Source organism: Acanthochromis polyacanthus, chromosome 4 (assembly GCF_021347895.1).
Source record: "Acanthochromis polyacanthus isolate Apoly-LR-REF ecotype Palm Island chromosome 4, KAUST_Apoly_ChrSc, whole genome shotgun sequence".
Taxonomy (NCBI): domain Eukaryota; kingdom Metazoa; phylum Chordata; class Actinopteri; family Pomacentridae; genus Acanthochromis; species Acanthochromis polyacanthus.
Window position 1 is genome coordinate 27,133,167 of NC_067116.1, and position 72,089 is coordinate 27,205,255.

Sequence of the window (72,089 nt, forward strand, 5' to 3'; positions counted from 1 at the left end):
AAAGTTGAGTTGAGTATATTAAATGGCCGCATTCTGTAGTACCATGATTTCTGCCACAACTTTTTTCAAGATCTCAGCCGTCAGAAATGATACGACTGAACAGCCATGGTGGAGTACTGCACTCTCTGAGGGCTTTTTTGTTTTATAAAAGCACTTGATTTATTCATTTCTGTTGGCATATAAAGAGCCTTTTAACAAATTTAACAAAAAATGCTTCTGGAATACATTGCTTACTTTAATTGCTAGCATGTGATTTACTAAATCAGATTACAGGTTACAGCTAATGAAATGTCTTTAGCATAAGCAGTTAGTCAAGCAGTCGGTTACTGTAGTGTCATTTGCTGCAACATAACTGTTAAAGTGGAATACAGAGTGGAATTCATCTGTTTATGGGGAGTGCCAGCGTGTCGTCATTTGTTATGGTCACGTGGTACAAAATGGCTGCTGGTTGGCAAGAACCGGCAGTAACATAACGGCTTGCAACGAGAACGGTATCAGGTTTGAAACAAATACGTAAAGTTATCGGGTTTCATGAATGAAATTGCACATGTATTTACCACAATGGTAATATCATGTGTAGTCGTTGGTTGTACGAAGCGTTTTGAGAAGGGATCAGGCTTGAAATTTCACCGAATACCGATTTCAGGAGAGAGAAGATGGCGGTGGCTTCAGGCCATCAACAGTAAAAATTGGACCCCAGTAAGCAGCAGAGATCGTGTTTGTGGCTCCCACTTTTCTTCAGGTAAACTATTCAACAGTTTAGCATGTTTAGTACGTCCAACTTTGAGCTTATTTACCAAAAGATATTGATTTAGTGTCGCATCCTTCGCGTGAAGCGATCTCTACACTTTCGGTTTGGTTCAGTGTTGTCATGTGTTACCGATCGCTTTTTAGGCGATGAAAGTATACTAAAGTCGAATGAAGCATATTCAACTAGAAAAGCACTCGGAAAGCGCAGACCTCCGCCAGGCCATCTGTTTGCCTGTCTGTCTGTCTGTCTGTTTGTCTGTTAACAGCATAACTCAAAAAGCCATGGACGGATTTTCACCAAATTTTTACAGAATGTCCGGAAGAGCAAAAGTAACAATCGATTAGATTTTGGAGGTGATCCGGATCACCGTCTGGATCCAGGATTTTTTTGAAGGACTCTGTACAATTGAGAGATGGTGAAATTTGGTGAAAATCCGTCCATAACTTTTTGAGTTATGCTGTTAACAGACAAACAGACAAAAAAACTCCGATGATTACATAACCTCCTGGCGGAGGTAATAACATCTCCTTAAGCCAGCAGCCTCATATTTGTAACCATATTTGTTTCTGTATGCGTCTAGCGATCGTTTTTTTAGAATTGTCCTATTTTCGATCACCAATGCTGGGGGTCTGTTACTGTTACATAGAAGCCATACTGCAGACAAAAAATACAGAAACTTCTTGACGTTTCTTTGACATCTTGTTGAAGATTAACAGAAGATGTATTATTTTTAATTCATAATTATATATTTTTGGGTGGGTGAACTGCCCAGGTGTGTCAATCAAGTAAAAATAAATGTCGGTGAAGGAAATGTCCGGTCACAATGAAGGATCGTCAACCCACCCAGTCTTCAAATTGTAGGGATCTGACAAGGTTTTACTGTTTCCCTGATATCTCAGCTTACTCACGTATATTTGTCGGGCCTCAGGTGATAAGGATTGAGCATAATCGGACAATTTCACGGAAGGATAGTTCGCATTGTTATCGTCAGCCATTGTTCCTCTGGTTCCTCTTGCCAACCGGCGCGGGAATCACGTGACTTCGTGACGTCACTGTAAACACTGGCACTCCCTAAACTAATGCTGCATGTCAGCTAATTTTTCCGCTGCAATATAAAGTCCCGCACCTCTGTGTTAGCATGCTAATTTGACTAAGCTCAGTCAGCAGCATGTAAACCTACAGATAAATGTGCAGCTACTGATTGTAAATATTTTCTAACGACTATTTACATAAGAGCTTGTTTGTGTGGTGGACCCATTTGAATACTCTGAAATCCAAGTAGTTTCTGGGTTTGTTTGTTTGTTTGTTTTTGTTTGCAGTTTTTTTTTGTTCCTGTCATATTTTTACTCGCGGTTGGCTCATTTTTAGCTGCAGTATAAGCTCTTGCACCAAAATGGAAACAGCACAACTGTGGCTAGAGGTAGAGAGAACTTTAAAATGTTGTCTGTGCATTATAATGTCATAAATTACAGAGAAAGAAAAATGTAACCAACTTTTTTTCTTATTCATAAAAATTGAACAAAACTGGAAAGCAAGTCTACACAGATTTTACCAAAACTTGAAAGTCCACATGCATATTTAACTGTTTACATTTTAAGTTTATTTCAATACTTGTGTCCTCTCAGCTCTGTGTAAACACAGCCTGCAGTTCAGTTTTGTAACATGACTATTTGTCACAGCTGAGTAACAAATGTGTCCATGGTTGCACGGAGGAACCAGATTTTTCTAACTAGAATCTGGTTAGAATAGATTCTTTATATTTGACAAATCTTTAATTGAAACATGTCGAATTAAGTCATAAATTCTCCTGATTGAACTGTGTGTCACAGATGAGTCATAAAAGACCTTCAGAAAGTTGAATAAGCAACAGTTCTTTCTGCTTCTATATTTTTGGGTGATTTTTTAAAAAGATAACTTGTCTTTCAAACCCACCAGTGAGTTTTGGAGTTTGGGGGACTGTTTTAGTGATGTGTAAACCTTAGCTAGTCTAACTGGGAACTCTTTGTAGAATAGTTGGCTTCATCTTCAGCTTCAGCTGTATTTAGCTTTCGGTGTTTGGCCTGAACCAGCTCTGTATGTTGAATATTCTCATAGCCGTCAGCAAAGGAGCTGCACTGCAGTCTTTCCTCCTCTCACATCTGCCTATATTCACGCTCAGTGACAACAAGAACCTCCCTCATTTCATACCCAGTCCTCCGTCTGTGGAGCGCCTTCCTACCATCCATTGTCACCGCATTAACCGTAGGCTAGCATAAAAGTAATTGGAAACTGATGCGAGCCAAAGCTTCAATTAATGCACCACCAAAGTCCCCGTTCTGTGTAATCGGCAATAATGGTTTCATGTTTGGGAGGGCGTTTGGTCACTCGCATTCAGCACTCACCTCCTGACAGAGACTGTTAAACCCTGCTCAAAATCCCCACTCCACAGTAATCTTCATTTCAGTCATTTTCCTTCTTTCTCCATCTCTGATGACAGCTCCAGTGTCTTCGTTTTGCTTGCAGTCAGATCGTGCGCCCGAATGAACAGGAGGTGTAATTGACTACTGACAACTCGGCGACAGGATTCTTAATTATTACTCTAGGGTATGGTGGCTGGCTGGCCTGGGTTCAGCTCTCTCACTGAGTATGCTAACAGAGTCATTTTTCCTCTTCTCTGTGAATATTGAAATGCAGTTTTGTTCGCTGCATTTCTGCGTCAGACCCCAAGCTTTTGAATTTAGGGCATGATTGCAAATGAAATGCATGTGCTGTAGCTTAATGCTGCACATATTTTACACACGTGCACTGCAGGCTATAGGATAACTGACCCTTTCAGTTCAGCTACAAACCAGTGTATTATCAGGATATTAAAGCTGTTCTTGTGAGAGTTCCTAATCAGATACACGTCTGATTAGTGAATGTTACTTAAAAATATCAAATTTTTACTTGACTACATGGTAGCTTTTGTTTCCTTTGCCTTTGTGTGTCAATACTTCATCTGCCCTTAAAGTGATAAGACATTACACTGAGGCTTCTGCTGTGACGAGTACTGCACAAGAACATAATTCCTCTGGTCCTCGTCTGTTTGTGCCTGCACCGGGCCTGCTCAGTGTGATAGAGCAGAGTAAAGAGGGTGAGCATCGCTTTGTGCTGCAGTCTGTATCTTTTGTGCGGGTGGATATGGAAGAGGGCGTGAAACAATTGGACAAAATGGCCCTAATGTGCTTAAAGAATCTTCTGTCTTTAATCAAAGCTCACACACATGCACCACAAAGGCAAACAGAGCAAACCCAATTCTCCGCTGCTTCTGCCGAGTGACTGTTCCTCTGCTGGCTTCAGTGCTGGAAATCAGGATCAGGTTGGCTTTGTGTTTTTTTTCTCCTCGGCTGTCATTCTCACAGATTCATTGCCTCATCTCGTAAGGAAGGGACAACAGGGATTTGGCTTTAAGACGAGACGGCAAACTTTGTGTTGTCATGATTATGTCCCTTTGTTGGATCACTTGATCCATTCAGAAGTCACGATTTGCTTCATCACGTCTCCAGAAGTAGCTGGAATGAGGATTCAGTCTTAATTAAAACTGAATTTACCATTAGCTAAATAAACCCCTCCTCTGGACAGTCATTGTTCAGTCTTAGCTGAGACTCTTCACTGATTTCTCCACGTTCAAGCAGTGTGCATGGGCTGAAAGACGAATGATACTCTACATTTAAAGAGTTTAACACCATTATTTTTAGCCCAAAAATACAAAATCAGAGCTAAAGAGTGATTTAAACAGTATGGTCATCATAACTGTTAGCATATGCAGCTAATTTGCTATTACTTTAAATGCCAAAGAGCACATAATTGACTAGAATATATTAAGCCTTGCCCTCACTGATACATAAATGTTTTGCTAAATTAACATTTTCCTTTAAATTTGGGCATCTCATCCACATATTAAAGACATTTTAGCTCATTTCAAATTAAAGGTTTTTCAAATGGCTTCTTACATGTGAGTTGAAGAACTGTCTATGAGTTTACGCTTAAGCTTAGCCTCCCTGCATCACGTCTCCATCACACTGAACCCTTTATGTCTGCTGTGTCCAATAATAGTTGGTTCACAACATCTACAGTTTACAATCCCCAGAAATGGTGTAATAGCAGAATGTTGTTTTGCAGTATTTGATGTATCATTGAAGTAAAGTGCCCTGCCAAGCTTGTTCGAGTGTTTTTGGTTGTGTTGACAGACTTTTTTATTCTAATTATTATTTTTAAATGAAAGTGGAAGACTTTATGTGGACTAGCCTTCGACTGTGAGGTTAAAGTAAAATTCTAACCCTTCTCATGACTTGTGGAAGCTGATCCAGGATGCTGTCACCATGTAGTAGACATTGCATTTCTTAGTTTTTCTATAACATGAAAAAAAGAACAGCTCGCTATATAGAGCACGGGCATGAATTGACATTTGTAAGATGCAGTCTGGACCACTTCTTCAGTGCAGCAGCCTTCACAGTGTTCGCCACGTTGTTGTTGCCCAGACTTGACGTCTCTCATCGAGGCCCCATTGCTTCTGTCTCTTGCTGTGATATTCTTACTTGTATGATCATCTGGGAAAAATGCAGTTTGAGATCAGTTTCTGTTGTCAGTTCTTAATAATGAAGTGGACAGTCAGACCACAAGTCCACTGTAGCTGCATGATATTCTGCTGTGATGGATCTGTTTTAGCTTCTGTCTTGTATTCGTTTAACTCTGAGATGTTAGTTTGAGAAAAAAATAAGTGCTCAACAGTGTTACATACTTATTAAAAAATTGGACCATGTTTTTCAAGCCGTCTTTGGTAACAGTGTTAGCTGTTCTTTCATGAGATGAGACATTATCACATCAGTGATTGTGTTGGCCGTTTAAACCTTTCTCATGTTGGTGTAACTCTGGCAAATGCATCCAAAATAGTATTTTGCTTTTCATGGTATTTAGATCTATCTTTGCACTTGTCATCAATTTAAATGGTCAACCTGATTATTAACTGATTGTGCTGCCTTGTGTTGTGGTAATAATCACAAGACATTGCTGACAGACTGCCTGCTTCTGGTCAACGTCATCCTTTCTGTAGCTGAAGTGTGTCTATGCTGTTGGTGTTGTGTTTCTTTTTCCAACTATATCTTCCATTTCACTGTTTCTCTCATGTTCTTTGCTTATTTTGCTGAGCACATGTGGAGCCTGCGTGTCAACAAACAGAGCTTTGTGAGTAAAGTCTAAATATGGAGATGCTGAGAGGCCTAGTTGTCTGCAGACCATCGAACCACTAGAGATCTGCATGGCAGTCACAGGGAGAGCGACAGAGGGTGAATAGGCTCCATTATTAAGGGTTATGAGCGTGTTTATGATACATCCACGCTATTTTAAAATCAATAATACTCAAATTTTGTGTGTAAATCTAAGAACATAAAGGTGACAGGCGGGGAAGCAGCACCTGGAGGGGGCGGAGTTGATCAAAGCAGTCAATCATGACTTTTAAATGTATTCGTGCTTTGTTTATGATCCGGAGCCACAGTTCATATGGTTACAGTGATTACCAGATGGCCCATTGACATCCAGTTTCTTTGTGCCCAGTTCTGCCTACCCGGCACAGTTAAGAGATCAAGAGAGTGATCAGAAATGGCAGCTCATCTCATCTGTAATTTGACGATGAAATAGATGGGAATGAAAGGGAAAAAAGGGAGCATACCTGGGAGCACAGAAAGCATGACGGTTGCTTCATGACCGCTCCTCTTGCCCTTATTGTAACATTCAGGGGAAGAGTGTCCCTTTGTTATCGCCCCCCTCTCCCTGGCAATTATCACAAACTCCACTTCCCCTGCCCTCCGGAGCCCAGAGAACTGAGCGGCCGGAGTGGGAGAATAGCTACATTTATAATTTTTTTCTTCTCTTTCCATAGATTAATTTTCGAGGAAGCCCTGTCACTGCTGTACAGGAAAGCGGAGAGAGAGAGAGAGAGAGAGAGAGGAATGGAGTGTAAAAAGGAGGAAGATGGGGAGGTGGGGGGCGGGTGGAGAGATTGGGGCTACAGTGCACCAGCCTTCTCGCTTTTTTTTTTTTTCCTTGACAGATCATTTTCCATGCAGGGGTATCAGGGGGTCTGGCCGATAATTGGCATGCAGATTGCAGCTGATGGTGTCCCGCAACAGAAGAAAAGAACTGGCTAGTTAGAATAATGAGCCAGCCTGCCTGATGGATGGGCGAGGGAGGAGGTCATACAAAATGTTTCAGACACAATTCCTGCCTCCCCCCTCCTCCTCGCTACCTGCACCTCCCATTTTTATTTTTCTATTTTTCACAAAGCCCTGATATTTCATTATTTCCTCCTCTCTCTACCATTCTAGGGCAATGAAAGCATCCCATCCTTCCTCTTTCTTCCCCTCTCCTTTCCTTTTTTTTTATGAGTTTTTTTTCCATCGTAGCCCAGCTGTGAATGCTTCCTTCGCGCTGTGCGTAAAGGTAGCGCATGGTGACAGTACAGTTTTGGGTACGCAGAGCCTCGAAAATGTCACAACTCATTAGGAGCCTGACACCCTTTAGAGACTTTAGTGTTTTAATTACAGTAAAGGAGTTAATTAGCGGCCTCCCTGTGGATTTCAGTTTTCTCATCGACTGTTGGCGAAGAGAGAAGTTTGAAACACAGGAAGTAGGCCTAAATATGAGTCCAAAAAGAGATTTACAAGCTCAGAAATGTATTAAAGGCATGCTAGGTGCATTTGTGGGTGTATACTACAGCTGGGACGTATAGATTAAAATGTATCAGCATAAAATGTTTCACTTTAGTCATATCAATGATAATTGAACTTCTCTTAAAAAGACCAGCAGAAAAAAGGCATACTTTCAATTTAATTATTTTAGCCTATTCATCCAGGTACACAGGTAAATCTTAACACAATAATGACAAACACACAAATAAAAACCTAAATTAATAAGGACAGGTGAGAGATGTGGTGTTGAAGATGTTTTAGGACCATGAAGACCATATCGTAAGGGCGTCCACCAATCCACCGCCAGCCACAGCCTCCACCAGACGAGATCTACAGGCATGGACGGGGTGACGAGAAGTCCTGGCGGCCGTGGACTGGCATGCCTCAGAAGACCCACGTAGAAGCAATGGCAAGAGAAAGCTTGGGGTTTGTTCAGGAACCAGACTTGCATCTTCATTATGTGCTTTGCACCCAATACATTCGAGTGAAATTACTGAGCATTCTACTGAACACCTTTGTTTGTTGCTACTGAATGACGTGATGGTATAACAGGAGGCATTACTTCTGTTTTATGGCCCAGGCCTAGTTTCTAGCATTTTGAAATCCATTTTCCTGCACTTCAAAACCATTTTGCCAAACAAAGACAGAGCAGAAAATGTAAGAAAGGATGACCTTGAGTATGAAGAGGAATTCAAAGCTTTAAGACTAGTCAACCAAACTGTCTGACAGATGGAAAAGTTACAAATCTAAAGGGACAGCCTAATCCATTATGGTCTGGGGTAAATTATTTAAAAATATTAGTTAGATGAGCCATGTTTCTATGCAAGCTATATACACGTCTGCTACAAGTGAACATTTAAAGTTATATATATTTTTTTGCTGTCAAAATACAAAACAAATACATTTGTACACATATTTTACTATATAAAAACATAAAATTACCAAAACGTACCAACATTACAAAGTCACAAAAACAAGATGTGTTGCACATAAACAAAATAAAAAATAAATAACAAAAAATACAGCTTTTAAAAATGAAAAATCTCTTTTTTTTTGTTTTCTCAGAAAAAAACAGTTCCATTTCCATTGACAGTTTGAGACTACATTTCAAAACATCTTTCAAAAAAGTTTCTTATTGAAACTTACAATTGTTGTACAACCTGCTGTGTGAAGATTTTCAAAAACCTGGCAAACAATTTCTGTGGGTACGCTCATGCTTCAAAATGGTGATTTCTTTCGACAACAGGATGGTTAATAAGATAAGGTTGGATCCTTAGACACAGAGGTCATTAGTCAAAAAACAAGTATGATAAAGATTAAAATACATGCCAATGACACACTCTTTGCCATTGATCTACACAAAAACACATCCAAGCTCTCTAAAAAGTAGTGGAGGTTGACTGACCAGAAACACAGGCGTCTTGCTTACATTAAGCGAAAGTACGTGACATGATCTCCTTTATTGCCTTAATTAGATGTAAAGAAAATCAATTTTTATTGTAAGGATTTAATAACATCTGGAATTTAGGGTTGTTTAGTTACCTAAAGTTTCTTTGCTAAGCCTTGACACGACTGAGCTAACACGACCTGTTTAGCATTGCCTCATTCATACATGGTAAATATATTACGAATATACTGGATCACCAGTATGAATTTTAGCAAAACAAATAACTAGAAGAAATATTTTGTCTCAAAATTCCTTTGTGGGCTTGATTTAACCCCAAATAACTATCTCTCTGAGTCAAAGTTTTCCATGAAAAAACAAAGACTACTACTTTTTGGTGCTGGAGAGCAGCTTTGTAACAAATCACAAAAGAAAATTTAGCCATTATGGTTACCCTAGTTACTTTTGCATCTGTAAAATCACATTTGACTTTATACTTTTAACAGAGCGTTTACCAGAGTCCTCCCTCTAGATACATGTTTTACCTCTCCACCACCCCGGGGGGTTGCATTTTACTGTGAATGCTTCTAATCCCTGCAGCTTTCCACATAATTAACCCAGGCTGTCATTTTACTCAGCTGCTTTTGATCTACCTCCCAGGTCAGGTAGCTACAGGTAAACAGAGGAATTATAATAAGTGTTATTAAGTACCTTGTCGCGCATGAAAGGATCAGGCACTTTTGCTTGTTTTGTTTGTTTTACTGACATCTTCAGTGATCCTTACCTCCCAGAAAATGTCTAACTTCACTTCACTTAGAGGTATTTATGTGACTGTATGCCAAGACTGCACAATACTGGAACAACATAAAGAAAATATTTTGTCTGCATTATATAATACATTAAATATGAAAAAAAATGTTTAGCAAATGACTTGAATAACTCTCTTTGGAAAGTATTAGTCATTATAGAGTGATTTAGATTTTGTAAAGGAGTTCATCTGCAAAGAAAATACTAAATAATTTTAAAAGCAAAATAATTACTTCCTACCGTAAAGACATTTTTGAATGCAAGCCATTTGGAAACTTCTTCTTATTGTGTAACACTGGCAAAAGCATCCAGAGTAGTTTTTTGATGCCATTCAGGTCTAACTTTTTAGTCATCATACAGAGCTTTGGTTATTTAAATGGTCAAACACATTAATTGAATTACCTTGTGTGGTGACGACAGTTACAAGACACTGCTGACAGAGTCCCTGTTTTTAATCAACATCATCTTTTCTGTAGTCAGAATAATTATCCCAGTGATTTAATGACTGTCGAGACAGTATTTTTAGTGCACTTCACATTGTTCACATTAAAACATAGTACTGCTTTCACTTTCATGTTGTGTGTCCTGCTAATGTACAAATCTGCATCAAAATAAGACTTAAAATAATCTTCACAGGAATTCAGAAGATCTTCTTGACATTAAATGTATATTAAACTGTAACCAAAACTAGCTACTTGCTGAAATATGCTGATAGACACAGTGGTTTACGATGTTCACTAAACGCCTCACATGCAGGCTACAGTAAAAGCTAGCTAAGGGACTGTACACAGAGACGCTTTTAGTCTCTGCTGTAAGTGTGTGACCAAGAATGACCTGGAAAAGAGTAAAATAAGGTCTTCTAATGTCAGATTTACCCAAATTTAACTATTAAACAAAAAATGACTGTTTTTACTGAAAACTGCTTTTACTGTTCCACAAATGTCTTTCATGTTTGTGCTTGTGATTGCTTATATTTTTGTGGTTTTTTTGTTTCTTGTTGTATCAATCCAAGTTAAGCTGGTGCATACGACTGCCCCCACTGGGTTGTACTGAATCCAACTACATTTAAATGAGTCTAAAAGAACATCATCTCATGTTTATTTACATACAAACCACTGTTAATGATCATGGTACTATACTGACAGTATACTTTGATAGATTGTATATGACATAATACATATGGGGGCATGTAACTCATTTTTGTGTCCTGTCTTTCCCAGATGTGGGCAAAGTTGCTACCTTACCGGTTTTGAGTGGTCATCCAAAATATCAGAGCTCTGAAAGTTTAGTCTCACACCTTTCTGATCTGCTGCACAGTAAATGAGTGGAGACTAGAGGCTTCTCTGTGCACGGCCACCTAGCTAACTTCTGCTGCATGTGATGTGTTTAGGGAACACTGGTAAATGTTTGTGTCTGGCATTGACATAGATAATTGTCGTGTCTAGCCGATATTCAGTGCAAAAAAATGTTTTGTCTGTAAATCTATTTATATTCTTAAATTTAAACTGTATCAAATAATTATGGTTATCAACCACGTGAAAATATTTCTGCTTCAGAAAGAATTATGTTGACAAAAAACTGGGTCTCTACCCAGACCATTAATATCAGAACCACAAAGCTCTGTATGAGTGCAAAATGAAAAGTGAATGTCATCCAGAACAAATAAAAAGCTAATTCAGATGCCCCTATGAGCAAGATTCCAAATGATTCACACACAATAAAAGCATCTTCACAGTAAAAAGAACTTTTAAAAATGTATTTCTAATCCAGTTGCACTCCCAGAAAGGTCCCCTCAACCATTCTAGAATGATTGATTCTTTCCAAATAGTTATTCAATTCATATGGTAAAAATTCCTGCATGTTTTCACGTTACAGTTTTTATCACAGATAAACAAAATATCGCAATGCCCCCTTTTCCAAGATCATGTCGCCCTACTTCTAAGCATATTATATTTGTTCTCTTCCACTCTAAATGCAATACAGAAGCACACAAATGTAAATGTTGTACGTCTACTAGAACCAATACTGACACAGTACACAGCTCTGTGATTGCAGGCAAACCTACTGACAAAAAAAGTTTAATGCCGGAAAGAATCTTGATCAAGTTCTGTGGCTACAGCCGCTCTCCCAGCAGCTCTGCAAGCTTAATCTCACTTGCACCCTCATCAACACGACACAGAAGGGAACAAATTTACTGTTTCATCCTCATTCTTCCAGGCACGCTAAGGAGCTGTATACAGTACACACCAGATCAAAGCCTTAATTGAAAAATAATTATAGGTACTTAATCATAGAAAGCACTGGGCTAATTGAAGTGAAAACAAGGAGGCAAACGCAGACCCTCAGAATCGTGGCAGAAAGAGGATATTGTAAAAGCTTCTTCTTCAATCCCCATTGTCTTCCAGATTAAATAGGAGAGGGCTATTAGCAGAGTTAATTGGCTCTCTAATTTAGATCTCGCCCCACTGAAAGCATAACGGATGCGAGCCTGTCGACCAATGATGTGTGCACTCTGTCACAGTGTCCTGCTGGACTGTGATTGGTTAATTGCTCGGGGATTTTTGAAGTTTTCTCTCATTCTTCAAATGTAGCAGATTTGTGGGGGCTGCATCCGTCTCCCCAGCTGCCCAGGTAGCGTTCATTGTTGTGGGTGAGGGTGTGACAGCTAAACCACTGTGCCTGCCTTCTGGCTCACATTAAACCTGTTTTTTTTTTTTCAGAATCACATGTTATAACACTGTTAATTCATCCTGGTTTTGCTCATATGCAGCTATATTCACAGGAGGGAAAATGCGCTGAAGTCCTGATTGTCCTCCTCCTGACCTGCTCATATTTTGTCAAAGTTCCTGATGCCCTCAGAGAAGCAGCACATTCACTGCAGGCCCTGTTAACGTGAAAGGCCTCCTTATCACACGCCCAGCAAGTTTGCTCCCTGCTGCGACCGTCGCCTGTGTTCTCTGCACTCGCTCTGCCCTCTAGTGTCCGTTAGGCAGCAGTGCACTGATTACGGAATAAAAATCCATTTAGACTCCCAAAAGATGGAAGAAAGTAAATGGGCCATTTTTCTACCATTTTCTGAGACAGCCTTTCATCATTTCACCACATCTCTTTCTAGTGTTTCTTATTGTAGCCTGAGTGGTAATGGAGCTCTTGACTAGAGTTCAAAATAGAAGTTGGGGAAATTTCCTTTCAAGGCCTGTCGCCCAAACTTTTTTTTTTCTTTTATAACAAATTCAGAAAAAAGGACAGCAGCAGATTAGGGTGCGTGGTTTTCTATATGACATACTGTTTGCAGTCATGAGTGAAAAAAATACTCAACAAAAATCTATGACCCAATTAGTTGCCAACAAATTTATCTGTGCATTAGTCGATGGTAGAGTTGCTGTTCCTTTGCGCTGACAGAAGACAGCTGAGGTGATCCGGGCATCTGATTAGGATGCCTCCTGGGTGCTTTAATGTTAAGGTTTTCCACATCTAACTGGAGAAACCCTGCTGTAAACCAGGCACTTGCTGGAGGGATTACTTATCTCATCTGGCCTGGAAACCCATTAGGATTCCCCAGAAGGAACTGGAAAACATTTCTCTGGAAGAGACGTCTGGAATGGCTGGCTTAGCCATCAGGATTCCTAAAGGCGGCAAAATGAATGGAAGAAAATGGAGAAACAGATGGATAAATCGACAATGCTGTTTTAATGTGTGTTTTTTTTGTACTGATGCTAAATGTTCTTACATTAAGACTTACTTGAGTGTCACCATTTGAATTTAAAAAATACCATATTGAATTTCCCTTTGGGGATTAATGAAGTCATTGTATTGTATTATTGCATTTGTTGTGACTGTATAAAGGCATAAACCACATTGTCACCATTAGTTCCAGTGTGGTGACATACACACCAAGCTCACTACAATTACAATCAGGCAGTATGGTTGGAGCCTGGTGTAATGGTTGAGAAGCTCATCAGCAACATCTAACATTAATGGTTCCACCAAGTGGACAGCATTACCTTTGTTGGGTGCTGTGTTGTGGTCTACTGGCTGCTGCATCTACGCACTGGTGACACTGTTGTATGTGTGTACTACCAACCACTGGATTAAACAACTTTTTAATCTAATATGAAAAAGCAGGTATTAGAAACAGTAATGTTGGAGCCACAGTTCACACCTCCAGCATCTTCACTGTTCTTATTAATAAGTAGAACAACCCCAACCTAAACTTAAAGACCCAATATGTGCCATTTAGTAACTGTTCAGTTCATAATCCAAGTAATCTGTCCTGTTATAGAGGTGCTTTAGTAAATATTTTAGACATGTTAGCAGCAACAGGAAACATTAATAATCATCAGAGAATTAATTAATTGATGATTGGTTTGCATGCATAAACACAGAACAGACCTTATCAGATGTTTACTTAAAACTTTCTTCCTGGTTTTGGGAAATTTAACCTCCTTCATAAGAGGAACTGGACTGAACTTACAACCTTTTTTGTCCATAAATATGCAGAAACAGATTCCAAAAAATCTGATGTATTGTTCTTCTCAGTCCATCCACGTTGGATATTAGAAAGTTTGAAATACATGTTCTAGTTTTTTAAATCTGCGAAATTAGATCTTTTATCAGCTATAATCCATAAAAACTGGAAGAATTGCACAAAAAAATGATTAATTGGATTTTTTTAAACCATGAAATTAGTAACGCTCTATAAAGTTTTATAGCTGTTCAAGTAAATCATTTTTTGCTCCGTTAGCAGTAGCCACTATAGGAGGGAATGTCATGAAATTTTGTACATTTATTTTCTTATATATCTATAATCGGGCTCCACAGTGGTGTAGTGGTTAGCACTTTCGCCTTGCAGCAACAAGATCCCCAGTTCAAATCCCGGTCTGGGCCTGGGATCTTTCTGCATGGAGTTTGCATGTTCTCCCTGTGCATGCGTGGGTTTTCTCCAGGCACTCTGGCTTCCTCCCAAAGTCCAAAAATATGCTGAGGTTAATTGATAACTCTAAATTGCCCGTAGGTGTGAATGTGAGTGTGATTGTGTGTCTGTATATGTAGACCTGCGACAGACTGGCGACCTGTCCAGGGTGTCCCCTGCCTTCGCCCGAGTCACCTGGGATAGGCTCCAGCACCCCCTGCGACCCTAGTGAGGATAAAGCGGTGTATAGAGAATGGATGGATCTATAATCTTCAGAGGATGAATCCTTCTAAGTTTTTTTTTTTTTTTGTCAAGCACCACAATGAGACTCACATTTATGTTTTTTAGTGAAATGTCATAACTTTTTTTTGGATGTCCAAACACTGACTTTAAGTTGTCGCCTTCCATGCTGTGGAAACATTTCCCACTAACTGAAAATGACAACACTACTGAAAATAATGATCCGTTCACACACTGACTGATATTGTAACTATGTTGCACTAATAACGCATGTATTGTAGTCAATCGGATATCATAGTCAATCAGTTGGACAAGAACATGCTGCCTTATTGTATGAGTATACCCGAGAATAAGAACATAATAGTAACAGGCAGCCATAAATGGATACATACTCAGCACTGATTTTCTTACAGCATGTAATTCACAGCAGGACAAACATTTCTACAAGAAAGTGAAGTAGATTCTCTTTTTGTGAGCTTTTCTATAGGCAGCTCATGATAGGTAAACAGTGGCTCCTTCAGATGCTGGAAAAGCTGTTTGCTTAAGGTTCAGCCTGCTGAGGGACAAATGGCTTGGCACAGCAGACAGCAAAAATCATTAGTACAGGGCATAGCAGGATACTGCTATTTCTACAGACAGCGATCAAATCAGGTCACCTGTATAAGAAAGTACTATATGTTTCACTGGGTGAGTCATTAGAAGTGCTTTCATGATCCTTTTATCAGTGATTTCCTGTGCAGAGTGACCTGGAAGGTCCTGTGTTTCTTCAAATATGTGTTGTCAAAATCCCAAATATTCAAAATTGCCTGAACATTTATTATGCGCTCGCACTAAGCATAAAAGCTGAAATTGTGTTTGTACTTTGAGAAAACAATAGAAATGAGCTAGAACCAATATCTATCTTGTAGGATTTTTAAATTAGTAAACAGCATATTGACAATCACCCATTTTCTAGTCCACTGAAAAAGGTTAATAAGTAAATAATTTCTGTGTTAATAGTTGGAAAATACCTGAAACGTCAACACAACTTAAAACACAATGACACACTTTATATTTCTTGTTGAGTTTAGCAAACGTCTGTGTGTTTATTATAAATATAAATGCTCAGCAGCACTGACTGTTTCACTCTGAACAAGGCCTCAGCCCAGTTTCGATTCAGTCCCGGTGTCTCTCATGTTCTCCTCGACGTATCAGCCGCAGGCAAATTGGTTTCAGTTCACTACAATCATATCAGTATTTACTTTAGCCTGACTTGCTGCTGGGGCCACAACGATACGGAGTGCCCTCCCCAACAACGCTGTCATCTGGTATCGTTTACCCGCCTGGCACAGGCAGAGAACAATATTTGACCTGCAAGTGTTATGCTTTCAAAAATGAAGCCATTTATATAAGTCGAAGACACATTTAATGAAGAATAAATCCTGGAAGTACCGTTTAATGGTAATCATCTGAGCTGATAAAAGCCAAACTGCTGTGGGTGCAGACACATTTTAATGCTTTATTTCAGGAAGGCTGCTCCTCTTCACAAAATGAATCGACAATGTGGAACACTCTGCCAGAAATGATCAGCAGCAAGTGCAAGAAGCATTTTTTGCAAGTCTTAGACTTCAATCAGGATGCTTTCTTATATAATTGTTTAATTTTGTCAGGTCAAATCACCTTTATTTATATATCACATTTACCTATAAAGTTTAAACAGTAGATAGCAAAAACTAAAGCACAACCAGCTGTTGGCTGCAAGAGTGAAAACAAGAATTTCCATGCACTTACAGCATTAAAGGAACTGAAGATCCAATGGATTTCTTGTATTTTTAATGCCAGTGTCCCCACAATGATAGAAAAGTTCTTAGTGTTAACCCACTGTGCAGCTAATGGAGATAACATTACTATTAGCTTTGATCGTACGACCAGCAGGTCAGGGCTCTGTGGAAACTGTAAAGCTGAGAGACATTCAGAGATGGTGGGAACTTCAGCATCCGTTTGAAACCAGCAAAGAAGGACTGGGTGGGTTCCTGTGTTTTAGTTGCCTGTTGTGCTCTAGTAAAACCAAACCCAGTCAGTGTTTACATCTTTTTACAGTCTGTCCCATTCTCTGTGCTCAAACATACTGTATTTAATATAACTGAATTCCCAATAAAGCTGTTCTCATTTCCATATTTTTCAGTTTTTCAAGTCAGACAATCCAATGATTATACAGTACTGACTGAAATGCAGCCCATTAGAACTGTGTGTTAACCAGCAGTCACTTCAGAGCCATTTTAAATATGCCACTTTGCAGGTCATCTGATAGAAACACCTTAGATATGAGTTAAAAATCAGGTCTATATTCTGAATTTAGTGAGATTTTCTGTGTTAGTTTCTACATGATTAACTGTTTTGCCCAACCTGTAGCCCTATAAGCTGCAGTCAATTCCAGCCATTTTCAGTACAAAAATTTGCTAATATTCTATTTGTAAATAAAAATATGACGAGAAATACAGGGAATATTGGATGCACATCGCGAGGTGCATTCCCTCAAAAACGACCTATTCGTGGATTATACACCGACTTCAAGACATGTTTTGGACAAAATATTTTACTGGCTTGTTTCGTCTGGATGTCCAAGGTTGGATTATGGCCGTTTTTTGTGGAATATTTTCATCTGTGTTGTTCGCCAGTCTAGCCTTTTTTAACCCTTGCCTCAGGTTAAAGTTGGTCCAGCTCTCCGTTTAAAGGGTTAGATTCTAACTGCCTATTAGTATTTCACCTAACAGGTTTCAGCAGAATAAATTAAGCTGGAATCGAGAGATACTCGCCCAGGTTCTAACTGCCTTGCATCCGAATGTCTCACCCCTCTTATCTGATAAATGCTATTCCACCAAGCAGCCTTTCTAGTAGTAGAATTGATCTATCATTCACATTCGTTATCGGTCAGCTTCTCTCTTAAGGACTTGCCTGCACTTGGTGCTATTCCTGGGTTCGTTTTAGAGGTTTGGAAAGAACTAACCTCAGGGGTAATGTTTAAACAATCTCACTTTGAACTAAGTAACCTTTAAGAACCATTGGATTGAATGCACACAATCAACTTAACTTTTTACCACTATGCAGATTTTCAGTGGTTTATAATAATTTCATTAGGCTTCTCTTTAAATGCAACAGAGCGTTTTATTAAGCAAATTTTAGCAAGAGCACAGCATCAATTCATGATTAAAACAATTAATTATTTCTGATTAAAAATGAGACTAAAGTAAATAAATTGAGCGTACCTGACAATCTTCTCTAATTATTAAATTTAGGAGAGAGAGCGAACAGCATGGCCACTACCGTATCACTCGGTCTTGTCTTGCGTCTGGGAAAAGCACTCAGTTGTCCGGAGGACTCGGTACGATGTCTTCTTTGTGGACAAAAGGATCTTATCCCTCGGCAGGGGGGAGCGGAGGAGTCCTGTAAGCCAATCGTGGTCTGGCAGTTACCTCTGGAATTGGCTGGAACGTTAGTGCTTACGCCCCAGCTGTCTTCTCTGTAGTATGGTGGTGATGGAAAACCCTCGTCTGTTCAGGCTGTAGTGGGTCACTGGGTCTCCCAGCCCCGGGGAGGGGAACAGCCCGGTGCTGTTGCCTCCTTTGCCTCTTCGGGTGTAGTCGGTTCTTCCCTCTATTGGTTTCTTCTGGATAACTGCAGAACCTCTTAGGACTCTCCGTTTGGCAGAGTGTGGTCTTCGCTTGTTGAACAAAGTCAGAAAAAGACTTTGCTTCCAACGATGTCCTCAGCGATCTCTGGAGCCTAAGTCCCGCGTCGTCTTCCCGTCTCTTGGGCAAAAGAGGAAGGTGAAGATTCTTCAGAACTCCGGCCAAGTTCCCTTTGCAGCTTCTTCTTAGCAGCTCCGGCGAACGACTCCCCTATAATGTCTCTGCTCTCCCATTCTTATACTCTCTCCAGACACACAAAACTGGCTAGGTACGCCCTCTGACACCGTCTAACTTATGCAATCAACTTTGTCATCACATACAGTTGTAATACAGAAGTCATGTTGTTACAGCAAATACACAGTGTCCACATTCTGTTTAACACACACACATTTCAGCCCACCCTTTTGGGTTTTTCCCAAACTTCCCTTTTTTCTGAGGAGGCTGCAATGTCATTGTGGCTGCCGAGTCATGGTGACTGTTGTTTACTGCACTTCTGCTTTCTTAAGGCCTGGACACACAAGCCTATGAGGCCTGTACGCACACACAGAGCCTAAACAAGGATTACTTCACACAGAATCACTTCTTAAATCATTCTTCTCAATCTGAACATAATAAATCATCTGAATCATTACTTTTAATCAGATCAACACTTCAAAAAATATATATGTATTTTAGCAAGCATAATCATATGATTAACGTATAATGTTCCTTCTTAAGGTCTTTATTTGTCTGCTTCAAAACCTTTGTTACCTTAGCCTGAGTCCTCTCTGAGACCTCAACATCTGCATTTCACTTGACAGTGTGTAATAATGAACCCAGAAATGTGAGTCGCGCTGTGTACGTTAAAGCCGTGTACAGAGAACGGATGGATGAATATTCGTTGTTTGTCGGACAAATGTGTTTATATTACCCGCTGTGGTAATCACATCTGAAAGTGGTTTATACCGGCGGATTCATGAGAATCTAAGCTTTCCATCGGTGTATAATGTTTCTATCATCGAGTTGGCAGTGTCGTTCTATTTCGGAAAATGCTTATGCAGATATCAAAACGGCCCGCCCGCTGGCCGCTGAACTGTAACGGGTTAAATGACAAATGCAGAGAGAGTCTTCTTCCTGAAGGGGTTTCCTGAAAACAGGAGTTATGGAGTCATGGAGAACTGAACTATCTTTATGATATTTTTAGCTGAAAAATTGAAAGACACATTCTGGGGACATGAAACTTTCATTAATTTGCTGAGAAGGGACACAATGCATAATTCAGGACAATTTTATATTAAACCATGCCTAAACAGCAGTGGGTACAGTCATTTATTAGATTTTAATGCATGTTTAGAAATATCAGTAAAATAAGTTAATAATGGGGATTTCAGCTGACATGAAACATTCATTACAAGTTGCCCAATTAAACAGAATTCCTGAAGATCTTTCTCCATTTTTCTCTTGTAGATGGGCTTGTTTCTTCTTTTTTTGTTTGTTTGTTTGATGATTTTGGCAGTCTGGTTTTGTTCCTGCCTTCTTCTCATTTTCTCTTTTGTTACTTACTGCGACATTTCAAAAATTTGCTTAACCATTGTATGGAAACACAGCTTACGTCTACACACGAGGTGTTCAGGTGCAGTATTGAGATGTAGGTCACTTGTACTCCCTCCAAACAACAGTCAGAGACCGCATGACACCCACTCTTTCTCAGCCAGCATTAGAAGGCAGCATTAATCATATTTCCCTGATACTGATTCGCTCCACCCAACTTCTTCTGTACATAGCTGGGCTGTGTGCAAACAGACGGGGTCACTGCTGAAGTCCTTTTTGACTTCACACCTGCCGATATCATATTCAAACACTGAGCCGCGGTGCTGAGGACAGGCAGAGCTACAGTTGCTTCCAGCAGCAGAGAAAATACATCAGCATGGCAGCCACCATGTGTCAGGTGATGGGCTTCGTCCTGAGTTTGATAGGAGTAGCAGGAATAATCGCAGCGACAGGGATGGACCAATGGGCCACACAAGACCTCTTTGACAACGTTGTGACGGCCGTGTATTCGTACTCGGGTCTGTGGAGGTCCTGTGTCAGACAGAGCTCCGGCTTGACAGAGTGCCGGCCGTATTTCACCATTCTGGGCCTGCCAGGTGCGTTTTTAGTTATTACTGGTAGCACACATTGAGATGAATGAAGGGAACATACTTTATGGATTATTGGATTGGTTGGGTGCAGTTTCTGATAAGCAGTTTGATGATCAAGTTGCTTAAAAATGAATCCTCTGAACCTCTGTTTCTGGTCGTTTTTCACCCCTGCCACTTTTTTTACTTTCTATGAGCTAAATTTTCACTGCAATATAAAGTCCAGCACCTCTATGGAAACAGCACAACCATGTCTAGAAGCTGAGAGAACTCGAAAATATCCTTTGTACAGTATAAAACTATTCCAATGCCACAAATCATTAAAAGAAATGAAATTCAAATTTTTTTAAATTTATTTTTGAAAATTTTGACCAAAAACATGTAGAGCATGTTTCCAAGGCCGGCTGCTATTACTGGGGACAAACGGTGTCTCTACATACTGTAGACATTACCTACTTACATTTTAGTGTTCCCATACTTGTCTTTTATCTGCTCTGTGTAAACGCTACCTGCCGTTCATCTGAAAAGTACCTGAAGACATTTTTTGCAAAGTGCTGTCAGAGCAAATGGTTCATTTTTGGCTTATTTTAAATGAGACATCTAGAATAAAGTGATTTTGATTAATTGTCCTGGCTTTAAGCTCAGATTTGGTTAATTTTCTTGAAGACACAGCACACCTGAGATTAATTGGTTCAAGGACTGTAAAAAGGTTGAAAATCTGGTGACTTTTTCTGTTTTTGCAGTTAATGGCTGATAAATGACACCATTTTGAGGATTTTTTTTTTTTTTTTTGAAAACAGCTTCCTTTTTAAACCCACTAGTATTTCAGAAAGTTAATGGATTCAGAAAATAATACCTCAAGTCTTGTGAGGCCTGTGTTTCTGTATAATGACGGAAAAATAATGTTCAGTCAGACCACACCCTCTTTATGAAGGAGGGGACACTCTCATTGCCACAGTGTCCCGAAACCAGGAACAAAGTTTTCGGTAAACATCTGATAAGGTCAGTTCCATGTTGACACATAGCTACTTAACAATACGCACCAGCGCTGCCATTTCATGACTTAGTTTGAGCGGGACATCGTAAAATGGCTGCCTCACTGCTTCAGTTAACAGGATTCATGTTGTCTGCGTTGGGCCAATTTTTAATATCAGCCGCGACTGCCATGGACATGTGGAGCTTACAGGACCGATCCTTTACAGTTGTAACAAATGTTTACACCTATTCTGGTCTGTGGAAGTCATGTGTAGGGACTTCGTACGGCACCACATCGTGCAGGCCTTATTTTACCATACTGGGACTGCCAGGTAAGAGAATTACACTCAGAGAGGAAAAAGACATTTATCAAACATTTCTCCACATGTCGGATTAGGGAAAGCATTTTCCAAAGGACCCTGGAAGGTACTTTAGAATATTTGGGAGGTTTTAGGACAGATTTTCTCCATTTCCAGCCTCCCCACCTCCCCCCTTCTCCTCGCGGAAAAATGCAGTCGACTGCAGAAAAGATGGTGTCTCTCCGGAATCAAATGGAAATTTGATGAGACATCCAAAGCTTAGCTGAGCAAGCACAAGCTTTACCAGAGTGTCACACAATGTAAAGTACATTTCCACACTCTGTACTTAACAGCTGAATGTAGTGTAGAGCATATTGTATATAAGGTCTTAAAGGCTTAAATCTAGAATAATACAGGTACAATATCTCAGGACACTGTAAGATTTAGTTCAATATGTTTCACCACATGGTGCTTTGAGTTATAAGTTTTTAAATCACTGCTGCAATGTGCTTTTTTCTTTCTTTTTTTTAAACTTTAATTGAAAGTGAATGCCGTGAGTGTTGAGCCCTCTAAGCCTCTTTGAAAGTCTACTCTTGACGCACGTGCATCAGTAGAACGAATATTATTTATTATTGCTGGAGATTTTGACCCCTCAGTTTCAGGAGTATTTCATTTGTGGCTTGAGAAGTTCTTCCTGTGTTTATGCGTTTCTATTAACACTATGTATATTTAATGCATTTCTGTGAGCATGTGCCATGCACCTTTTAGCTTTACTTTTTGGATTTATCATCCTGTAAAGCACCTTGAACTGCTTTTGTGTGAAACATGAACTCAGTTAAGATTAAAAAAGTCTGTAATTAACTTTGCTTTCATATCAGAGATCACATGTAAGAAAAGCAAGTTCTTTTTTTTAAATGAAGAAATCTCTTGTGTCTTTGAGTCAGACAACATCTTGTAGTGGAAATTTTGATTAACAATTGACCTGTTACTGATGAAAGAAAACATGGAGACTTTTTCTTTTTAAAAAAAAATGAAAATAGGAGGCTATTTGGAAGTTTGTAGTGGCAGTGATGGAAAAAGTATCATCAGCTCCGTGTAATTTAAATATCAAAATTCAAAGAATCGTCCTTTTCGGGGTCATGTTGAGGAATTCATTTGAACAACCTGTTCTACTGTTGATTATTTCCTGTTAAAATATACAGGAGTGCATTGCATTAATAAATAAATATGATAACTTGAACATATGTAACTCAAGGTCTTAATCACAAAATAGGACCTTCAGTCTGATTGTCTTTTGTTGCATATAATGTGCTTCTATAGAAAAGTTGTGAAGTGTGAAGTAGCACAACCATCTGAGTATATTAGTTGGGTTTTCAATGTGCTCAATAGATTGCTATTTAATTTGACAAGCAGATTGTCAGACTGAAATCGATAACTTGTGACTTTCAGCTCTGCTCCAGGCCGTCCGGGCCTTGATGATCGTCGGCATTGTTCTCGGAGCTATCGCCTCCTTCATCGCCATATTCGCGCTGAAGTGCTTGAAAATGGGAAACATGGAGGACAACATCAAGGCCACGATGACTCTGACAGCCGGGATCATGTTCGTCGTCGCAGGTGTGGTGATGCTTTGTTCTGTCTTTAGCTCTGAACATGCTGCAGAACTGTTTTGTACTGATTCCTCAACATTTTTTAGGTGTCTGTGGCATCGCTGGAGTGTCGGCATTTGCTAACTTGATTGTGCAAAGTTTTCGGTTCACGACGTACGCCGAGGGTGGATTTAACACGTATGGAACAGCCAACGTTGGTGGACTAACAGGATCTCTGACTCCGAGGTAAAAGTCAAGTCAAATTGAAAGACAACAACCATAAGAAAAAAGTTGGGGATCCTATTTAGCATTTTTCTTTAACAAAAAAAATAAAGATTGCATTCAACATTACAAAAATGTCTGTGCAAAAAAAAAAAAATCTATGTGAAAGTGCATCTTAAAAGCGCATTTTCTATTTCAGTGACAGAAGTATTGCACAGATATAAACCAAACTGTTAAAAATTAATACAGTTTAAGGAGGTCATCCCTCACATTGGGATTTCCATCGGCGCCCAAATTATTTCTTGTCTGTACCACAGAAAATCTACCCAGGAATTAACCCTCTCACATTTTTTATTGCAATACAATGTTGTGAACTCTGTGGAAAAAGAACAACCATGACTAGAAGTAGAAAGAAATCGCAAGTGTATTTTGTGCATTACAACACAGTTACAATGCTAACAATGTCAAAATGTGAACTTCTTTGATCATTTATGTTACAAAAATTTTATTTCTATGTGCTCACATTTGTTACCAGTCTTGGAAAATGGAATGCAATAAATATTTTACTCCTAACATTTTTAATGCCATTTTAAACCCATCCGTGGAATTTACGTGTTTTACCTACTAAAACATATTCAAAAGTGTTTTACTGTAACTGTTGTGTTCTTTCAGGTACACGTTTGGCCCTGCTCTGTTCGTGGGTTGGATCGGTGCAGCTATCCTGCTTATTGGAGGCATCATGATGTGCCTGGCCTGCCGTGGAATGGTTCCCGACAGAAAGCAACGGTAAACAGCTGCCTTTTGTGACCTTCAGCAGGACATTTAGGAACAGCAGCCTCCCTCCTCCTACAGTAACAAAGATGAGAAAGCTGATAAAATGAACAGACCAGAGCACAACATGCTAAACATTGTTGTACAACATATTAAATATTAATATATTTTATATTAAGCTTCTGAATCCTAGAACCTGCCAGCAACTGAACACCATATTGTCTTTAAGAAACTCCCCAAAGGCCCGATTTATCAGCCAGAAACTGTTAAAGCAGGAATAGAAGAATCATTTGGTTTTAAACTTTCTGACGGTCCCTAAACTACTAATCTAATTCCATTCAGTTAGGAAACTTAAAACTGTGATATTTCATCAAAAATCATTTTATCCTATGTTATTCATTTATAAATTCACAAAAAATTTACTTTTTGCACCAGATTCTGCAAAATTCTTCACTCAACTACTGAGCCACTGTTTCCCAGAATTGGTAATAACTTTGGGCACTTTTTTGACACATTTTAACTTTGGTGCAGTCCTTTATATTTCAGTTAAAAAAAAGTCCTCAGTAATTAAAGATGTGACAGGAGCAAAACAAATGAGAGAAACTGCTTGAGATTCAGAGGGTTAATTATCCCTAGAGACAAAATATCCAGAGATGGTGGTTAAGGCTGGAGCAGGTGTGAATCTCTTATGAATTACTCCAATCTCACCTTTGTGCTGTTATTTCTTTTATTTACGTATTTATGTGAACGCTTCCTCAGGTACGACGGGATGGCCTACAAAGCTGCTTCTCAGCACACGATGTACAAGTCTGACACCAGATCTCGGCCCGTCTACAACGACTCCTACAAAGCTCAGAGTGTGGATGGAAGGCAGTCGAACCAGAGGTTTGACTACGTGTAGAAACATGCCAGCCTTGTAATTACTTTTTTTATATTCTGCAGTGCTAAGAAGACTTTCTGATGGACCTATTGTAAAAGATGGACGTGGTCTCTGGGTCTGAAAAGTAAATCCAATGTTAAAGTGACTTCAATCTGCATTTCTTCTAACTGCCAGCAGGAGGCGACTCCTCTGGTGGCAAAAAGAAATCTGATTGTATAGAAGTCTATGAGAAAATCAGTGTAACTCCTCATGTCACCTTTCCCTTTGTAAACATTTTATTGATCAGTTAATGGTCTGAGTCTCCAGTTTCGGATCATTTTCAATACAGCACAATGTTCGTTTCATAAATTATGGTCCAATTTAAAGTAAAATAGACGATAAATCAGAAAATATTTTAGAGCAGCAATGACCAAAATCCAGTCTTCAAAGATGACATCGCAGTGGCTCCATCCATGTTCATATGCAGTCTGTGGTTTTTTTCCTCATTTTTTAAGCAAACATTCATTGGAAGCGCAGTTATTTTTTTTATTTCTCTCTACTTTCATTTCATAGCAAATTTGAGTTCTAATTGTATTGTTAAATAGCAAAGTGTAATCACAGTTATAAAATAGTTATGTCATTTGTGCTGTGTCTGTGTCAAATAAAATGTCATTCTTATTTTGTCTCGTGCAAAATTTGTTTTTAATAACTATGACAGAACAAGGACACCGGCTACACCATGGCTTCAAACTTAGCCTTGTTCTAACATTAATTTAGTTTAAGTGAAAATGTATGCATCACAAACCTCACAAAAAACTTTCCAGAAGGAATTTAGCTATGACTAAAAAATAACCAACTATATTAAAGTGCAAGCAAAAGGATAAAAAGCTAACAACAGCATGCTTTTCACACGTGTTTTTCCATGTACGTCTATGTAAGAAGAAAACATCCTGCTTTGACAGAAAATTGCATTTTACTTTATTTTTTTGTAACAGTTACGCTTCAGCTTATGGCACCACAGTGACTTCCTAGGTCAGCAAACTGATTTCTACTAATGTGTCTCAGCTGGATTTACACTCTGCTACAGTCTTTCCTACTGCTACTACTATTAATAATTCTAAACCTAATTAATACTTTGACTAAACCTTACACAAAGACAAAATTGACCTCACTGACATATTCATTAAGCTTGAATGGTGTGAACACTGTTGATGCTAAAGTAGCTTAACATATTCCTCACAACTTATTTCTGTATTTGTAGATATTTAGTGCATCACTGAAAACATAACATGAAATATATAACATGTAACTCAAGACCTTAAGTTAATTTTTCATTTGACATGATTAAATGCTGTGTACATTTTACTGGCGTGACAAATGAGAAGATGTTCATATGTGAAAGACATGTAGGAGAAATTGAAATTGCATCTATTGTTCAATAGAACAACTAATTTAATTGGTGCCTATTCTTTCATGCAGGTAATGATCAAAGCATCTGAAACACTTATATTGATTATTGTGTTGTTGTTTATCCTATTAGTGTTATCAATTGAAAATGCAGTGGTCATCAGTTTATCCGTGGTAGTTACCTGTTATCTCTGGCCCCGCAGCGCCGCATGATAAATAAAATTACTGTCACATTGTTTCGGGGTAATTGAATAAAGTAAAAGGTTCCTCTGAGAGAGACGCTGCGTGTTTGATGTGATCCTGGTTGGTTGCTCTGGATGTGTCTTCACTGGAGTTTGATACAAAGCGACACATCGTCTGGTCCTCCTCTGGGACGTGTCCTCATTTCCCAGGAAACAGGCGGAAAAGGGTTTTGATGATTTGCATGAAATCACATTTCGTGATAGCAGAATTAATGGAAGTAATAAGTAGCAGCAATGTCTAATCACAGGAAAAGTGAGTCATTAATTGTTTAAATGAAATTGTACGTGACTGAGTATAAAGGCAATGTGACAAACCTTTTAACACACGTCCAACAGATTTTTATATCGTCTGCTCTGCTCATGACGAGACTTTGATATTTACTGAGGTCATTTCCTAATTAAACAGTCAGGAGATTGATTGTGAAACTTAAATGTGTCCAGAAAGAACATTTTAGTGATGAATAATTAGATGAAATATAGTAACATGTTTCTCAAGCCAGCTTCAGTTCTTCGATGAATGTCTTTTATAAAGTTCTGCAGGTATTAAAGTCTAATTATTTTATGACCCTCCAAATGCACGACAGCTTCATGGTTTCACACAGACACCCATAAACCAACAAGTTTTACAGAAAATCCACTTCTTTAGCATGAATATTCGCTCATTTCCCAGTTACCAAGTTACAGTTTGTGTTTTTTTGCTCTTTATGTTTAGAGCTGCAATGATTAATGCATTAGTTGTTGACTGTTAAACTAATGTTGAACTGTTTTGATAATCGGTTAATTAGTTTTAGTAACTTTTTAAGAACAGAAAGCCTCCGGTGTCTAATTGCAGCTTCATAAATGTGAATATTTATCTTTGGATTGCGAACAAACAATATGTTTGTCATCTTTGGCTTTGGGAAATAATAATCAACATTTTCACCATTTTCAAGACCAAAAAACAAGCTGATTAATTGAGAAAGTAAAAGACACAATGGTAAAATACTTGTTTTATTGAGCAAGTACCACTTTGCCAGAGATTTTCTGTGTTGATTACTGCAAACTAAACTCAACTAATGATCTGAAAACTAGAAAAGCTTAAAGATGGAAGACCTATCCTAATTAATATTTCGCCATGGCTGTGCAATATCTAATTTCAACATCAACATTACGATTTCTACATTAATCGTATTGCAGAAAATGTGGCATATCAGCAGTCTGTCTGATCTGTTTTATCATTATTTGGAAGACAGAATTTTTAGACACTGAGGCACTGAAAATGAGGATTTGGTTGCAGAAAGGAAATGCAACAGCCTTAAATCACATCAGATGTATGGCTACACAAGAAATAGAAAAATAACCATGATCAGGATTTTGGCTACTCACAAATAAATGAACGTGATCAACTGAAGTATTGATGTTTAAAATGCTCCGCTCAAAGAAAACAGCCCTGGTTTTGGGTGAGTCTGTGAGTCTTTTCAAAATATTCTTTGGTCACACAGCTGTTTGAACTGCTGCAGGAGCTGAGTGGAGACTAGAAGCTTCTCTGTGCACAGCTGCTAGCTAGCTTCTACTGTGTAACATCTATAAATTGTAGTGTTTATCAATAAATAAATCTTTATATTTAGCCTCTAGGAGATCCTCTGAATCCAGGTGAAGATTAGTTTAAGTTGTATTTTGGTGCAAGTTTGTACATTAGCAGCAATTTAGCACGAAATAAAAGAGGAAGCAGTTCTCTGTTTCTTTTACGTTTTAAATTGAAACTATAATGAAAATATTTTGTCTCTGAAATCAGTAATTTATTTGTGTTCTCAATATTTATCAAAATAATTACAATGACTATTTTGGCCATTATCAAGCAGCCCTAGTCAGTTGTATGGAAATATTTTGGCTACAAAATAAAAGATGTTGATCAAACACGGGTTCTCAGTCTCACAGGTTCAGAGTAACAACTAATTTCTTTGTCCATTTAAATCAGAACCAAACAGTTTCACATGACTGCAAGATCAGAAATGAATGTCATCCAAAGCAAAACAAAACTATTTCAGATACCTTTGCCAGTGTGAAAGGTTCACATTACATACACAATAAATGTTTTCACAGCAGAAAGTCACTTTCAGCTTTATTTTTTCATTATTTCTATTTTCTGTTGAGAGCTCCAACAAATCACCTCAGTCATTCTGCAATGATTATTTATTTCCCAATAGAGTTACTGAAAGTTAGCTGGTGAAATTAAAAAAGTAGTTTTACATTTTCAGCTCAGTAAAAGTTTGTCAGTGGTGTAAAAAAAGAAATCAGCCTCCGTGAGATGTATTATTTGGAAAAACAATCAAGATGTAATTTTAGGTGTATGCACGGGGGTAGTCCTGGGGTTTGCTCCAAACATCTGGCACTAATGCAGATTCTGTTAACCTTACTTCTCTCCTAATTCCATATTTTAAAAATCACTTTGTCTTGCTGAGGCTGGCCCTGTGCTGTGGATTTTAAAAACACAGCTTCATCCTTTAACCTCTGGCTCCACCTACTGGCTAAGATATGCATGATGGTTCTTCAGTTATTACAGGTATAATCTGTACAGAAAACACATTTTATTTCTTTAACAGTAAAAACCAGGTTCTTTCACCCTCTTCTCAGTGGCAGCTGCAGACCCACCTCTTATCACCAGTGATGATCCTCCACATGAAGGTAAACTCATTCCAGCTGCTGCTCAATAGAGAAATCACAAATACGCTCCTGCCAGTGGTCACAAAGACGTATATAAAACAGGCCCTGATGTTACAGTGTAGTGCAGCACAACATTGTGACTCAGGACAGCTACTGGTTGCACACGTTGTACCACCATAATCATTCCTCATAAAGTCAAGTAAAAATGTCAATATTTGCTTCTACGATTATACTGCATCAGCATCTGAAGACTGTACTTCCTGTAAGTCCTGCATTGTAGTAAACGTACTTAGTTTCTTTTGACTGCTTCTTCTGGTACCGTTCTGCAGACTTTGGGTTTACATCAAATGACCTTCTGTACTGTTTGACCTCACTGTGTTCATAAAGCAGAACCTGTCAGGATCTGATACTCAGAACAAACTGAAAGAAGGGAACTGCTGGTTCCCCAACATCCTCAGCTCTCTGATAACACAGTTTGGTATCTCCACAGTCTTCCCTCCTAACAGTGGATGAGGAAGAAAAGTTATCTGAGAGCAGCACACCTGTATTCAGTGGAGCTGGTAGCAGATTGCAGATTGACTTCTGTTTGACCTGTGGATTTGCTCTTTTACCATGATGGATACTTCCCCATGTTTAGGTAAATCAATTACCTTAAACTTTCACTGACATTATTATCAGTACAATTCATGTACAATGAGGCGAAACTACATTCACACAGCTTGATCTTCACAAACTTCTGGGACTGTGTGATGCTTTAAACACCTCTGAATATAAAGGGACAACATCTGTCACTTCCAGTCCCAAATGCCCTTTGAAATCTTCTCACATCAATTCAGATTCTTTGGTATTTGTGAGGGATTTAATTAGTAAGAGGCCTTAGAATCTAAATTAGAGCAGTCAAGTACAGTAAAAGTGAGAACATGTTATACATCTTATTAGATATTAGAGATGGAGATATGAAAAAAGTGGAAAACCACCTGAGAGCAGTTGATATATCAGAGAAAATTAAAAGATTAAAGTAGAATCACTTTTATTGACCAAGTATGCAGACACAGAAAAGAAATGTGTCTCAGTTTCTTTCTTTGCTGTCAAAGTACCCACACATATAGAAACAAAATGAGTGTTTAAATGTTATATACAGTTGTACATATAGCACAATGTAAGCAGATTCTGATGATGCAGCAATAAATTCAGTTTTACATATAAATACAGGGTTATTGACACCTTTGTATTATTTGTTTTACTTTGTTAATTTTTACTGTTAAATTTCTAACCTGTAAAATCTATCTCTTCTTGACATTTTACCCAACTACATTAACATTACGCTGCAGTAGAAATGTAAAGATTTAGTGAAAGACCCAAACAGCAGTTTGCTAACTATAGGTGCAGCTAGCTGGTGAGGCTAAAGCTAATTCACCCATTTTTCCTGTTTTGTATCATTAAAAATATGCACATAAATTGATGCTTCAACATCTTAGTAAGTGAATTTGTTATATTACTAAATAATGCAGCAGTAAATCTCATAATGGAAAAAAACAAGTGAGAGTCGCTAGAAGCTAATTATAGGTTAGCTTAGCACGGTAGCAGTTATCTTTACCTCAGACTCTCAGAAAATTGATTTGATTTTTATTTAATTAGACTACCTGTAAAGGAGACCAGGAGTAAGTCCGTGTAGGTTCTAATTCATCCAGGTCATGGTTATCAAAAGTTGTTTAAATCAATCCACTGGACTTTAAGAAAGTTCCTTGAAGACGTTTCACCTCTCACCCAAGAGGCTTCTTCAGTTCTTAAAATCAGTTATTAAATGTCAAAACAATCCATGTGACTCTAAAAACTCAACAGCTTTACAAACTCTAAGATTAAACTCTCCACAAGGATCTAAAATAAGTTGGACTTCTACATGAGAGCTTTAATTATTCTTCATCTACTTCCTGAAAAGTTTGGTCAATAAAAAAGACAAAAACAAATATTTTTAGCTGAACTAATGACAGACTTTGTGATTTTTCTGCTCACATATTGTGTTGTTTTAAACTTACTCTTTCAAATAAATATCTTCCTAACCCCCTGGAAACCAGCATTTGTCCTGTTTTTGTGTCACTCCTCAGCAACCCTAGACAGCCGGTCATAATGTTTTTTGAGCAACACACCATACTATGACATTTTTACAGTGAAGGTTCTACTATGGAACCAGTTTGACATGTTCAGGCATTCTTTGTGTGAAAACTCAGAGATTTCAGGTTTTAGAAGGTGGTTTTCAACTTTCTTTGTGAACTTTCTGCTTCAACTTTAAACTAAATTTACTTCTCTAAGCCAGCCCTCTGGACTTCCAGTAAGCTGTGTTCCTATTGGCTGTCCAGGTGGCTGCTTGGTGTTATCAGGAACACCTAAGCAGCTCAGTGTCTTCCTGTTATTTTTTGGCTGCGGTCAAACGTTTCCTCTACTTCTCTTCACTGAACCGGGTTTTGTTTCGTTGCTTTAGTTTGTTCTTTAGGCATTGGCTTGTGGCTTCCAGCAGTAAAATCCACTTCAATGTCTTTCTTGGTGTGTTTTAGGGCTTTGTACTGGATAGTTGTCTTGTCCCGGACGCGGGGTACGCGTGGGACATGTCCCCCGCACTTTCCACTTCTGTCCCCCGCACTTTTTCAGCCGTTACAACAGCTAAACCCGTTATTAGCATCCAGTAACGTGTTTTCCCGAGCCGTCTTTGAATGCACCATAAGCGCATGCTAACGCAGGTGTTCCAGAGGAGACGTGCTGCTGTGCTGAGCAGTGCTGAAGGTGCGTGTGTGCGTGTAATGTTTAGCAAACCAGCCAGAGCCAGCAAGAACCAAAAAACTTTACACAGTTTTTTCCAAACAAACCGTGTAAGTTGTGTGACCTTGTTGGATGCAAACAATGTTAGACTTGTTAGCTAAATGATGACAAGGTAAAACGTGGCAATATATCAATATGTTAAGCTAGTTAACAATAATTTAAATGTTGCTGCCTCTGTTACATTACTTGCTAATTAGTTTATTCTTGGAATAAACCCAGTCCTCTTTCATTTCTGGGCAGAAGATGTGCTCACAATTGCTCTCCTTGTATTTAAGTCTTTTGGTCCCAAAAGAGGAGAGTCGGGGAGGAGAAAAAAAGAATAGGCTATCTATGGTATAAATTTACAACTATTTTTTACTCCTTCTCTTTCAAATTCTATCTCAGAATTTTGATTTTCAGATTTTTTAATGATTATTTCCATAACAAAGAGCAGAGTCAGGCAGGAGATGGACCAGAGGCAGCGGCCAGCAGTAATGTTGACCATGCAGGGTCTGCAGAGGTGAAAAAAAATATAGAAGTGGCTGAGAAAAAAATATGTATCTATGGGTTAAAGTGATTTTGAGGTTAAATTCTACTGCAATTTTTACTCTTCCTAATGCTATTTCAGAATTTTTCTTACCACATTTTTATGTTTATTGCCATAACAGAAAGAGCAGAGTCAGGGAGGAGATGGATCAGAGGCCAGCAGCAGGGACAAGGATGTAGGGTCTTTACAGGTAAGGAGAGATTATAACTTCCTGAAAATAAGATATCTATTGCAGGGAGAAACCAGGCAGTACTGATCATTTCATGTTCAGTGTTTGGCACCTCTGACTACTCGTCCAGTAGATGTTCAAGGGACATTGTTGTAAACTCAACTAGAGTTTGGCCACTAAAACTTTAGATTTTATAGTTTAAAGTTTTATACTTTATAGTTTAAAGAACTAGCCTAGTTGGTCCCCTGGTATTGCACTGTGGCTGTTAGGGATTATGTGGTTCTTTAGCCACTAAGGACGGTGCAATTAAATGTAAGAGAAGATAAATCGCTCTGAAAAATCTGTCCCCCTCACTTCTGAGATGGTGGTTACGCCCATGCATCATTATCTCAACTACCAGGGCACTAGATCATCAGTAAATCCACAATGAATAATTACAACCCCCCTACAAGTAGAATTCTGCGTACATTTCTACCTCAAAGTTTCTACTGACTGTCTATATATATATATATATATATATATATATATATATATATATATATATAATTTATAAAATGTGACTGAAAATGTAAACAAACTGTAATAAGTGTTAGCAAGCTGCTTCACTTGCTCTGAATATTTTTGTTCTCGCCTTTGTCAAGCCCAAATGAAAAATTAATCCATATTCTGGCTACATTACCGACAACAGCATCCATGGAGTGACCGGAAGTTAGCCGACCAAGCAGAAGTGTTAATGAGGTCTGCTCTGGCACGACATGTAGCTTTGAAAATAAATGAGTTCATTTGCAAAAACGGATAACTCTGATTTGATAAATTTTCAGAAAACTTTTATTGTTTACTTGAGATAATATCAATCAAACTGAAGTTGAGTGGATTTGACTCAGTAGAAAAATACATGACAAAATAGAGAAAAAATAAATTAATAGTGTTATTATTATTATTATCTCAAGTAAACAATAAAAAAATGAGTTTTCTGAAAACAGAGTTACCTGTTTTTGCAAATGAACTTCAAATCTTCTACAAGACACAGAGCTGTAGCTCCATTTCAGTGTGAGATCTAATGTTTCTCTGTGTGACTGTGTCTGACTTCCTCTAATAAAATCCTCCTCTTCACTGCCAGCTGCAGCCACAGATATATATCTATATACCGACTCATATCTACGGTCCTATCTACTGATTCATATCTATACTCACTAGTCTGGTTTGATGCTGTCTCGATGATGACGTTTCATGAGCACATGAGAACCAAGTATGGACAGTTACGTACTGAGAAACGGCCATAGTCTTCTTACCGCAAAAGTACAAAGCTGCTAGTCTCCTCCGGCATCAGGAAACATCTTCAAAGCTTCTTCAAATCCAAAGGAAATACAATCAAAAGATCAAACTAACGTCATTGGTGCATTCAGGTGCAGTCGGACAACGAAGTTGCGTTCAGGAGCGTCGGAAATCGGAGCTTCACCAATGTAAATTTTCAACGATTTTTTGGGGGGAGGGGGGGCAATCAAATCACGTGGGCACTGCTCCCTCGTGCCCCCCCGGGAAGATCCGCCACTGAATTCATAATTTTTCGCGTCTTATATCTCTCCCCTTATATCCCTGCTGCTTAATGGGAGAACTGAGCTGCAAGTTGTCCTGTCTGTATTTTGAATCGTGGTCAGAATGGTGTCAGGGTCATTCTCAAACACATTTGGAGCTCATTGGTCAGTCTGGTATGATATTTAGTTTGGATTATATTCATAGCTGAGAAAACTGCCTCATAACTGTATGTTTAGCCGAATACAGGTCCTTCTCAAAAAATTAGCATATTGTGATAAAGTTCAGTATTTTCAGTAATGTACTGATAAACATTAGACTTTCATATATGTTAGATTCATTACACACAACTGAAGTAGTTCAAGCCTTTTATTGTTTTAATATTGATGATATTGGCCAAAAAGTAAAGAAAAACCAAAAATCCTTATCTCAAAAAATTAGCATATTATGAAAAGGTACTCTAAACGAGCTATTAACCTAATCATCTGAATCAACGAGTTAACTCTAAACACCTGCAAAAGATTCCTGAGGCCTTTAAAAACTCCCAGCCTGGTTCATTACTCAAAACCGCAATCATGGGTAAGACTGCCGACCTGACTGCTGTCCAGAAGGCCATCATTGACACCCTCAAGCAAGAGGGTAAGACACAGAAAGAAATTTCTGAGCGAACAGGCTGTTCCCAGAGTGCTATATCAAGGCACCTCAGTGGGAAGTCTGTGGGAAGGAAAAAGTGTGGCAGAAAACGCTGCACAACTACAAGAGGTGACCGGACCCTGAGGAAGATTGTGGAGAAGGGCCGATTCCAGACCTTGGGGGACCTGCGGAAGCAGTGGACTGAGTCTGGAGTAGAAACATCCAGAGCCACCGTGCACAGGTGTGTGCAGGAAATGGGCTACAGGTGCCGCATTCCCCAGGTCAAACCACTTTTGAACCAGAAACAGCAGCAGAAGCGCCTGACCTGGGCTACAGAGAAGCAGCACTGGACTGTTGCTCAGTGATCCAGAGTACTTTTTTCGGATGAAAGCAAATTTTGCATGTCATTCGGAAATCAAGGTGCCAGAGTCTGGAGGAAGACTGGGGAGAAGGAAATGCCAAAATGCCTGAAGTCCAGTGTCAAGTACCCACAATCAGTGATGGTCTGGGGTGCCATGTCAGCTGCTGGTGGTGGTCCACTGTGTTTTATCAAGGGCAGGGTCAATGCAGCTGGCTATCAGGAGATTTTGGAGCACTTCATGCTTGCATCTGCTGAAAAGCTTTATGGAGATGAAGATTTCATTTTTCAGCACGACCTGGCACCTGCTCACAGTGCCAAAACCACTGGTAAATGGTTTACTGACCATGGTATTGCTGTGCTCAATTGGCCTGCCAACTCTCCTGACCTGAACCCCATAGAGAATCTGTGGGATATTGTGAAGAGGAAGTTGAGAGTCACCAGACCCACCACTGTGGATGAGCTTAAGGCCGCTATCGAAGCATCCTGGGCCTCCATAACACCTCAGCAGTGCCACAGGCTGATTGCCTCCATGCCACGCCGCATTGAAGCAGTCATTTCTGCAAAAGGATTCCCGACCAAGTATTGAGTGCATAAGTGAACATAATTATTTGAAGGTTGACTTTTTTTGTATTAAAAACACTTTTCTTTTATTGGTCGGATGGAATATGCTAATTTTTTGAGATAGGGATTTTTGGTTTTTCTTTACTTTTTGGCCAATATCATCAATATTAAAACAATAAAAGGCTTGAACTACTTCAGTTGTGTGTAATGAATCTAACATATATGAAAGTCTAATGTTTATCAGTACATTACAGAAAATACTGAACTTTATCACAATATGCTAATTTTTTGAGAAGGACCTGTATAATCAGCATGTGCAGGGCGAGTTTCTTATCAGTGTCGCGTTATTTGTCTTTATATCTACTCTGTCCTCTTGTCTGTCCTTTGCCTCTAAACTGTTTTCTGAACTGAGCTTGCTTAGCGGCTACAATGCAGAGATTTCATTGGCTGAGTGGCATCATGTGGGATGCCTGAATTCGTATGTAATTGGTCTGTGTGTTTCCTGAGCTGATAACCAACGACATAAACACTGGAAAAGCTGCGCTGGGTTAATAGAAGCGACCTGTGAAATTTAAAATGTCATTACAATTTATTGATTACAGGTCCAGGGGAACCTGTTGACCAGCCCCACTTGACACTGGCCCACCGGAACAGTACCCGGTATGCCAGATGACCAGTCCACCCATAGATACCTATATAATCTATGACCTATATCCATCCCTGTATGCTAATGGTGGTCGTTAGCATGAGCCACTTCTTTTGGAAGATTTTTTCTCATTTTTTGAAAATATTTACAAGACTTTTCTTTTTAAATTTGGGGGATTTTTTTTTTTTTTTTTTACAAAAATATATCCTTTAAGGGAAACTTTTAAGGAATTTTTGGAATTTTCTCCCTGAAGGTTTTGCAAATTTTCAGAAATTTGGGGATTTTTTTGCTGAATTTTTTTGGATTTTTTTCAGACAAGGAAACAATGTTTTTTGGTGCCTGTAAATGAGGACAACAGGAGAGTTAAATATCTGCTGAACAGTTTTGGTCTTAAAACCATCTTTATTAGGTTCCCTGCGTTTCACGGCTACGTCCAGCAGAGGGCGACATGCAGCTTGAACACTGCGGTGACTAGTGATGAAGCACCAGAAGAAGAAGGCGGCGCAGCAGCAGCAGAAGAAGCAGAACAGAACCCTCCAGTGCTGCTACCTGCAGCAACAAGCTTCAGCTCAGAACTTTGCGGTTTGAACTGTGTTTGTTTCCAGCCTGGAGCTGTTTCACTGAATTTCTGTCTGTGTCTCAACGCGCCGTCGTGGAGGTTCAAGCTGATTCCAGTGTGAATGAAAATAACGGTCGTGTGAGCTTTCCGTCTCTCTAATATTGTTAGCGCAGCAGCTAGCCACTGTTAGTTTGTTTTGCTAACGATAAGTTAACTGCAGCTCTGATGGCGCCCGGCAACTAACGCTAACGGCATTTACTTTGATTTGCTTCATGTAAATCAAAATTTAGAGTAAACAGAGACCATTCCTTTGCTGGATCAGAGATCAGCGGTGGATCTGAGAGTCTTCGGCGTCCAGCTGCCTGTAGCCGCGGTATGGTTCATCCTGCTGTTTAATGGGGCTTTTACGGACCATGATGCCGCAGAAGATCCAGCTCCTGGCTGTCCTGGCGTTTGGAGTAGCCATGCTGCTGATAGAGAACCAGATCCAGAAACTGGACGAGGCCAGAGCCAAACTAGGTAAGACCCCAACTTCACTCTGTTAGCACGGGTTACTTATAATTAATATCATGTTTGTGGTAGTGCAGTGCTTAGTTCAAAATCTGTACAAAATGTTTAACATCAAGGAGTGAAAATAATGTTGCTTCAAATCATGGCTGGAGTCTGATCAGTAAATCAGATTGCTGATTTTGGCTTATCACAGATGTCAGTATTGGTGGATGAATTGTCTGATATGTAAACTTGCTGTTACATAACACAAAGCAGAAAAAGATACTTGGTGTAATTTAGAAATGCTGTCATTTCATAGTTCCTCTCAGCATTGACTGCAGCACATGTAGCAGAGTACGTATCACAGCTGAGCAGACAGTGGTGTGGAGTCAAGCTTTGTTTGCTGATTTGTGAAATATGCTGCTGAAAAGGTAATAAACAAAGACCCCATCATTTTCCTTGTTCAAAATAACCAACATAAATCAACAGTGTTGGCCAATATATTGGTATCAGAATTTCGTCCTCCCTAATGTCACTGTCAGACCCCAGTTTCAGCACCAGTTGTGCTCAAATTTTCAGATTTTCAAAAAACTCTTTGAAGCATTAAATTCACTTTGCATCTTGTCAGGAGATGTTCTACATCTAAAAGCTAAACAAAAACACTTAATTTATTTTTCTGCTGAGCTATACTGGAAAAAAATGGCATCAAGTTATTTTGCTTTTCTGTTTTGTGTATATAGTGATATTAAAAATTAGAATATAATTTTTGGTCAACATCATCCTTTCTGTAGACAAAACATTTCCATACAACTGATTAGAGCTACAAAATTATGTTCAAAATAATAATCACGATTATTTTCATAAATACTATAATCACAATTACTTATCCAGTTATGTTGGAGACTAACTCTTTCTATTGGACTTTCACATTTAAACAAACAGATTGAAATGTGCTACATTCTTGCTAATGTACAAGTCCGCTTTAAAATGTGACTTTAAATGTTCTTCATCTGAATTCTGAGTATCTTCTCGAGGCTGAATATTTAAAAAAAAAAAATCCCCAAAATGTCTCACCTGCAAAAGATCTATTTATAGATGGACACTACAATTTAAAATGTTCCCTAAACACCTCACACACAAGCTACAGTTAAAGCTAGCTGGACAACTGTGCACAGAGAAGCTTCTAGTCTCCACTCAGTTACTGCAGCAATTTGGACAGATGTGAGACCAAAAAAAGAGTAAAATCTGATTTTCTAATGTCAGATTTACCTGAAACCAGATGATGTTTATCTGCATGGGCTGTTCTCTCTGAACATGTGCCATAATGTATTTAAGTTCATTTGTCTTCATTTACATCACACTTCCTGTCATGTGACTACTCCACACATTTGAATGCTTGCACTGTATTGTGCAGCTCTAATAACCCCTTAAGGATAAATAAAGGTTCTCCATGAGTCTGTACTAATTTGCAGTTTGCCATAGATTCTGAACCTCGGTTTAGTCCTAACTGTCTCAGCATGTCCTGGTCGGCAGATAAAAGTCTTTTTTTCACCACAATGCATATTGAGCTGGTCTTTCACAGCACATATTGCAGCGTTTTAGAGACCTGAAGTGCCTGCAGGTCAGGCTTCTGCACAGGAATAATATACTTTGGTTTGGCCACAATGAATCATTCTTTGCTGCACAGTACCTTATTCCACACATGTCATTCAAAAGTGAAAAATGAGAGCACTCAACATGTCTGTTCAAGCTTGCAGAAATTTCACATTAATATGCAGTAAGTCCAGTGTATTAGTACATCAGGTCCATTGAATTGTTGCATGAGAAAATCCTTTCCACCTTTAAATGTAGAGCTTATTCTGTAGCTTTTCTTCTTCATTTTTCTTCATGGTATTTCTAAAAATCATGCTCTGTAGCATTTTGGAAATATTCTCACAAACAGGTTGAAAAGGATGAGGAGAAAAGTAATTATTTCTAATTTATCTACTTTCAGACCAAAGTACAGTCCTGTGGGAAAGTTCAAGGCTCTAAAATTGAAGATGCTTAGAAAAATAGTGCTATGAATAGTTTTGTTGAGATCAGCAGTGTGTGGAGACCAGACCATCTGCTGCAGGACTCAGGACACTTCTTTATAACTCTGACTGCATGTTTGTGCTTGTTGTTGTGCTGCAGAAACAATTTGGGAGCAATCTGATGGGAATAAACAATGGACAGGAATCTATCTCTATGAATGAATCTCTGCATTTCAAAAGCTTGAATGTTTTGCACAGTGATGTTGGTGTTAGTTGTATGTTATACGTGAACTGCTTGCTGGGATGTCACTCCTGAGACCAGCAGCCATGACAGTTGTGTGATGACTTAGTGAATGTGGATTTTGTTGAGCCATTTTGAGTGGACATCTTCAAGATAAAATGGTAGTAGTGGTTAAATAAAGCTAATGTTGAGGGGAATGAGCTGTATAAATGCATGTCGGTTGTTTGAGGCTACGTCAAAAGCTCAGAAACTATTACTGAAGCAGAATCTGCAATAATAGAAAAGTAGATCGGACAGTTTCTTTATTTCTTTTTTTTTTCCTTCGGACAGTTTCTGGTTGAGTGAGATCAAATATGAAACTGTATAACGTCTGCATTATCAGTTTTTTGTGTGCTGTTCAACACACACAACATGTTTAAACTCACACAGTCAGAAATTATTAGATCTACTTGTCCAGTATTGCAGATTATGAATCAATGAGATGAGAAATTACAGTGAAAATGTCAGGCTTTTATTTTGAATTGTTTCTGCAATATTGTCGTCCATATAGCTTCAGAATTTAGTGTGAGAAAAACGAGCTGTAAGTGGGTCGACTGGCAATTATCAAAAAACTCCTAAAATATTCAGTAAAACAATGATGTAAATGAAGACAAATGAACTTAAATACATTATGGCACATGTTCAGAGAGAACAGCCCATGCAGATAAACATCATCTGGTTTCAGGTAAATCTGACATTAGAAAATCAGATTTTCCTCTTTTTTTCATTGTGGTCCTATATTATTTAGAAAAAAAAATGAATTTATTAGAAGCCAAAGAACACATCTTAACCAGGGGTGCCAATAATTATGGAGGGCGCTGTATATGTCAGTCCCTCCAGGATTTCGCGGGCGTTTTTCATGATTGTTGTGGCCGAAAATGCCTGAATTCAAGGCAGCTTTTCTAAAAAAAATTGCGATAAAAGTTGCGATGTTTTAAGCTTATTTGTTGTGATAAAATTGCGGGGGACAGTGACAATTGCTAAAAAGCTGCATTTTTTCCAACTTGTAGAACATGTTTCAACGCTGTAATTGACAATATTTATTCCGATATTAATTATTTAACGTTCCGACCCATTTCCACAAAAGCTGGCACACCATGGTGAGACATTAGCAGCAGCCAGATACTGGTTTAATATGGCGTGACCTAACTATGCAGGGGGCGACAGGAATTGATGGGACTCAGAAACACCCCCACAATTTAATCAGTTGTTCCTTGTGCCGTTTTCGATATGTCCACAGTGGTAGATTTGTTGTAGGATCACAATCATGTGATCGTCAGCAGGCTGCTGAGGTAGCGTTCACTTGTTGCCATGGTTACCGTGCCGCTACCTCAATGGGAAATCCTTAACAAATCCGTTGATCCAAACTTTAAGCCATACCACTGCCGAAGTCTAATCATTTGGTCCTTGTATCATTTCTGACGACCCTTAAATTTTCATTCAAATCCCTGAGTCGGTTTTTGAGTGTTGTGGGTAACGGAGGAAGGATTCACACACACTGATCGTCACATAACTCCGCTGTGTTCTTTGCTGGAATAATTAATCTAATCTTTCAGTGCTCTAACGCAGTGGTTCTCAACTCTGTTCCTCAGGACCCCATGTCCTGCATGTTTTAGATGCTTCCCTGCTCCAACACACCTGATTCAAATGATCAGCTCATCAGCAAGCCTCTGCAGAAGCCTGATAACGAGCTGATCATTTGAGTCAGGTGTGTTGGAGCAGGGAAGCATCTAAAACATGCAGGACATGGGGTCCTGAGGAGCAGGGTTGAGAACCACTGGTCTAACGGATCTGGATGCAACAGCTTCCATCATGGTGATTTGTCTGGTCTGTTGTTCGCTCATTTCAGCCGTTCTAATATGTTTCATGTTAAAAAAAAAAGTGTGTATCAGTCGATGATTTTTTTTTTTTTGTAGGCTATTCCACCACAATATTGCACAGGTGTAAAACAGTTTAGCTCCGCTTTGGTGAAGAACATCAGTGAATTAATTGTTTATCACGGTCTTCAGCATCAATTTTTGTTGGTAAATGAGAGACATTAGTATCGCACACGTCTGCATCTTCAAACCATAAACAAGGAAGTGAATTCGGTGACGTACGCGCATTACATTTGCGCTGGGAGCTGCTATGATTGGTGGAACTCACGGGAGGTGGGCCAAAATTGCGGGAAAGTTGCGGTGATTGGACAAAATTGCAAGGAGATTGGTTGATTTTGTGTGAATTCGTGCGATTGCAACATCGCAAATTCCTGGAGGGACTGATATATGTCATTTTGAATGTCCAAAGTTCATGATCCATTTAAAGGCTCTGGATTCAGAAGCTGTCCAATGAGAGACCTCTGATGATTTGAGATGAATTCAAACATACCTAACTGCATATACACAGACATGCCATTTTGTGTTTAATCTTTAAGATTAGGGAAATTATAATGGATCATCCATCTGCCTTCAAACAGAGGAGCAGTGTTCCTGCAGACATGTTTCTGCCTCCTCCTGAGCTTTATCTGTCCTTGTGGTGTCAGACTCTGAGGCTTGGCTGAACAGCAGGACGCTGGTCTGAGCATCATGCAGCCGGTCTGAGTTCCTCACAAGGCCATCCAGTAATTGGCTTTAATTAATATTGCAGTGGAGAAAAGAAGAGGCAGAAAACGCATTTAATTATGCCTCCTGTCAATATTATCATCCAAGCCTAATGACTTGTTTCGATGTTATTGTGTTTTGAAGGACTGTGTTGTTTTCATTAATTAAGGCTCGCTAACAAGCCTTGCTGTCCTTATGCCACACTCATGTGGAGTTCCACGTTTACAACCTGCCAGTGTTCACTTCATCTTTTACAGTAGACAGCAGAATTAGAACAATATCACAAGTTATATGCAAGTGTGCTATATTTCTTAAATGTCAAATTATAAATTGTCACCTTATAGTGATTTTATTACTTCTCAGCTGAACAGCAGGTATTTTCTCTGTTGTTAAATTTAAAAGCTAGCTACACTCAACAAAAATATAAAAGCAACACTTTTGTTTTTGCTCCCATTTTTTATGAGATGAACTCAAAGATCTAAGGACCCATCCACACGAAGACGAAACGCTTAACAGTCCAAAAACGATCGCCATAAAGACGAAGGCGTCTCAGAAAATGTGTGCGTCTACATGAATGCACTCGATACGCATGGAAACGCTATAAAACACATGCCAGACCTCTAGGGGCGCTGTAACAATATGACGGAAACACACGCAAACAGAAGAAAAAAACAGTGGGGATGCGCACTTGCGGCAAAAGTTGTAAACAGAGAGCAAGCCGGGAAGCATAAGTGGGCCGTAATATGTCCTCGATAATTGTTTGTTCAACTCTGTGGTGACTGAGAAGGAGATTTTGCTGCAACAGGGATAGTAGGGTCACTAGCTTCATCAGCACATTTGCTACACTGTACGCCACCATTGTTGTTGTCGTTGCCACGTGTGGTGCATGCGTATCAATGAAGATACGAAACTATGACGCAAGTGGATCTGAAAAGTAGCGGAGAGCCAGTAAACACGGAGCTGCGTATACGGCATTTCAAAATCTTTCCACTCTGGAACCTGGTTTCAAAAATGATCGTTTACAGACCCCCAAAACACCGTCTTCGTGTGGATGATATGCAGATTCGGCAAGAAACTTATGCGTTTAGACCTCGGTTTGTCTTCATGTGGATGGGGCCTAAAACTTTTTCCACATACACAATATCACCATTTCTCTCAAATATTGTTCACAAATCTGTCTGAATCTGTGATAGTGAGCACTTCTCCTTTGCTGAGATAATCCATCCCACCTCACAGGTGTGCCATATCAAGACGCTGATTAGACACCATGATTAGTGCACAGGTGTGCCTTAGACTGCCTGACAGTTTGTGCAGAAATTCTTTGGTTATGCAAGCCAATTGTTTCAGCAGCTGTCTGAGTGGCTGGTCTCCGATCATTTTGGAGGTGAACATGCTGGATGTGGAGGTCCTGGGCTGGTGTGGTTACACGTGGTCTGCTGTTGTGAGACTGGTTGAATGTACTGCCAAATTCTCTGAAACGCCTTTGGAGACGGCTTATGGTAGAGAAATGAACATTCAATACACGAGCAACAGCTCTGGTTGACATTCCTGCTGTCAGCATGCCAATTGCACGCTCTCTCAAATCTTGCCACATCTGTGGCATTGTGGTGTGTGATAAAACTGCACCTTTCAGAGAGGCCTTTTATTGTGGGCAGATTATCTCAGCAAAGGAGAAGTGCTCACTATCACAGATTCAGACAGATCTGTGAACAATATTGAGAAAAATGGTGATATTATGTAAGTGGAAAAAGTTTTAGATCTTTGAGTTCATCTCATAAAAAATGGGAGCAAAAACAAAAGCGTTGCGTTTTTGTTTTTGTTGAGTGTATCTAGATGTTCTCTAATGAAAATACAAGCTCCACAGTAGGGACAGAAAGTCAGGGCACCTTTTTATTACTGAGTTTCAAATCCCTGTTGTGTTGCTCTGCCTTTGTCTTTGAAACACTGTAATCAAGTCTGGTTACAATTTTCACTTTGTGTGTTTTTTTTTGTTTTGTTTTAGAAACACTGATGTGATTCTGGCATTTTGTTTTTTATCGATATCACACTGGAATATTTCTCTTCTGTTATCAGAGTTATCTTGTCAGCCAGTATTTTGGTTCATCCAGACATTCATGGTGCAGCTATAAACATGATCTCCTAAACACCTTTTGCACTCCTGCAGCACCACATCGTCACTCCTACCTCTGAGCTTCACTATCAGGACTATGCATAAAGGGATGACGGTATCTGCTCAGCGATGACAGACGTTGTGTGTTCTGTTCCATTCAGAACGTACCATTGCTAGACACGAAGTGGTTGAAGTGGAACAGCGTCACAGCGAAGATGGCGGCGGGCGGGAACTGTCGCCACTGCCTGAGAAAGACGACATGGTCATCATCTACAACAGAGTACCCAAGACGGCCAGCACATCCTTCACCAACATCGCCTACGACCTCTGTGGGAAGAATCACTTCCACGTCCTGCACATCAACACGACCAAAAACAACCCTGTCATGTCTTTACAGGACCAGGTGAGAACAGTTTCCAGCCAGAAATAAGCTCTCATGAAAAGTGCACCTCTCACCGTGATGCTATTGATACATCACTGAATACTACAAAGAAGCACAGACAGGAGAGTCCTTTGATGCTACAACAAATGCTGCACTAGTGACGAGTTTTAGGAGCTTTGAGCGGCATAGCTGAAAATCTGGAATTAGAAATAGTTGTCTTTTGTGTGTGCTGAGCTGGTTTTAACATAAATATATTCACATGAATGTAAAAGATTTATTTACGACCAAATCTCAGGGTAAGAGAACACAAAACTTGGTGTCAAAAATAGATATATTATTGTGAATATTTCTTATGTTAACTCTCTGAACTCCAAGTAGTTTCTTTGCATCTTTCAAATTCTTTCTCACTGTGGACTGATTTTTCACTGCATTGCACACCTCTGTGAAAACAACACAACCATGACTAGTAGAGAGAACTCAAAAATGTTGTTTGTCCAGTTTGACACAGTTCTGCTGCCATAAGTCATGAAACAAAGAAAAATCAAAAGTTGACCCACATGTGTTAACGACAGTGGAAAATTGAGAGACTGCATTTAATAGATATTTTACTACTTACATTTTTAATTTGTTTCCATACATGTCTCCTCTCTGCTCTGAGTCAACCGAAAAGTTCCTGAATTTTTGTGACATTACTGTTGGTCAGAGCTGAGTCAAATCATGCTTCTCAGTCGGGCTGAGGAACACAATTTTTTGTCTTTCACAGAATCAGATTACTGTTAATAGTTAATTCAGGTTTGTTTTTTTTAACGAGACACAGAATCAAGTAATTTTGATGAAATACCGCGATTTTCGGCTTAGATTTGGTTCAGTTTGCTGATGGAACGGTGCATCACAGAGGAGCTGTTTGAGGACCATCTGAAAGTTTCAAATGCAGTTATTCTTTCGGTTTTTACAGTTTCTGGCTGATAAATGGTGGGATCTTGGCAGCCTTTCTAAGCTGCTGGTGGGTTTTAGGGTTCAGAGGATTATTACAATCCTGTGTTGAGATTATATTATAAGAATGCGTATGGAACTAAGTATGCATGGCAAGTTGAAGGTCATTCATTTTATAACTACAACTGACTTATTTGATTAACTCGTTGATCTTCTCTCTGCTTTGGTCACAGCTTCTCTTTCTAATTCCTTTGTTCTCACTGATGAAGGCTTCACACTGAAAACTCCTGATTGACTTGTTAATGTAAAGACATGAGGCAATGCTTGTTGTTGCTGTTGGATGCTACATTTTTTAAGGCTACGGTTTCAGAACTCTAACTCATTAAGCTGTCATAACTGCCAGCATTTTCCAGGAAGGCGGTTGTCATGGATTAAAGGGTTGTAGATTACAGGTACAGCAGATGGAGGGAACATGAAGTGCAGTCATAAAGTCAGTAGAAACACAGGCGAGAGGCGCTTTTGCCCACTGACAAATCCAATAATGTTCTCTGAACAGGGTGGGTGTGTCCTCAGGGTTGTTCAAAAAAAGGCAGCCCCTCTTTGTGTAAGTGTAAAGCTGAAACTGCTCTGCTGGATCTAATGTATCATTTCTGTTCATTATAAATATGCTCCACTTTTCTCAATATAGATAGAACAGTAATCAGCTCAGTTGTGAGACCGTATGCAGCATTTGAGCGCTTCAAAGACAATTCTGGTACATTTTTCTGTGCCAAATTTCTCAGTAGCCCAAACCTCGACAGCTAGTTTGAAAGGCCCCTTTATTATCAGTTAGAAACTGTAAAAACAGAAAGAATTGTCAGACTTTCAACTTTCCATTGGTCCTTAAACTTCTACTTCTGTCATAAAATGAACCAAGTTTAATTGAGATGTTAAATCAAAATCCCTTTATTCGAAGTCTCTTTCAAAATTTGGCCAAAAATGAAACCTTTGCAACAAATTCTGACATGTGGAATAAAGGGGTTTTGATGAAATATCACAATTTTAAGTTTTGATTTGGTTAAATGTTCTGATGAAGCAGCACATCACAGATGATGAGCTCAAGAGCTGTTCAGAGGTTTTTTAGTTTGTGGCTCAAATGTTTTTTTTTTTAATTAGGTTACATTCTTTTCAGACAACTAACAGAAAAAATACAAAAAAGTACTAAATCGATAACCAGTTTTGATTTTTAAAACTAAACACGTCGCCTTTAATCATCTGTGATTATTTAAATATGTTTCCATCTCTTCAGTGTGTTTGTTTCCACACATGCAACCTGATGATGTTTGTGAAACCTGCAGCACAGGTCACCTCGTGTAAACGCCCCAAAGCTGCAGCATTATTTCAGGCTGCTCGTGTTGAGGTAATATCCTGTCATCTGCCATCTCACAGCAGCCACCAGCAGCACCTCAAACACTGCGGCTCCTCTGAACACGATCAAGAGATGAGAGGAAAAGATTCAGTCTGTCGTCTCATCACAACTCATTTTAATACACAAAAATTCTCGCTTTTATCCAGTAATGGCGTCTAGACGAACCAAAACCAGCGAAAATGTGTGACTATTTTTTCTCAAACCACAGTGTGTTTGTGTCAAAGACAGCAATGTAGATCTTTGTTTAGATGAAGCAAAAACAAAACATATTGTAAAATAATGTATTTAGATTTTATGCTGGTGAGCGGGGCTGTAGTTTCTACTGGGGATTAGAGGGTTATGACTTTCCAGAATCACTTTTTTTCCTTTCGCTAACTTTTATATTTGTGCAGTCTAACTTTTTACCCTCACATTTAGCTTTCAGGGTTTGTTCATTTCGGTCTGCTTAACTTTTTGTGATGAATATTAAAAGTGAGGTAGGCAATATTTTTTGGCACACAAGGCAGAATTTTTTATATTAATCTTCTAGTATTTTTGTAATTGAAGTAGTCTGAGAGAAAAGGATTTACATGTTCACCTTTAAGTGAGACAGCATAACTACCCACCAACACAGTGAGGGCAGGATGGGGTAAATGAAGCAGTGTTAGGCTTGTAGCTTTTTTATTTTTGTGCATTTGAAGTGTGTGATTGTCTGATGGGAGGGGCTAAGAAGGGGGGCTGTATATTTACTAATTCTGGCTCTTTTTCTGGCTTTAACATTCTGAACTCCCAGCAATTTCGTGGCATCTTATTTGCTAGTGTTACACTTTTACTCACTGTGGGCTTATTTTTCACTGCATTATATGGAAACAACACAGCCATGGAGAGAACTCGGGAATGTCTTTGGTGCAGGATGACAGTTATAATGCTAAAAATCATAAAAAAAGAAGAAAACAGTGGAATTTCTTTTCTTATGGACAGACCTGGAATCAACATGTTCAACATTTTTCCAAATGCCCACATGTGTTACCAATTCTGGATTAAATGGTGGCTCTAAATACTATAGATATGTTAGTATTTACATTCTTTGCTCTGTGTACACAGCCTGCAGTTCAGCCAAAGTCAGTGAATTCTTGTCGTGCTGAGTCATTAAAGGCATCTCATTTCCTCTAATGTGCACAGAATTTTTAGATTGTTGCAGGATGTGTTTAGGGCAAATGCATTATTTTGGGAAGTTTTTAAAAAAAAAATGAGACACCCAGAATAAAGTAATTTTGAAAAAGTATCACAATTACTGAGTAGTTCACAGATGGTCAAAAGATGATGTGACTGTTCTTTCTGTTTTCACAGTTTGTGGCTCTTATAAACTGTTATTTTTAACCCCATGACGGCTGAATTTATTTCTTTGTGTTTTTGCTTTCCAGCCGGTGCTAAAATAAGTGGAGATTGTTCATTTATCTTTTACACATAGAACAGATAGATAATAATAACAGATAGATAATAATTACGTCCTACGAGAAACCAGTGCTTGAAAAAGATTCTAAGGTACAAATTGAATGTGCACAAACCGGCATTGGGGGAATGGATATGGTATCTCGGCTGCAGTCTGAATGAAAGTGGTATGATGCGAATTTGGGACAATAGGCGTCAAGGGGTTAAGGCCAGTGACAAGATTTGAGAATCAGAGTTAATCAGAAAGTGTTTTGATCTGTTTTATCTTAACTCTACATTATACTTCAGTGAAGTTTGTACTTAAATATAGCACAACACAATGCAGACATTTTGTTGTTGCTGTTTCCCTGCAGCTCCATAATTACTTTCCATTATCTTTGTCTCCAGGTGCGCTTTGTCAGCAACGTCACCTCGTGGAGAGAGATGAAGCCCGGCTTCTACCACGGCCACGTAGCTTATCTGGACTTCTCCAAGTAAGGCCCTTCATTTCCTGTAATAGCATTAATATCCAGATTAGTTACAAACAGCAGAGCAGATAAAGGGAGGTCATGTATTGATTGCTAACATGTGCTTTAGTGTTGATTAATGGCATTGTTGTCCTTATCTCCCCTGACACTATCATCTCGGTGATCACAGGTAATTATCCTAATGCTCTAAGTGTTTCTCAGTGAGAGAGATCCTGTTAACTTTCACTCTCACTCCTGCCTCATGCTGCCACCTTTTCACTGATGGGAAAGCTGGCTGCTAAATGCAGTAAACAGTGAATCACTCTATAAAGGTGGCAGCTTAATGGTCTGCTGTATTGAGAGCGTTCAGTTTGCATTTGTTCTGTGTAAATCTGTAAAGAATGTGTCGCCCTTCTCTTTTTGTCCAGATACAGTGTGAAGGGAAAGCCAATGTACATAAATGTGGTGCGGGATCCTATAGAGCGCCTCGTGTCGTATTACTACTTCCTGCGGTTTGGAGACGACTACAGACCAGGACTTCGGCGAAGGAAACAAGGCGACAAGAAGGTCCTTATGTACAGCTCATCTGTTTTTGTTTAAATAAATGTTTTATTTTTTCATCTGGACGCCATGATCACTGATGCTTCTGTTGTGTTTCAGACCTTTGATGAGTGTGTGTCATCAGGAGGGTCTGACTGTGCTCCAGAGAAACTCTGGCTGCAGATTCCCTTTTTCTGCGGCCACCATTCAGAGTGCTGGTGAGTTTACTCCATCTGACACCCTTCTCTGCTCCGTCTCCCCCTGTTTAACCACCAAACTGTTGTTCTAGGCTGCTAGCTCAAACCAGACTCACACTGCAGGTGTTTGGGACTGATTCCTCCCTGCTGTTCAGCACAGAGTATTTGGTCATGTTGGAGCGTGTACAGATCTGGTCTGAAACTTCCCAAAATGTTTATAGACTCAGTATGTGTCATATCAAGCATTGGTAATTGCCCGTTAAAATCTGGATGATTACCATTATCAAGGTAGCACCTGTTGCCTTAACATTGTTGCTCTTAAAGCTAACATTAGCTACAGCTGCTAAAACTGACCGTTAAAATCTGACCTCCAGATGTTCACATCTTTCCAGCTATTTATCATCCAGATTTGTTTAGCCTTTTGCTTGTGTGTTTGGATTTTTTTTTCCCACACAAAGTGTCATTAGCGTTACAACAGTCTCCATTTTGGTTCTGTCTGCTTCCACATGAGATCATGTCAGACGGTGCTTTGCTCCCTCTGGCACAATAATTGTATTTATCTTCTTTTTTTCTCATGATGCAACACATAATGTGATTTCAAAACCAGTAAGATTTTATATTGTAATGTGAACCCGACCTTAGCAAGGGGGCAGCAGAGAATAGTGACAGAACAGGAAATCTGAATACATGTAGAAACAGTTTAAATTTGACTACCCGTGATTGACACAGTAAATTAGAAGTAGAATTTGTGCCACTGCTGCTGTCTGCCACTCATTCACTCTATAGTGCTGGGGGGATTATCTGGGGTAATCTGGGGTAGAATCACAAGGTTTTCTCTAGAAAAATCACCTATCATCCAAGTGTTGTGGATTTAAGGTTCTAACTAGAGCCACAAACAACAGGAAATGAGGATTTTAGTTGCGTACTTTATTGTTACAGAAAATAATATCCTGTACTTTTTAAAAACATGTTTTTAACCATTACTTCTAGCTATGCATATTTTAAGTGCTCATCTTTTGGGAAATAATTCTTTTGTTCCATCTGTTTTAACAGTTTCTTTGTTGGTTTTAGCTAACAATTTCTGCGGACTCAGGCCTTCTCAAACATATTTTTACAGTTTATTTTCCCTTCTAATCCATATATTTAGATTTTGCAATGAAATCACAGTTTTCTTTTTTGTTTGTTTGAGTTATTTATCAGAAAGTTGACCTTTCCATGTACATCCTGACAACAGCAGAAGTGCCTCTGGTTGGTGGTCACACATCTACACTGACTGATCTCAGATATGTGTTGTTGTGTGTTTTGTGCAGGAATGCTGGCAGTAGATGGGCTCTGGAACAGGCTAAATACAACCTGGTGAATGAGTATCTGTTAGTTGGCGTAACCGAGGAGCTGGAGGACTTCATCATGATCCTGGAGGCGGCACTCCCACGATTCTTCAAGGGAGCCACAGAGCTGTACAAAACAGGTAGCAACACTACACATTACTCCTTGTGTTTTTATTTGTGGTGTCCTTAATAGAGAGCTGTTGGTGCTAGGGACATGAATTTGAATTTCTAAATGGGTTATTTATTGTTTATATTATAACCAGTTAAAATATATTAACCAATAAGCCGTAGGACGAGAGGACACGCATGTCAGTAAATCTATTATGGGTTAGCTGTAGTACCCAGTTGCACCATCAGATGGAGCCTCTTACTATTTAATGAAATGAAGTTACAAGTGTGTTTGCTGAACGCCTATATGAATGGATAAAACAAACACACCTTCTCGCTGTCCAACTGCTAACTGTGACAGTCGTGTCAATGAACTCTGCAGCATTAAGTTGTAAATAAAAAACAAAACGGACGATTGCAGCTCATTTGCTTTTAATACTTTGGATTTTGTTGGACCAGCTGTTGAGGCACAATTTAAATAGACTTTGTTTTTCCAAAATATGTTTATTTGTATCTTACAATTTTAAGTGGCATATACAAACTTTTAACAGAACACCCTCTCAGACACAAAATACAATTCCACAGTAATGCCCCCTGATGCAAGTATGCAGAGACTTTTTGATTCATCAAGCCAATCATCATCTATAAAGCAGCTCTTAGGCGTCATCTTCCTCTTGATCATCAGTTAAGTCAGAACCTTCTGCATAGGCTATAAAAGGTCTCCAAATACTTTCAAACGGGTCCTTTTTCCTCTCAGTAGGTAAGTGATTCAATCCAATGGAAGTGTAGCAGTATTGGTTTAAGCCACTGTCCAACACTTGGTCTTCTTATGTTTGTCCAATGCAATGCAATCAGTCTTTAAACAAATATCAACAAAAAGCTGCTCACTTTTTGTAAATCTAGAGTTCTTGGGCTATAAACCTAAAATTATAAAGGAAGGTTCCAATAGAAAGTCTTTGGAAAGAATATATTTGACAGTTTGCTTTATTAAAACCCAAAAAATAGATTATTTTGTATTATGCTTTGGTATTTCATTTACAATTCAATAACCTGGTGCTTGCTATATCTGTTCTTTAAATTTTCCTGATGTAACTGAGACACTTTTACGGTGAACATTAAGTGATTTCAGCAGCATATATAAAATGTCCACTGTATTTTTAAAATTTTAGCCATTCAGTTTATTATTGACTGTCAACATGGCTGATTGTCAGTTAAAATGCTCATCTCCAGCTGTTAGTGGAGGTTAGCATTCATGATTAACATTTCAGTTCAGTGGAATGTTAACTATGTGTTTACTGACGTGGTTGCTGAACCTCTTTTTGTTCTTCTAGGAAAAAAGTCCCACCTGCGAAAGACCACGGAGAAGAAGCCTCCCACCAAAGAGACCATCGCCAAGCTGCAGCAGTCCAACATCTGGAAAATCGAAAATGAGTTTTACGAGTTTGCCCTCGAACAGTTTCAATTTGTTCGCGCCCACGCCGTCCGGGAAAAGGACGGAGAACTTCATGTCCTGCCTCAGAGCTTCTTCTATGAAAAGATCTACCCCAAAGTGAACTGAATGTGCAGCCGGAAAACTGACACCAAGACTGCACAGAGACTCTAATAGAAGTCATAAACACTGGGAGGTCAAGAGACACTAAATGATGCTGGACTTAAGAAAACACCCTTTTAGACTGTACAGTGCAATTTCTATGAGGAATGTTTTCATTTTTGAAAAGCTGGAGCAGCTGTTGATAAAACTAAATCTGACCTGTGAGACAGAGTTTCTCCTCAAAGCGGTTAAAATATTTACTCTGGTTCATCTCAAAATCCAAACACAAGAAGCCTTTGATGTCTTATGATCTGTGGTTGGTTTTTGGGTAAACCATCAAAATAAAAGCAGTAGAGCCGTATTTAAACGTCATTTTCTTGAAATAGGAAGTAAGTTTTATCTGGTTTATATATTAACTGCACACCACACCTTCTGTGCACCAATACTTGTTTACAAATAGCAGAACACCGAGGCTGCATTTGTACATGCTGTATTAACATGTTTTTGGACCAAATGGTAGCAAAAGAAAATAGATTGGATCTTTGCATCCTTTGGTGCGTGACTAGTAATTTTTTATGCCACTGAGATGTTCTCAATTTTTACACGTTTAACACATCATATCAATATTTTATCAGAGAGATAGTGATGTGTTTGTTTGATACAACAGACAGCTGCTGTTTTTAGTCTGCAAAAGGACCACAAGCTGAAGGAAGATACTAAGAGTAGAACGTGTGAGTACAGGGTTCATTTAGACAGAGACTGATAGTGCCTTTAATATAATGTAGAGGACGTTTTCTTATTATTAATTTTGCAGTAATTCCACGGTCGCACTTCTTCTTGTTTTGGTGTACTCTTACTGGCTTTCTGTTGTTTCACATTTACCACAATAACATAAATACAGAAATGCAAATGACTGAGCTTCTTTGCTTCTCATTTTCTCGACCAAGAGTTATTGATTGAATCCAGTGTGTGTCTGCTGAATCTACTGAATTAGATTTTTTTGCCTTTTCAGGAAGTTTTAGGACTTGAGAGAGATGGATTACTAAACGGTTTTCATTGTATGTTCACTGAAATCAAATCTGTTTGATCAAATCCCCTGAATGGGGCATTTCCCATAGTGCAATTCAACAGTTTCCAACTGGCCAGTCTTAACATCTGGAACTTGACTATAGGGAGCACCACAAATTATTTTTGATTTGTGATTCACCAATATTTTCCAGTTATCTCACAACAACTTTTAGTTTATTACCTTGTAGTACTTTTGTGTTCCTTCACCATAGTTTTTGTTTGTCTCATTAACTTTTGTGTTCCCTGGCAACAGCTTTTGTGTTATCTTAAAAAGCTTTCCAGTTGGCAGTCAATCATTTTTCCATTACATTGCAGTACTCTTGATTGGCCCACTCCCAATTTCAGATTAGATCAAGACATCTCTGGTTCATATGAATCAAAGGGAATGGAAAGCAGGCTGGGAAGGGATTGCAAATCCCAAAATTCTCACTGTGACCTTTAAGGAGCTCTACATAAAGAGTCTTTTGTCTAGAAAAATGCCAACATATCCTAAACATACTTCTAATCTACACTTTAATGGCTAATTCTGGCCTGTAAATGCCACAGGAGGAGCTTGAAAAGGTTGCTGGACAGAGGGACGCCTGCTGCTACTGTGACTCTACCTCTGGGTCAATATGTAATTGCAGGACTTTTTGTAACATAGTTGACAGGTATCATAGTTGACATTTTTTGATGTTTTCATACCTAAAATCAACATGGCTGCCAATAACCAAACACCACATGGCATTTTTAGACAAAGATTCTTCTGAATGTTATATATACAACTGAGTAAAATTGAAATTGAAAGTTATTTATAAAGATATTGTAGTAAACCTGTTGACATGATAAATCCATACCTGATTTACACACTGCTTTATATTGAATAACTAAGAAAGAGGAGAAAGACCATACCTTGGAGTCTTGCCAGTATTTTCTTCAGGAGGACATGGCATCATGTGGAGCAGGTCATGTGATTTGGAATAGGTTGTTTTCACTTGACGTCACTTCCGTGCTGGGCAGCGGGTGCGAAATACAAACGGAGGGCAACAAGTGAAGTAGTAAGCAAGTCTGTAACCAAGACGGCGATGTTTTGCGTCGTTTACGGCTGCTCAAATCGTTCCAACCGGGAAAGAAGCAAGAGTTTTTACCGAGTACCCAAGGTAGTCATTCATAAAGGGGAAAGTTGTAAGAAGCTCATCGAAAAACCCCGGAAAAAATGGCTACTAAATCTTCGCCTGCGATCTGGAGGAGCAGAGTCAGATAATGCCTGTGTGTGCAGTGACCAAAGTAACTTGTTTATTCGCTTATAGTTATCATGTACTTTCCTATGTAGCACTAACGTTTGTTTTTCGTTGCTTTGTTTAAGTTACGTCAGACACACTGCGCTTAATAGCTGTTGCTAACTGCTGATGCTTACATATGCTAAACATGAAATAGTCATAAATAATAAAATAAACACTCATTCTGGCCAAAACCAAATGAAGGTCGTTGTTCAGTAGTTTTGAGCCCAGGTCCACTAACAAAATAGTTGTAAGACTCCATACTTTTGTACGCTTTAATCTGCTGTTTTGTGTAGAAGGACGTTTGGAAAACTAAGTAATTTGCGATGTCAACTGACTCAACAGCAGGCAAATATCTTAAATCTGTCGAAAAATCCGTCTTCTTGAGAAGGTAGGGATCACATCCGGCATATCTTGTGACTTTTTGCAGGTACCTTTCTTTTGCAATTCCATTTAAAGAGCTGCAATAGACACTTTCCTCTATCTCTTCCGTTGCTGTAGTTTACGTCTTGCCCTCTGTCTGAATCTCACGTGGTGTCAGAATCACGTGACTGAAAACAAGCTATTAACACACTTCCTTGAGAGGTGTTTGTTAATGAGGTTGTCAATGCTTGTGGAGTGTTGCCTAACTGTTCCTGAAAGACTGAGCCAAGTTGGTGAACATTTTTCGTGGGGATGCTTCCGGTTTTGTTTAAAACTTCAAATGTGATTAATGAATGGAAAAACCATAGGTGTAAGGATTTCATCTTGATAACGCTAGGCAATGAGATTGTCATTGATAAAATGCAGATGTACTTTCTTGGTGACATATCTCTTTCCTTACTGTCACTCCACATAGCATGGCATAGTGTTATTTTAAGACAGCTACATTTTTTTGTTAACAAAAAAGTCATAGTTTAGTATGTCGTCCAAAATGTTACTAAAACGTCATAGTTTAGGATGTCGTCCAAAATAAAATTAAAACGTCAAAGTTTAGGATGTCGTCCAAAATAAAATTAAAACGTCAAAGTTTAGGATGTCGTCCAAAATAAAATTAAAACGTCAAAGTTTAGGATGTCGTACAAAATAAAACTAAAATGTCATAGTTTAGGATGTCGTCCAAAATGTGTAGAAAACATCACAGTTTAGTATGTCATCGAAAATGTGAAAAAAGTCATAGTTTAGTATGTCGTCCAAAATACCACTAAAACGTCATAGTTTAGTGTGTCTTTTGAAGTTTGAAAAAAATGGCACAGTTTAGTATGTCGTTCAAAATGTCATTACAATGTCACAGTGTAGTATGTCATCCAAGATGCCACCAAAACATCATAGTTTACGATGTAGTCCAAAAAATCACCAAAACGTCATAGTTTAGTATGTCATCCAAAATGTGAAAAAAGTCATAGTTTAGTATGTCGTCCAAAATGTCACCAAAACGTCATAGTTTAGTATGTTACGGCCACCAGTATTGGTGTGCCGTCTGGTTTTGGGGTGATGTCCTGTTTGACCATTGTGTGGGGGAAAATTACATGTGTGGGTTCAGCTGTGGTTGTTCCAGAGTCTCTGGAACCCCAGCTGCCAGCCTTTCCAGCTGATGACACCAGACCTGACGACCTGCACTGCAATCTGGTTCTCCCAGCCCTCCGACCTTCCTGATTGGGCCACCCTCCAGCTCCTCTCCACCTCTGACCAACCAGATGCAGCCAGCACCACACCTGCAGGCTATATACCTGCAAGCATGTCATTAGTCTAGGCGGCTGGTATTTGTGACCAGTCTGCCCTGGGCCCTCTCAGTGTGGGATCATTTGTTTGTACTTTGATGTGTTTTGGTCTGTAGGTACGTGTTGTTGGGTCGGTGGGTACCGCAGACCACTTCGGTCTGTAGACACTCGTGGTGAGTGCTACAGACAGTGTGGGCTTAGTGAAGAAGCCATTCGAGTTGTGAGTCTTCATTACCTGTGTGATCAATGTATGTTTGTGACCTGTGTGGTCAATATGTGTGAATGTGAGGCACCAGTTTTGTTGAGTTTGTTTTTGCACCCCTTGTATTAGTTTCTGTTACTGGTGGTGGGTGTTGCTGTTGTAGTTTTGTTTGGCTAGGGAGTTTAGTTGCTTTGTTTTCGATTTAGATAAGATTAGGAAACTCTGTAAGCCTTCATTTGGCCTTATTCTGATCTTTGATTTAGCAACACTCACCAGTATTGTGTTCTGTATTGTCACTCTTATGTTCCGTTCACCACTAAGCAATAAATCCCTTCACCTCAACCAATAATATCTGGTTTTTGTTGCATCCAGCCACCCCCGAGAGGTAGGATCATAACAAGTATGTCGTTAAAAATGTAATAGTAGTATGTATTTAGTATGTCATCTAAAATGTCCCTAAAACATCATAGTTTAGTATGTCATCCAAAACGTGACAAAAACATCACAGTGTAGCATGTCGTCAAAAATATAACAGAAACGTCACAGTTTAGGATGTCATCCAAAATATGAAAAAAGTCATAGTTTAGTATGACTTCCAAAATGTTACAAAAACATTATAGTTTAGCATGTCATCAAAAATATCACAGAAACGTCATAGTTTAGTATGTCGTCCAAAATGTGAAAAAAACACCGTAGTTTAGTATGTCGTCCAAAATATGAAAAAAGTCATAGTTTAGCATTTCGTCCAAAATGTGAAAAAAAAAATCATAGTTTAGTAAGTACTTCAAAATCTAACAAAAACATCGTAGTTTAGTATGTCGTCCAAAATATGAAGAAAAAGTCATAGCTTAGTATGTTGTCCAAGATGTCATTAAAACATCATAGTTTAGGATGTCGTCTAAAATGTCATAGTTCAGTGTGTCGTCCAAAATGTGAAAAAAGTCATAGTTTAGTATGTCGTACAAAATGTGAAAAAAAACATTATAGTTTAGTATGTCGTCAAAAATATCACCAAAACGTCATAGTTTAGAATGTCGTCTAAAATGTGCAAAAAACGCCATAATTTAGTACGTCGTCCAAAATATCACTAAAATGTCATAGTTTAGTATGTCACCCAAAATGTGAAAAAAAAGTCATAGTTTAGTTCGTTGTCCAAAATGTGACAAAAACGTCACACTGGAGTTTGTGGTCCAAAATGTGGAAAAAACGTCATAGTTTAGAATGACGTTCAAAATGTGACAAAAGCATTATAGTTCAGTATGTTGTCCAAAATGTCACTAATACATCATGGTTTAGTATGTGGTCCAAAATGTAAAAAAAAAAAAAAAAGTCATTGTTTAGGATTTCAAAATATGACAAAAACATTATCGTTTAATGTGTCGACCAAAATGCCACTAAAATGTCATAGTTTATGATGTCGTTGAAAATGTCACTAAAACATCATAGTTTAGTATGTCGTCCAAAATATCACAAAAATGCCATAGCTTAGTATGCCATGCAAAATGTGAAAAAAGTCATAGTTTAGTATGTCATCCAAAATATGAAGAAAAAGTCATACTTTAGTATGTCATGCAAAATATCCACAAAACGTCATAGTTTAGTATGTCATTAAAATATCATAGTTTACTCTGTCGTCCAAAATGTGAAAAAAAATCATAGTTTAGTATGTCATCAAAAATATCACCAAAACGTCACAGTTTAGTATGTCATCTAAAATATCACTTGAAGGTCATAGTTTAGTAAGTCGTCAAAAAAACGTCATAATTTAGGATGTCGTCCAAAATGTCACAAAACCTTCATAGTTTAGTGTGTCGTCTAAAATGTGAAAAAAACATCATAGTTTAGTATGTCATCAAAAATATCACCAAAACGTCACAGTTTAGTATGTCGTCTAAAATGTGCAAAAAAACGCCATAGTTAGTATTTCGTCCAAAATATCACTAAAACATCATAGTGTAGGATGTCGTCCAAAATGTGGAAAAAAAAAAAAAAATCAGGGTTTAATATGTTGTCAAAAATATCACAAAAACGTCATAGTTTAGTATTTCGTCCAAAATGTGAAAAAAAGTCATAGTTCAGTGTGTCGTCCAAAGCGTGACAAAAACATCACAGTTTAGTATGTCGCCAAAAATGTGCAAAAAAACACCATAGTTAGTATTTCGTCCAAAATATCACAAAAACGTCAGAGTTTAGTATGTCATCCAAAATGTGAAAGCAACATCATACTTTCGAATGTCATCCAAAATATGACAAAGACATCATAGTTTAAAGTGGTTCAAAAGGAGAAATAAACATCATAGTTTACCATGTCGTCAAAAATATCACAAAGACGTCATAGTTCAGTATGTCGTCCAAAATGTCATCGTTTAGTATGTCATCCAAAATGTGAAAAAAGTCATACTTTACTATGTCATGCAAAATATCCACAAAACGTCATAGTTTAGTATGTCGTCTAAAATGTCAATAAAATATCATAGTTTAGTCTGTCGTCCAAAATGTGAAAAAAAAAAATCAGTTTAGTAAGTCGTTTAAAATATGACAAAAAACATGACATTTTAGTACATCGTCCAAAATATCACTTAAAGGTCATAGTTTAGTAAGTCGTCCAAAATATCAAAAAAACGTCATAGTTTAGGATGTCGTCCAAAATGTCACAAAAACATCATAGTTTAGGATGTCGTCCAAAATGTCACTAAAACATCATAGTTTAGGATGGTGTCCAAAATGTAACAAAAGCATCATAGTTTAGTATTTCGTCCAAAATGTGAAAAAAATATCACAGTTTAGGATGTCGTCCAAAATGGGGAAAAAAAAAATTGGGGTTTAGTGTGTCGTCCAAAATATCACTAAAACGTCATACTTTAGTATGTCGTCCAAAATGTGAAAAAAACGTCATAGTTTAGTATTTCATCCAAAATGTGAAAAAATCATAGTTTAGTATGTCATCCAAAATATCACTAAAACGTCATAGTTTAGGATGTTGTCCAACATGTGAAAAAAAGTCATAGTGTGTTGTCCAAAACGTGACAAAAACATCACAGTTTAGTATGTCGTCAGAAAATATCACTAAAACATCATAGTTTAGTGTGTCGTCCAAAATGTGAAAAAAAACATCATACTTTAGTATGTTGTCAAAAATATCACAAAAACGTCACAGTATGTCATCCAAAATGTGGAAAAAAAATCACAGTTTAGAATGTCGTTAAAAATGTGACAAAAATTTCATAGTTTACTATGTCGTCCAAAATGTGAAACAAACATCATAGTTAAGTATGTCGTCCAAAATGGGGAAAAAAGTCATAATTTAGTATGTCGTCCAAAATATCACAAAAACGTCATAGTTTAGTGTGTCGTCCAAAAGGTGAAAAAAAACATCATCGTTTAGTATGTCGTCAAAAATATCACCTAAATGTCATAGTTTAGTATGTCATCTAAAATGTGCAAAAAACGTCATAGTGTAGGATGTCGTCCAAAATATCACTAAAACATCATAGTTTAGGATGTCGTCCAAAATGTGAAAAAAACGTCATAGTTTAGTATTTCGTCCAAAACGTGAAAAAAATCATAGTTTAGTATGTCGTCCAACATGTGAAAAAAGTCATAGTGTAGTGTGTCGTCCAAAACGTGACAAAAACATCACAGTTTGGTATGTCGTCAAAAATATCACAAAAATGTCATAGTTTAGTATGTCATCCAAAACGTGAAAGCAACATCATACTTTCCAATGTCATCCAAAATATGACAAAGACATAGTTTAATAAGTCGTTCAAAATGTGAAATAAACATCATAGTTTACCATGTCGTCCAAAATATCACTAAAACGTCATACTTTAGTATGTCGTCCAAAATGTGAAAAAAACGTCATAGTTTAGTATTTCGTCCAAAATGTGAAAAAATCATAGTTTAGTATGTCATCCAAAATATCACTAAAACGTCATAGTTTAGTATGTCGTCCAACATGTGAAAAAAAGTCATAGTGTAGTGTGTTGTCCAAAACGTGACAAAAACATCACAGTTTAGTATGTCGTCAAAAATATCACAAAAACATCATAGTTTAGTATGTCATCCAAAACGTGAAAACAACATCATACTTTCGAATGTCATCCAAAATATGACAAAGACATAGTTTAATAAGTCGTTCAAAATGTGAAATAAACATCATAGTTTACCATGTCGTCAAAAATATCACAAAGACGTCATAGTTCAGTATGTCGTCCAAAATGTGAAAAAAAGTCATACTTTAGTATGTCATGCAAAATATCCACAAAACGTCATAGTTTAGGATGTCGTCTAAAATGTCATTAAAATATCATAGTTTAGTCCGTCGTCCAAAATATCACTTAAAGGTCATAGTTTAGTAAGTCGTCCAAAATATCAAAAAAAGTCATAATTTAGTATGTCGTCCAAAATGTCACAAAAAAGTCATAGTTTAGTATGTCATCCAAAATGTCACAAAAAAGTCATAGTTTAGTATGTCATCCAAAATGTCACAAAAACATCATAGTTTAGGATGTCGTCCAAAATGTCACTAAAACATCATAGTTTAGGATGTTGTCCAAAATGTAACAAAAGCATCATAGTTTAGTATTTCGTCCAAAATGTGAAAAAAAATCACAGTTTAGGATGTCGTCCAAAATGGGGAAAAAAAAAATCGGGGTTTAGTGTGTCGTCCAAAATATCACTAAAACGTCATACTTTAGTATGTCATCCAAAATGTGAAAAAAACGTCATAGTTTAGTATTTCGTCCAAAATGTGAAAAAATCATAGTTTAGTATGTCATCCAAAATATCACTAAAACGTCATAGTTTAGGATGTTGTCCAACATGTGAAAAAAAGTCATAGTGTAGTGTGTTGTCCAAAACGTGACAAAAACATCACAGTTTAGTATGTCGTCAAAAATATCACAAAAACATCATAGTTTAGTATGTCATCCAAAACGTGAAAACAACATCATACTTTCGAATGTCATCCAAAATATGACAGACATAGTTTAATAAGTCGTTCAAAATGTGAAATAAACATCATAGTTTACCATGTCATCAAAAATATCACAAAGACGTCATAGTTTATTATGTCGTCTAAAATGTGAAAAAAAATCATAGTTTAGTAAGTCGTTTAAAATATGACAAAAAACATAATAGTTTAGTACGTCGTCCAAAATAGCACTTAAAGGTCATAGTTTAGTAAGTCGTCCAAAATATCAAAAAACGTCATAATTTAGTATGTCGTCCAAAATGTCACAAAAAAGTCATAGTTTAGTATGTCATCCAAAATGTCACAAAAACATCATAGTTTAGGATGTCCAAAATGTCACTAAAACATCGTAGTTTAGGATGTTGTCCAAAATGTAACAAAAGCATCATAGTTTAGTATTTCGTCCACAATGTGAAAAAAATATCACAGTTTAGGATGTCGTCCAAAATGGGGACAAAAAAAATCGGGGTTTAGTATGTCGTCCAAAATATCACAAAAACGTCATACTTTAGTATGTCGTCCAAAATGTGAAAAAAACATCATAGTTTAGTATTTCGTCCAAAATGTGAAAAAATCATAGTTTAGTATGTCATCCAAAATATCACTAAAACGTCATAGTTTAGGATGTCGTCCAAAATGTCACAAAAAGTCATAGTTTAGTATGTCATCCAAAATGTCACAAAAACATCATAGTTCAGTGTGTCGTCCAAAATGTGAAGAAAAAGTCATAGTTTAGTATGTCGTCTAAAATATCACTAAAACGTCATAGTTTATTATGTCCTTCAAAATGTGGAAAAAAAATCATAGTTTAGTATGTCGTCAAAAATATCCCCAAAAACATGACAGTTTAGTACGTCGTCCAAAATATCACTAAAAGGTCATAGTTTAGTAAGTAGTTCAAAATATGACAAAAAACATCAGAGTTTAGTATATCGTCAAAAATGTCACAAAAACGTCATAGTTTCGTATATCGTCCAAAATGTGAAAAAACACCATTACGTCAAAAATATTTAAAAAATGTCAGTTTAGTCTGTCGACCAAAATGTGAGGAAAAAGTTATAGTTTAGTATGTCGTCCAAAATGTGAAGAAAAAGTCATAGTTTAGGATGTCGTATAAAATGTGCAAAAAACGCCATAGTTTAGTATGTCGTCCAAAATGTGAAAAAAAAACATCAGGGTTTAGTATGTTGTCAAAAATATCACAAAAACGTCATAGTTTAGTATGTCATCCAAAATATCATTAAAACGCCATAGTTTAGTATGTCGTCCAAAATGTGAAAAAAAAACATCAGGGTTTAGTATGTTGTCAAAAATATCACAAAAACGTCATAGTTTAGTATGTCATCCAAAATATCATTAAAACGTCATCGTTTAGTCTGTCGTCCAACATGTGAAAAAAATATCATAGTTTAGTAAGTCGTTTAAAATATGACAAAAAACATCATAGTTTAGTATGTCGTCCAAAATGTGAAGAAAAAGTCATAGTTTAATATGTTGTCAAAAACATCACAAAAACGTCATAGTTTATTATGTTGTCCAAAATGTGGAAAAAAATCATAGTTTAGTATGTCCTCAAAAATATCCTCAAAAACATGATAGTTTAGTACGTCGTCCAAAATATCACTAAAAGGTCATAGTTTAGTAAGTAGTTCAAAATATGACAAAAACATCAGTTTAGTATATCGTCAAAAATGTCACAAAAACGTCATAGTTTAGTATGTCGTCCAACATGTGAAAAAAACATCATAGTTTAGTAAGTCCTTTAAAATATGACAAAAAACATCATAGTTTAGTAAGTCGTCCAAAATATCAAAAAAGTCATAGTTTTGTATGTCGTCCAAAATATCACTAAAACGTCATAGTTTAGGATGTCGTCCAAAATGTCACAAAAACGTCATAGTTTGGTATTTCGTCCAAAATGTCACAAAAACGTCATAGTTTAGTATTTCGTCCAAAATACCACTAAAACGTCATAGTTTAGGATGTCGTCCAAAATGTCACAAAAAACATCATAGTTTAGGACAGGGGTCGGCAACCTTTAACACTCAAGAGCCATTTCGACCTGTTTCTCACAGAAAAGAAAACACTGGGAGCCGCAAAATCCTTTTGGCATTTAAAATGAAGACAACACTGCATATATCGCTTTTTTACCTCTATGCCCTTGTTAATCAGTCGTGATTAATTAATTACAAAGCCTCTAATTAGATAGATTCATTTTTATATTGCGTCCTACCACTAATATTTATCTTACTTGGTTAATGTCATTTTTGCTCTTGGACCTCATATGTTACGTAATGTTAGCTGGAAAGCAATAATTTGCAAATGTCTATTTAACTTGTAAAATCTATTTATCTATTTATCTTAAGCTAATAAATTTTCTCCGGTAAGTCGCTGCCCTATTTTCCAAGACGTCACTCCTCTGACTCTGACCTGCTGCCTGGATGCTGGACATGACATCGATCAGTGTTCTCACGAGTAACGTCGTATTACCCTGGCATATCAAAGAGTAGATACTGAGCAAGACAATTATCCGTAGTTTACCTTAGTACTCATGAGTACCTGACACAGTGCAGGACTCTGCTGTGAAGGCAGAAACGTGCGGCAGTGGTGTATTTGCGACAATAAGAAAAAGAAAGAAATTTGAAGGAGCGACGGCTAGGATTTAGGAATGGTGGCCCGCTGCTGCTGAATGAATGTAGAGCAAACACTGGGATCCGAAGATCAACAGGTCTCCAAATGAATACAGGCAGGCCAGTGAGTGTTGGAGACTGATGGCTGGGATACATATTTTGACAGACAAAAAATTAAGACTTTTTTTTGATGTTACAAGATCACCATAATCTTCAAATTTAGAATTAAATTTTAAAAATTAACAGTCTAACATAAAATAAAATTTTAATTAAATAGCCTGCTGATCATTTATTTTCCAAAGTTACAGGGAGCCACAACAGAGGGCTGAAAGAGCCGCGGGTTGCCGACCCCTGGTTTAGGGATGTCGTCCAAAATGTCACTAAAACGTCATAGTTTATCATGTCATCCAAAATGTCACAAAAACATCACAGTTTAGTATGTCGTCCAAAATGGGAAAAAAGTCATAGTTTAGTATGTGTTCCAAAATGTCACAAAAACGACCAACAAGTTGAAAAAAGGTGCCCATGTAGCTCAACTCCTTGAGGGCGACTCATACACAGTACTGTGTCAGACAACACAGCTGTATTCACATAATAGTAAGTCTTATAATGCCCAAAAACAAGAGTTCAAATGCTGAACGCTATTAAATGTTTCATGGACAGCTGTGTCTCATTTCAACATTACTGAATGAAGCAAAGAGTTCACATGTGGAACAAAGTTTACCGAAGGAAAAAAAAGGCTAACTGTCCAAATAGTTTTGGTCTGGACTGCATCTATCACACGTGGATACTTCTGCCTGTTCTGCACCCTTTTTGGATCTCTCCCTGTGATTTACATGAGCCGAGTAACTCTTGACTCCATGTCGCGTCTTTTGGCTCCATAATTACAGAATAATTGCCTCGCTATATCTTACTCAACAGGGAGTACTTAACCACTGAAACCGTGAAATAACAGACTGGGACGGGATGATCTGCTGAAGTCAGCTGAATTACTGACTCTTGCCTCGTCTCTGATGGGAGAACAGACAGGAGGGAGGGGGAGCGTCTGTGGGGAGAAGCTCTCGTACGCTCCACCAGTCCACAGCCTGTTCCTGTGTCTACACAGAGACGAGCACAAAGGCCCCAACCCACATTTGACGCTTTGTGGCCATGGACACAAGGAGAGGCTGCCTATCTCAGAAAATAGAACTCAATTAACAGTTTTGCTGCAGGCATATTGGAACATTGTTTCATTAACGAGATGAATACAGTCTGATAATTACTTCATCTCAATTAGAAAAAAAGCTACACTCTATATTGATTGTGGCTGATGAGCTTGAAGGTTAATTAGGAACACAATTTTGCAAAAGTCTATGCTGCTGTTGCCGGAGTTGTTTGTTGTTGACTTTTCGTGCAGGTCTTCCCGTCATTTGATTTGATTTGCTCAACAAAAGGCTGGTTTGTTTTAGGAAAGAAGGAATCTGTTCTTCTAACCTTGACTCCAGGATGTGTTTTGGGCGTCCTGATCCACTAGAGGGAGCCGTGGTCCTGCTGAACGCCTCCACAGAGCAGCACACTGAGACGCTCCACCAGGCCCCCATTAATGCACCTGTGCAAAGCCAAATGGAACAAACTAACAGTGCATTACCATTAACAATACAAATTACACCATTAGGCACACTTGGCTCTCAGGCCCTGTGATGGCTATAAATAGTTTCACTTGGTCTTGGACAATTTGTGCTGTACTTGCATAATGACAGCACTCAAATTAATTCAGGACGTGTGAATGGAGTTCCCATATTGCTGCATGTTGTGAACGAGGACATTTTGGGCTTCTTTTTAATGACCCGCAGCACCACTTTTGCAAGAGGAATTGATCAGCAGCTCTGACAAAAGTAAAAATGTCTCCTATCCAGAGCTTCTGATCCCATCACGGCTGTGCAGAATAACGACCTCTTTTCGTCAATGAAAGTTGGCTGGACTTGTAGAAATGGCCCTCTGGTTTGGTTTTGGTGCCTTTTTTTCAGTAGACCATAGGAGACCCAGCACATTTTTTTTTTTTTTTTTTTTTTGCAGCTAGCTGACCTCAAAGTGGTTTCACTACTGTTCCATAAAACAAACAGAGCAGAGCAGAGGCAGCTTGACTGCCCCTCACTGGGACTGTGGACAGGACCTTCAAGCGCTTGGCCAAAGGGGACCATTATGTGTACTACTTTTCTCTGTGTTTTATGTAAATGCGCCACACTGAAATGGAAGGTAAAATTAAGCCAGCATGTCAGAGGCACAGTGCCAAGAAAACCTCAAGTGTCCCTGATATTCCTATTTTACTGGAGCCTGGTGCAGATGATAGATTGCAGCTGATGGAGGGAGAAAATGATGGAGGCCATCACCATCATAAAGCATCGCCATTCATCCATTAATGCTTTTCTCGCCTTCTCGGCTGTTACACATTGACATTTGACGATGTGAAAAGGATAGTTGAACAAGACAAAGAGTCTACAGCCATGCTAGCAGCTATGTGAGGCTGCACAGTTTGTGCCCTTCAGGTACTTGTTTTACATTCAAGTCACAGAGGAAAGCAGCCGTTTCTATAAAGGATAAATACCTGGAAATAAAGAATCCACATGGTCTTTTTTGAAAAGATTTGTTGCTGGTTTGAAAGTATTTCTGAAATCTTAAGAGTGTCTAAGGATTCTGGAAATATCTTCACAACAACAGGATGTGTTGAGCAAAGTTTTTACCTCACTGACTCAAATGTGATGTTGAAATATGAGGGGCACAAACTGTAGTCGGGCACATTAGTGCTTTGAGCTAAATGCTAACATGAGCAGGCTAAAGTATCAGTGTGTCTATGTTTGGCAGGTAAAAAGCTCAATATGGTGAGCAGGTGATGTTCAGCTAAATGAAAAGGTCAGGAGTGTTGCAAATTTCATGGTAATCCATCCATCAACGTGCCGCAAACATTTTTTCATTCAGATGGTTAGAGAAGTGTTTGAGGATTCCAGAAATACTTTCAGCAGAGTAATGCAGCTTTTCAAACATTAACACAAGTGGATGTGCTCTGTCACTCCAATGTAATAATTCATAATTAATTTTGGTTTCAATTGTAGCTCCCACGTGTTGAATATAAAAGACGTGTACCAGACTTATCATTATATACAATCCAATAGGTTTGGAATATAAGCCAGATTAATAAATTAGAATGTTTGCTTCAATGTTGACTGCTCTTGACCTTTCCTGTAGCAAAGTACATTTAACATTCTTTTTCTGTGTTTTTTCCTGCATTTGCCCACAACAATGAAAAAACATTCCTCTTAAACTCACAGTGTATATAAATAAATTACAATGAACTAAAAAGAGAAGTTGAAAAAAAAATCTATCTACAACAGACACAATATACATGGATAATGCAACCCAATACTCAAATAAGAAAATTACCAAAGTTACTGCAGTTCATACTGAGGAGAACATGAATGCCTCCAGCTAAATTTCATTGCAGTCAATCCACGAGCTGTCAAAATAACATTGAAAATCTCAAATGTGGACTCAGAATGGCACAGTGGTAAAATATGGGGGATCATCAAAGAAACACTTTGATGGATAATACTACCAAATTTAACACTGATCCGTTCGACAGTTACAGAAATATTTGCTAAAAAAAAAAAATAGAAAAGTCAGTAGGAGCAATCCTCTGGGCATCATGTGCAAACTATTATGCCAGGTCATGTTGTGATATTTCACAGAAGCCCAATCTGTAGGCAGGTGGATCAGGGGATCGACAAAGTTATTAGGCTTTATCCTCTGACCACCATGAATGTGTGAAGCAAACTTAATGGTAATCCATTATTAATTTTAAAGTTTATCAGTAGCAAACCAAAATATTTGTGACACTGTGAGGCTAGTCAAAAAATTGGGGTTTTGTCTAAATAAGTAGTATTTATCCTCTATGTAACATGAATATCTGTAGTAAATTATGTGTCAATCGACTGAGTAGATCTTGAGATATTTTACTGGAAATAATAAAACTGTGAGCAAACATTTACTAAAAACTCTAAAGTTTTGCTCCATGGTAGCATTAGGAGGGATTGTCAAAGCAAATGGGATTCATCCTCAGGTCACCATGACTATCTGAACAACACTATGTGCAATCCATTGAGTAGATATTGGGCTATTTTACTGAATAAGTGAAACTGAGCAGGTGGCACTTGATAAAAAGTCAAGCACAAAGTCATTAGGCTTTATCCACTGGGGACCTGGAGTTTGTGTTCTTCTAATACTTGTTGAGATATTTCGCTAACAAGCCAAACTAAACTGAAGTGCTAGAGCAAAGGTTAAGGCATAAGCAAACTCATGCTCCGGGGAAAAGGATAATCAGTTTAAAACTGCAAGTTAATCTATTGAGTATATCTTAAGCTATTTACCAGATACATTAAAACTAGAAGCATATATTCACTAAAAACCCAAAAGGTTTACTGCATTGTAGCAATAGCAGGGATCACTAAAGTAGCTAGGTTTCATGCTCTGAGGACCGTGAATGCATGAATAAAAGTCTGTGCTCAGTTCATTAAGTAGATCTTGAGATATTTTATTCAATCTTACTAAAACTGTGAGTAAATATTTACTAAAAACTCCTGAATTTTGTTCATGGTAGCATTTGGAGGGATTGGCATACTAAGTGGGACTCATCCTCTGGTGACCATGACTAAACAAAATTTTGTGTCAATCCACTGAGGAGATTCACTGAATAAGTGAAACCTGTGTGCAGGTGGCACTTGATAAAATGTCAGAGCATCAACAAAGCCATGAGGGTTCATCATCTGGGGACAATGAATTTGTGTTCCATACTCTACTGGAATTCTTCTAATACTTGAGATATTTCACGAACGAACAAGACTCTATTGTGGTGCTATAGAAAAAGCTTGGGCTTCACCAAATCTGTATTATTAAACCTCTGGAGACCATGACTATGTGTATACAATTATATGTCAATCATTGAATGAATATTAAGGCATTTTAGTGGATGAGTGAAATTGTGGACAGATTTTCACTAGCAATAGAAGGTATCACCAAAGTAAGTAGGGTTTAAATTCTGGGGGCCATGAATGCATTAAAAAAATGATGTGCCAGTTTATATAGTAGATGTTAAGATGGTTTACTGGATAACTGGAAACTGTGAGCAGATATTTACTAAAAACTCAAAATGCTCCATGGTGGTACTAGAGGGCATCGCCAGGATCAATGGGAATCTTCCTCTGGTGACCATGAATGTCTGAAATCAAATTTCCTGCTACTTTCCTCCTGAAGTTTTTCATATATTTCCACCTGGACCTAAGTGCTGGACTGGCCAGTAGCACCATCAGAGTAATGCTGTTAACGTTACTAAAATAACCTATGCAGAGGCACCACTGGCTAAACTCTGACAGAAAAACAGGAACTCTTTTTATAGATACACTCAACATTAAAAGAGAATATTAGCAGGAAGGTGAAGTTAAAAGATTTAATCAGCATCACCTCCATCATTTACATGTAGAAGTAGTACATGATGTAATGCATAATGGACAACATGAGGCTCTGAGCACAACGGGGAGGTTGACCCCATACAGGAAACTCTCTGATACTCTTAATTAGATTGCTGTATTGTAGTTTGACCTTGGTGGAAGACACTCTACACTGCTCTGTCTCTCCCTCCTCCCTCGCTGTCTTTCTCTTGCTCTGGGTTGTGCTGGCAGGCTGAGAGAACATAGTGGAGGCATGGGCATTTTCTCCTGGAGGGTAGGAGAGAAATGCAATCAGCAATTCAATCGTGGCCATTGTGTAGCAGTGCTGATGAGCTTTGCAGAGTAGATAATGGATTAAATTATTTATCCCCCCCCCTCCTCCTCAGTGCTCATTGTTGCCTCCTCTTTGTGCTGCTACAGCGGTACACAGACGTAGGTTGAAGGCCTAGATCACTCGCTGCCTTTCATAGATCTAATTTTTCTAATTAGCGCTTGAATGCAGAACGGTCTCTCCCCCCGTTACCTCCTGCCTCCACTGCGCTGTTCATTGTCAGATACATTCCATGAGGTGAGCATGTGAACCTATCAGCGTCCAATTCAATGACAGAGAATACCGCTGTACCACCACATCGCCGTCACTCCTCCCTTCCTACTTAAAAGCTAAATGATTTTGATAATAACCTAATCAAGGACAGTCTCTTCAAATGGATGAATTAGACTGCAGCAGCTGTGCGGGGTGCTGGCTGATCTGGGATCAACAACACCGTGACTAACGTGTCACTCCTCTGAGTGTTTGCTATTATGTGATGACATATGAAAAGCTCCTGGATGCATATTATCTATCAACATTGACAAATCCGTACATGATATTGATTATGGAGGCCATCATGTAAGAGCTTCATATGCAGTATATTGAAGATCTTTTATCCGCTGTACAGCAGTTGTCATTATTATTAGCAGTTCTTTAAAACTGCAATGTGCAAGATTAATGCCTGAAGAACAAAACCAGCCAGAAGATTTGAAAGCTATAATTTGAAGAATGCTCCAAAATTACACAATTTATCAGAGCCAGAAACAAAAGGAAATGTTTCCAAATTTCCAAAGATCTTTGAACTACTCATCTGTGACGTGATGTTCTATTAGAAAACCTAATAAATAAAATATTGAAATTGTATCCAAATTACTTTATTCTATATGAGTAATTCAAAAAATTAGCAAAAATAAAGGAAATTTGATTCTGTTTGATTTTTTTCTAAAATGTGCGCTCCGACACAAAACATGAAGCCATTAGTGGATCAGCTGTGACCAACAGTCACATGACAAAAAAAAATGGGATTTTTTTGGCCGAGCAGCAGGCTTTGCTTTGACAGAGTAGATAGGAGAGTATGGAATAAATTAAAAATATAGTTGAAAAAAGGGTATAGGTATATTTTTCCAGTGTTGATAACTGCCAAGTAACAAGTCAAGGAAATCAACTTTTCTTTTTTGTTTTTTTAAATGATATATGACATGATAAGTTGTAAGTTCTTTCTGCTTCTAGTCACTTGTGAAATATATATACTAGTATATATATAAAAAACATAAGGCCCGCAGTGAGTAAAAATGTAACAGGACA

The 72,089-nt window shown here is 38.3% G+C and overlaps 2 protein-coding genes across 2 annotated transcripts; both read left to right on the forward strand.

The window, feature by feature from the left end:
* Positions 1-20,319: 20,319 nt before the first annotated feature.
* Positions 20,320-25,973, forward strand: LOC110949761 (claudin-18). Its single transcript, XM_022191979.2, has 5 exons — positions 20,320-20,592; positions 23,307-23,471; positions 23,551-23,689; positions 24,338-24,451; positions 25,196-25,973. The coding sequence occupies exons 1-5, from the start codon at positions 20,373-20,375 to the stop codon at positions 25,335-25,337; spliced, it is 780 nt and encodes a 259-aa protein (XP_022047671.1). The 5' UTR covers positions 20,320-20,372; the 3' UTR covers positions 25,338-25,973.
* An 11,341-nt stretch (positions 25,974-37,314) lies between these two features.
* Positions 37,315-54,076, forward strand: hs2st1b (heparan sulfate 2-O-sulfotransferase 1b). Its single transcript, XM_022191998.2, has 7 exons — positions 37,315-37,908; positions 45,021-45,262; positions 49,401-49,486; positions 49,888-50,026; positions 50,120-50,217; positions 51,507-51,664; positions 52,964-54,076. The coding sequence occupies exons 1-7, from the start codon at positions 37,785-37,787 to the stop codon at positions 53,188-53,190; spliced, it is 1,074 nt and encodes a 357-aa protein (XP_022047690.1). The 5' UTR covers positions 37,315-37,784; the 3' UTR covers positions 53,191-54,076.
* The last annotated feature ends 18,013 nt before the right edge of the window (positions 54,077-72,089 follow it).

Bases quoted from the DNA above. Each gene is read 5' to 3' on its own strand.
- LOC110949761 (XM_022191979.2), top strand. From the start codon at position 20,373: ATGGCAGCCACCATGTGTCAGGTGATGGGCTTCGTCCTGAGTTTGATA. The intron at 23,472-23,550 runs GTGTGGTGATGC...AACATTTTTTAG, and splicing joins GATCATGTTCGTCGTCGCAG to GTGTCTGTGGCATCGCTGGA. The intron at 23,690-24,337 runs GTAAAAGTCAAG...GTGTTCTTTCAG, and splicing joins ACAGGATCTCTGACTCCGAG to GTACACGTTTGGCCCTGCTC.
- hs2st1b (XM_022191998.2), top strand. From the start codon at position 37,785: ATGGGGCTTTTACGGACCATGATGCCGCAGAAGATCCAGCTCCTGGCT. The intron at 45,263-49,400 runs GTGAGAACAGTT...CTTTGTCTCCAG, and splicing joins TCATGTCTTTACAGGACCAG to GTGCGCTTTGTCAGCAACGT. The intron at 51,665-52,963 runs GTAGCAACACTA...TTGTTCTTCTAG, and splicing joins CACAGAGCTGTACAAAACAG to GAAAAAAGTCCCACCTGCGA.